The sequence below is a fragment of the Apodemus sylvaticus genome, chromosome 6 (genome assembly GCF_947179515.1).
Source record: "Apodemus sylvaticus chromosome 6, mApoSyl1.1, whole genome shotgun sequence".
Lineage (NCBI taxonomy): Eukaryota > Metazoa > Chordata > Mammalia > Rodentia > Muridae > Apodemus > Apodemus sylvaticus.
The window spans coordinates 8,703,240-8,775,328 of NC_067477.1; the positions used below are offsets into that span (position 1 = coordinate 8,703,240).

General features: G+C 38.9%; 4 gene segments (V, D, J or C); all 4 read left to right on the forward strand.

The window, feature by feature from the left end:
- The first annotated feature begins 15,611 nt into the window (after positions 1–15,611).
- LOC127687795 (Ig heavy chain V region PJ14-like) lies at positions 15,612–16,214 on the forward strand. The segment is given in 2 exon segments: positions 15,612–15,709; positions 15,793–16,214. Coding segments are annotated over 2 exon segments (468 nt in total).
- A 7,022-nt stretch (positions 16,215–23,236) lies between these two features.
- On the forward strand, positions 23,237–23,990 carry LOC127687796 (Ig heavy chain V region 5-84-like). The segment is given in 2 exon segments: positions 23,237–23,382; positions 23,497–23,990. Coding segments are annotated over 2 exon segments (540 nt in total).
- Positions 23,991–27,899: 3,909 nt separating this feature from the next.
- LOC127687797 (Ig heavy chain V region PJ14-like) lies at positions 27,900–42,005 on the forward strand. The segment is given in 3 exon segments: positions 27,900–27,952; positions 28,036–28,283; positions 41,898–42,005. Coding segments are annotated over 3 exon segments (402 nt in total).
- A 17,127-nt stretch (positions 42,006–59,132) lies between these two features.
- LOC127686870 (Ig heavy chain V region PJ14-like) lies at positions 59,133–59,807 on the forward strand. The segment is given in 2 exon segments: positions 59,133–59,250; positions 59,334–59,807. Coding segments are annotated over 2 exon segments (486 nt in total).
- Positions 59,808–72,089: the final 12,282 nt, after the last annotated feature.

Here is a 72,089-nt window from a genome sequence, read left to right on the forward strand (position 1 = left end):
CAGCAGTGGAGGAGTGTTCCTCTTTCTCCACATCCTCGCCAACACCTGCTGTCTCCTGAGTTTTTGACTTTAGCCATTCTGACTGGTGTGAGGTGAAATCTCAGGGTTGTTTTATTTGCATTTCCCTAATGATTAATGATGTTGAACATTTCTTAAGGTGTTCCTCAGCTCTCCGAAGATCTTCATGTGAAAATTCTTTGTTTAGCTCCATACCCCACTTTTTAAAGGGGTTATTTGTTTCTCTGGGTTCTACTTTCTTGAGTTCTTTGTATATATTAGATATTAGCCCTCTGTTGGATTTAGGGTTGGTGAAGATCCTTTCCCAGTCTGTTGGTTGACCTTTTGTCCTTTTGACGATGTCCTTTGCCTTACAGAAACTTTGTAGTTTTATGTGGTCCCATTTGTCGATTCTTGATCTTAGAGCATAAGCTATTGGTGTTCTATTCAGGAACTTTTCCCCTGTGCCCATGTCCTCCAGGGTCTTCCCCAGTTTCTTTTCAATTAGTTGCAGTATGTCAGGTTTTATGTGGAGTTCCTTGATCCATTTGGAGTTGAGCTTGGTACAAGGAGATAAGAATGGATCAATGTGCATTCTTCTGCACGCTGAACTCCAATTGAACCAGCACCATTTGTTGAAAAGACTATCTTTTTTCCACCGGATGCTTTCAGCTCCTTTGTCGAAGAGCAAGTGACCATATGTGTGTTGGTTCATTTCTGGGTCTGCAATCCTATTCCATTGATCGCTTGCCTGATATTGTACCAATACCATGCAGTTTTTATCATTATTGCTCTGTAGTAGAGTTTAAAGTCTGGGATACTGAATCCACCTGAAGTTCTTTTACTGTTAAGAATAGTTTTAGCTATCCTGGGTTTTTTGTTACTCCAGATGAATTTGAGAATTGCTCTTTCTATCTCTATGAAGAACTGGGGTGGGATTTTTATGGGGATAGCATTGAATCTGTAGATTGCCTTTGGCAAGATGGCCATTTTAACTATATCAATCCTGCCAATCCACGAGCATGGAAGATTTTTCCATTTTCTGAGATCTTCTTCGATTTCCTTCTTCAGAGATCTGAAGTTCTTGTCATATAGGTTTTTCACTTGTTTGGTTAGAGTCACCCCAAGATACTTTATGCTGTTTGTAGCTATTGTGAAGGGGGGTCATTTCCCTAATTTCTTTCTCAGTCTGCTTATTGTTTGAATATATAAAGGCTACTGATTTGCTTGCATTGATTTTGTAGCCAGCCACTTTGCTGAAGTTGTTTATCAGCTATAGGAATTCTCTAGTAGAGTTTTTGGGGTCACTTAAGTATATGATCATATCATCTGCAAATAGTGATAGTTTGACTTCTTCCTTTCCAATTTGTATCCCTTTGACTTCCTTATGTTGTCTAATTACTCTAGCTAGGACTTCAAGAACTATATTGAAAAGATATGGAGAGAGGGGGTAGCCTTGTCTAGTCCCTGATTTTAGTGGGATTGCTTCAAGTTTCTCTCCATTTAGTTTGATGTTGGCTACCGGTTTGCTGTATATTGCTTTTACTATGTTTAGATACGGGCCTTGGATTCCTGTCCTTTCCAAGACTTTTAGCATGAAAGGGTGCTGAGTTTTGTCAAATGCTTTTTCAGCATCTAATGAAATGATCATGTGGTTTTTTTCTTTGAGTTTGTTTATGTAGTGGATAGCATTTATGGATTTCCTTATATTGAACCATCCCTGCATCCCTGGGATGAAGCCTACTTGATCATGGTGGATGATCGTTTTGATGTGCTCTTGGATTCGGTGGGCAAGAATTTTATTTAGTATGTTTGCATCGATATCCATAAGGGAAATTGGCCTGAAATTCTCTTACTTAGTTGGATCTTTGTGTGGTTTTGGTATCAGCGTAATAGTGGCTTTGAAGAAGGAGTTGGGTCGGGTTCCTTCTGTTTCTATTTGGTGGAAAAGTTTGAAGAGTATTGGTGTTAAGTCTTCTTTGAAGGTCTGATAGAATTCTGCACTGAAGCCATCTGTCCTGTGCTTTTTTTGGTTGGAAGGCTATCTATGACCTCTTCTATTTCTTTAGGGGTTATGGGTCTGTTTAGATGGTCTATTTGATCCTGGTTTCATTTTGGTAATTGGTATCTGTCTAAGAAAATGTCCATTTCCTCCAGATTCTCCAGTTGTGTTGAGTACAGGTTTTTGTAGTAGGATCTGATGATTTTTTTAATTTCCTCGGTTTCTGTTGTAATATCTCCGTTTTCATTTCTAATTTTGTTAATTTGGATACTTTCTCTGTGCCCTTTGGTTAGTCTGGCTAAGAGTTTAACTATCTTGTTGATTTTTTCAAAGAACCAGCTTTTGATCTTGTTGATTCTTTGTATGGTTCTCTTGGTTTCTACTTGATTGATTTCAACCCTGAGTTTGATGATTTCCTGTCTTCTTCTCCTCCTGGGTGAATTAGCTTCTTCTTGTTCCAGTGCTTTCAATTGTTCCGTTAATCTTCTAGTGTATGCTCTCTCAAAGTTCTTTTTGGAGGCACTCAAAGCTATGAGTTTTCCTCTTAGCACTGCTTTCATTGTGTCCCCTAGATTTGTGTATGCTGTGCCTTCATTTTCATTAAATTCTAAGAAATCTTTGATTTCTTTATTTCTTCCTTGAACAAGGTATCATTGAGTAGAGTATTGTTCAATTTCCATGTGTATGTGGGCTTTCTGTTGTTTTTACTGTTTCTAAATACCAATTTTACTCCATAGTGATCTGATAGCAGGCATGGGATTATTTCAATCTTCTTATATTTGTTGAGGTCTGTCTTGTGACCAACTATATGATCTATTTTGGAGAAGGTACCATGAGGTGCTGAGAAAAAGGTATATTCTTTTGCTTTGGGATGAAAAGTTCTATATATATCTGTTAACTCCAATTTGTTCAAAGCTTCAATTAGTTTTATTATCTCCATGTTTAGTTTCTGTTTTCCTGATCGGTCCATTGGTGAGAGTGGAGTGTTGAAGTCACTCACAATTATTGTGCTAGGTACAATGTGTACTTTGAGCTTTAGTAAAGTTTCTTTTATGAATGAGGGTGCCCTTGTGTTTGGGGCATATATGTTCAGGATTGAGAGTTCTTCTTGTTGGATTTTTCCTTTGACCAGCAAGTAGTGACCTTCCATGTCTCTTTTAATGACATTAGGTTGGAAGTCAATATTATCAGAAATTAGAATGGGAACTCCGGCTTGTTTCCTGGAACCATTTGCTTGTAGAATTGTCTTCCAGCCTTTTACTCTAAGGTAGTTTTTGTCTTTGACACTGAAGTGTGTTTCCTGTATGCAGCAAAATGTAGGGTCCTGTTTACATAACCAGTCTGTTAGTCTATGTCTTTTTATTGGGGAATTGAGTCCATTGATGTTAAGAGATATCAAGGAGTAGTGGTTATTGCTTCCTATCATTTTTTATTTTAATTTTATACATGTGTGGTTATCTTCTTTGGGTTTGATAAAAGAAGCTTAATATCCTACTTTTTCCAGGGTATAGTTTCCCTCGTTGTAATGGTGTTTTCCCCCTATTATCCTTTTTAGGGCTGGGTTTGTAGAAAGCTATTGTGTAAATTTGGTTTTGTCATGGAATATCTTGGTTTCTCCATCTATAGTTATTGAGAATTTCACTGGGTATAGTAGTCGCGGCTGGCATTTGTGTTCTCTTAGAGTCTGCATGAGCTCTGCCCAGGATCTTCTCACTTTCATGGTCTCTGGTGAGAAATCTGGTGTAATTCTGATAGGCCTTCCTTTATATGTTACTTGGCCTTTTTCTCTTACTGCTCTAAGTATTCTTTCTTTGTTTAGTACATTTGGGGTTTTGATTATTATGTGACGGGAGGTATTTCTGTTCTGGTCCAGTCTGTTTGGAGTTCTGTAGGCTTCTTGTATATTCATGGGCATCTCTCTCTTTAGGTTAGGGAAGTTTTCTTCCATAATTTTGTTGAAGATATTTGCTGGCCCTTGAAGTTGTAAATCTTCACTCTCATCAATGCCTATAATCCTTAGATTTGGCTTTCTCATTGTGTCCTGGATTTCCTGGATATTTTGGGTTACAATCTTTTTGCATTTTGCATTTTCTTTAACTGTTGAGTCCATGGTTTCTATGGTATCTTCAGCATCTGAGATTCTTTCTTCTATCTCCTGTATTCTGTTGTTGATATTTTTACATCTATGTCCCCTGATTTCTTCCCAAGGTTTTCTATCTCCAAAGTTGTCTCCCTTTGAGTTTTCTTAGTTGTTTCTACTTCAGATTTTAGATCCTGGATGGTTTTGCTTAGCTCCTTCACTTGCTTGTTTGTGCTTTCCTGTAATTCTTTAAGAGCTTTTTGTGTTTCCTCTTTCATGGCCTCAGCCTGTTGACCAAAGTTCTCCTGTATTTCTTTAAGTGATTTTTGCATTTCCTCATTATTGGCTTTTGTATTCTCCTGGATTTCTTTCAATGATTTTTGTGTTTCCTTTGTAAGGGCTTCTAACTTTTGATCCATTTTCTCCTGAATTTCTTTAAGTATGTGCTTCATGTGTTCCTGTACCAGCATCATGACCAGTGATTTTAAATCCGAATCTTGTTTTTCTGGTGTGTTGGGGTATCCAGAACTTGCTAATGTTGGAGAATTGGGTTCAGATGCTGCCATAATGCCTTGGTTTCTGTTAGTAATGTCCCTACATTTGCCTTTAGCCCTCTGGTTCTCCCAGGTGTTAGATGGTCTTATTGTCACTGGCTGGTGCTTCAACCTACTGTGGATCTTTAAGGTTATCTCTGCAACACTGGATGACTGGGTTTCTTCTGGCACAGATTACTGATATGCTCCCTTCCTGTTTTGTGCCTTCGGAGCCCTTCTCTGTCTTGCCTCAAGCAATGTTATACTTAGGTGATTCAGTGTCCTTTGCCTTACAGAAACTTTGTAATTTTATGAGGTCCCATTTGTCAATTCTTAATCTTAGAGCATAAGCTATTGGTGATCTGTTCAGGAACTTTACTCCTGTGTCCATGTCCTCAAAGGTCTTCCCCAGTTTCTTTTCTTTTAGTTTCAGTGTGACTGGTTTTACATGGAGGTCTTTGATCCACTTGGAGTGAATTTAAGTACATGGAGATAAGAATGGATCAATTCACATACTTAGGCTTGCTGACCTCCAATTGAACCAGCACCATTTATTGAAAAAGCTATCTTTTTCCACTGGATGTTTTTGGATCCTTTGTCGAAAATCAAGTGACCATAGGTGTGTGGGTTCATTTCTAGATCTTCAATTCTATTCCATTGGTCCACTTGTCTGTCACTGTGCCAATACCATGCAGTTTTTAATACTATTGCTCTGTAGTATTGCTTGAAGTCAGGGATACTGATTCCCCCAGAATTTCTTTTGTTGTTGAGAATAGTTTTAGCTCTCCTGGGTTTTTTGTTATTCCAGATGAATTTGAGAATTGCTTTTTCTAACTCTGTGAAGAACTGAGTTGGGATTTTGATGGGGATTGCATTGAATCTGTAGATCGCTTTTGGCAAGATGGCCATTTTAACTATATTAATCCTGCCGATCCACGAGCATGGCAGATTTTTCCATTTTCTGAGGTCTTCTTTGATTCCTTCTTCAGAGACCTGAAGTTCTTGTCATATACATCTTTCACTTGTTTGGTTAGAGTCACACCAAGATACTTTATATTGTTTGTGGCTATTGTGAAGGGTGTCATTTCCCTAACTTCTTTCTCAGCCTGCTTATCCTTTGCGTATAGGAAGGCAACTGATTTGCTTGAGTTGATTTTATAACCAGCCGCTTTGCTGAAGTTGTTTATCAGCTGTAGGAGTTCAATAGCAACAAAAACAACAGAAAACCCACATACATGTGGAAACTGAACCATATTCTACTCAATGATACCTTGGTCAAGGAAGAAATAAAGAAGGAAATTAAAGACTTTTTAGAACTTAATGAAAATGAAGACACAACATACCCAAATCTATGGGACACAATGAAAGCAGTGCTAAGAGGAAAACTCATACCCCTGAGTGCCTTCCAAAAGGAAATGGAGAGAGCATACACTAACAGCTTAATGACACACCTGAAAGCCCTTGAACAAAAAGAATCTATTTTACCCAGGAGGAGTAGAAGGCAGGAAATCATCAAACTCAGGGCCGAAATCAATCAAGTAGAAACAAAGAGAACCATACAAAGAATCAAAAAAACCAGGAGCTGGTTCTTTGAGAAAATCAACAAGATAGATAGATACACCCTTAGCCAGACTAACCAATGGGCACAGAGACAGTATCCAGATTAAGAAACTTAGAAATGAAAAGGGAGATATAACAACAGAAACTGAGGAAATTCAAAAAATCATTAGATCCTACTACCAAAGCCTATACTCAACACAACTGGAGAATCTGGAGGAAATGGACAGTTTCCTAGACAGATATCTGACACCAAAACTAAATCAGGATCAAATAGATCAACTAAACAGTCCCATAACACCTGAAGAAATAAAAAGGGTCATAGAAAGTCTCCCAACCAAAAAAAGCACGGGACCAGATGGCTTCAGTGCAGAATTCTATCAAACCTTCATAGAAGATCTAACACCAATACTCTTCAAACTATTCCACAAAACATAAACAGAAGGAACTCTACCCAACTCGTTCTATGAAGCCATAATTACGCTGATACCAAAACCACACAAAGATCTAACAAATAAAGAGAACTTCAGGCTGATTTCTCTTATGAATATTGATGCAAAAATATTTAATAAAATTCTTGCCAACCAAATCCAAGAACACATCAAAACAATCATCCACCAGGATCAAGTAGGCTTCATCCCAGGGATGCAGGGATGGTTCAATATGAGGAAATCCATAAATGCTATCCACTACATAAACAAACTCCACCATATGATCATCTCATTAGATGCAGAAAAAGCATTTGACAAAATTTGGCATCCTTTCATGCTAAAAGTCTTGGAAAGAACAGGAATTCAAGGTCCATACCTAAACATAGTAAAAGCAATATACAGCAAATAGGTAGCCAACATCAAACTAAACGGAGAGAAACTTGAAGCAATCCCACTAAAATCAGGGACTAGACAAGGCTGTCCTCTCTCTCCATATCTTTTTCATATAGTACTTGAAATTCTAGCTAGAGATATTAGACAACATAAGGAGGTCAAGGGGATACAAATTGGAAAGGAAGAAGTCAAATTATCACTATTTGCAGAAGACATGATAGTCTACTTAAGTGACCAGAAAACCTCCACCAGAGAACTCCTACAGCTGATAAACAACTTCAGCAAAGCGGCTGGTTTTAAAATCAACTCAAGCAAATCAGTTGCCTTCCTAAACTCAAAGGATAAGCAGGCTGAGAAAAAAAGTTATGGAAATGACACCCTTCACAATAGCCACAAACAATATAAAGTATCTTGGTGTGACTCAAACCAAACAAGTGAAAGATCTATATGACAAGAACTTCAGGTCTCTGAAGAAGGAAATCGAAGAAGACATCAGAAAATGGAAAAATATGCCATGCTCGTGGATCGGCGGGATTAATATAGTTAAAATGGCCATCTTGCCAAAAGCGATCTACAGATTCAATGCAATCCCCATCAAAATCCCAACTCAGTTCTTCACAGAGTTAGAAAAAGCAATTCTCAAATTCATCTGGAATAACAAAAACCCAGGAGAGCTAAAACTATTCTCAACAACAAAAGAAATTCTGGGGGAATCAGTATCCCTGATTTCAAGCAATACTACAGAGCAATAGGGTTAAAAACTGCATGGTATTGGCACAGTGACAGACAAGTGAACCAATGGAATAGAATTGAAGATCCAGAAATGAACCCACACACCTATGGTCACTTAATCTTTGACAAAGGAGCCAAAAACATCCAGTGGAAAAAAGATAGCCTTTTCAACAAATGGTGCTGGTTCAATCGGAGGTCAGCATGCAGATGAATGCGAATTGATCCATTTTTATCTTCACTCCAAGTGGATCAAGGACCTCCATGTAAAACCAGACACACTGAAACTAATAGAAAAGAAACTGGGGAAGACCCTAGAGGACATGGGCACGGGGGAAAAGTTCCTGAACAGATCACCAATAGCTTATGCTCTAAGATCATGAATTGACAAATGGGACTTCATAAAATTACAAAGTTTCTGTAAGGCAAAGGACACTGTTAGAAGGACAAAATGGCAACCATCAAATTGGGAAAGGATATTCACCAACCCCACATCTGATAGAGGGCTAATATCTAATATATACAAAGAACACAAGAAGTTAGACCCGAGGGAACCAAATTACCCTATTAAAAATTGGGGTACAGATCTAAACAAAGAATTTTCACCGGAAGAAATTCAGATGGCTGAGAGGCACCTTAAGAAGTGCTCAGCATCATTAGTCATTAGGGAAATTCAGATCAAAACAACCCTGAGATTTCACCTTACACCAGTCAGAATGGCTAAGGTCAAAAACTCAGGAGACAGCAGGTGTTGCCCAGGATATGGAGAAAGAGGAACACTCCTCCACTGCTGGTGGGGCTGTAAGATGGTACAACCACTTTGGAAATCAGTTTGGTGGTTCCTCAGAAAACTGGACATGACACTTCCGGAGGACCCTGCTATACCTCTCCTGGGCATATACCCAAAGGATTCCCCGGCATGCAATAAAGACACATGCTCCATTATGTTCATAGCAGCCTTATTGATAATAGCCAGAAGCTGGAAAGAACCCAGATGCCCCTCAAAGGAGGAATGGATACAGAAAATGTGGTATATTTCCACAATGGAATACTACTCAGCATTTAGAAACAATGAATTCACAAAATTTTTAGGCAAATGGTTTGATCTGGAAAATATCATCCTAAGTGAGGTAACCCAGTCACAAAAGAATACACATGGAATGCAATCTCTGATAAGTGGATATTAATTAGCCCAGAAGCCCTGAATACCCAAGGCACAAATCGCATAACAAATGACTCCCATGAATAAGTATGGAGAATGTCCTGATCCTGGAAAGGATTTATCTAGCATTGGAGGGGAATATAAGGACAGAGAAAAAAAGGAGGTAGGTGATTGGAGAATGGATGGAAAGAAGAAGGTTTATGGGATATATGGGGAGAGGGGATCTGGGAAAGGGGAAATCATTTGGAATGTAAACAAAGAATATAGAAAATAAAAATATTAAAAAATAAAAAAAGAATGCTAGTGTGAACCTGAACAAAATTTCCTTCCCTACAGGGATGTCACGACCAGCAGGGGCTGTGAGGACCAACAATGACATCCCAGTCTCTCTTTAGAATACAAGAAGATCTGGCCTCTGCTGTATGAGCATGTGTTTTAATGTTAGAGATGTGAATTCTTTTTTGAGACATGGAAATTCTCTAGAGCCTTATTTTCAATGATAAATTGCTTTAAACTACTTGTTTGTTCACAAACTAGAGGAATTTTTAAATAGTTCTATAGCAGTATATAATGACAGCAATTATTGACAAGATATTTATAAAGAAACCCTCAGAGGCATGCTGTGAAAGTGAGGAAAGCCAGAGATTTGGTAATAGGGTGTTTCTCTCCTGAGTGTAGTTTTAGTCACATTACTACTGTTTACTTAATTGATGTTTTAAAATAAGTTGTATTCATCTTCTCTAACATGAAGTTTTCAAACACATGTGCACAATTTAATGATGACACAGTTATTGTTCTGAGGGCTAACTCATAATATCTGCTCTCCATATATGAAGAACATAATATGCTGTTATTAACTGTGGCCAACACACATATCTATTATAATTCAAATAATCCTTCCCATCTATCTCATTAGTCTTATTTTTCAACATTTTTCCACCTATGATCAGCCTGCCCTGATGCACTTCACCTCAAATCAGTTTTTTGAGTTCCTCATGACAAGATGCTCTTTATTTTCTTGGATCCTGGTTGCCTTTGATAAAGTGTCCTCCAGGTACATCCAGATTGATGTGATATTTAGGCTTTTATGAACAGAGCTGCAGCAATAATGAGAGGTAATATGATCACTGTTACTACAGGTGCTGTATAAACAGCTCAATGGTTAAGAAAGCATACTATTCTAGGAGGTGATTCAGATTCAGTTCCTGACCCTCACAATGATGATCTCATATGTACTTCTAAGTGCAGAAGACCCAGTATATTTGTTCTCTATACATACTGCACTACCCACTCAGTAACATATACACATAATTAAAAAATATTTTATAAAAATTTCTCATTAGTTCTATGCAATTGTCAAAGGAAGAGTTCTTCTGTCATGTGTGTGTGTGTGTGTCTGTGTAGAAGATTTGATTGTTAATATTTCCAAAACATAGTCCTCATTTTTATTAATAATTATAGTGCTTGATACAACACTATTTACTATCTACTAATATATGTAAGGATGAATATTGGCTCACAAGATCAGTCTTATTTTCTTCTCAAGAACAACTCATTTCTGTCTCTTGTCTGAGATATAGGTTCACAAGATAACACCATAGATCAAGCAACAGAGTACTGAGAGGGCTCATTGATGGAAATCCTGTCCTCATTGATGGAAATCTTTTTGCCCTCCATCATATGATTGGGATACTTTATCTTGGCCAATGCCTGTGGGCAAAATAAGTTGCATATAGCTAATATCTTAATCTCCAGAAAAAAATAAATTAATCCAAAATTATATAGTGCCTATAACCAATGGTATAACAGCTATTTATGAAATGGAAAATAAAAACAAGTAATATAAATATGAAGATAAAGGTGTTTCTGCTCCATGTTATGTGAACATCGTTCTGCTACAACACTGAGAAACAGTTTGGAGGACACAGAAAACATCACCCATAAAGGGTCTGCCATGTGACCCAGAAATCCCAGGTAAGTAGACAAGTAAAGCCCACTTTAATTTAAATACATTTTTGCACGTCCGTGTTCATTTGCTGACCCAACTGTTCCACTGTCTCACAGAAATGGATTCGGGGTGGATTCTTGCATTGTGAAATCTTACCCTCATTGAATTCTTCTTCTAGCTCTCACATCTCTATTGTATTTCTTGTATATGTTGTCAGCCTGGACTTGGTAAAAGTAGAGATAGAACAGTGTAAATCATTTTTTAAAAAAAAATACATGGATATAAATTGGGTGTCCTGTCAGGTTCTATGTCAACCTGACACAAGGTAAAGTCATCATAGCAAGGAAATCACAATTGAGACAATGTCTTCACAAAATCAGCCTTACAAAACATGTGAATGCATGGCTGTTCTCATGTAGACCCATGTACCTGTTGAGGGAGACACAACCAGGGGCAGTGAGTCCTGTAGGCAAGAGAAGCTAAGAGGCCTGTCCCATTACATCAGCATGGTGGGTAGATGAAAGGAGGCAGCCCATGATTTTAAAGTTTTATTGTAGAATTGAAATTCTACAGTTGAGTAGAGTGAAAGGGGGGAAGTAGAGAGGTAGAAGCCAGCCAGGACCATGTAGAAGAAAGAGGGGATAGAGAATAGAAAAAGAGAAAGCTATTTTTAATTGAATACCGTCTTCATTTACATTGCCAAAGGTAAAACCTTTCCTGATTTCCCCCCTCTCCAAAGACCCCCAACTACTCCTCCCACCCCTGGCTCCACGTATATGCCCCTCCACATGACACACTCCCACCACCCCCCTCGATTTCCCTTTGTTGGGGCCTCTATTGAGCCTTTACCTGACCAAGGACCACTCCTCCCACTGATGCCCAACAAGGCATTCCTTTGCCACATTTTTGGCTGGAACCATGTGTACCCCTTGGTTGATGGTTTAGTTCCTGGAAGTCCTGTGGTGTCTGGGTTACCAAAATCATTGTTCTTTCCATGAGGCTGTAAGCCCCTTCAGCTCCTCTGAACCACTCTCCAGATCCTCCATTGGGGACCCCCCTCACCCAGTCCAATGTTCTGTAATAGAACCAGAAGTGCCCAGTTTCTATGTTTCCATATTCATGGACTGTTTTCCTCCAAGCTCTCTGTTTCACCCTGCCTGAGTCTTTAAGTGTGGGGAATCTATTATACAGCATCATTTTATATCCCACTGTTTTAAGACACAGGAAATACTTTGTGTGCTAATAAATTTAATTTTAGAAGATATGTGAAATGTAAATATCATAAATGGTGCCAACCTCCATCTATCTGGGACTGACAATAGGCCTGGGAGAATCAGGTAATACCTTTACAATTCCTCACTCCACCTCAACAATGGGGAATCCCCAAACACATATTTACCCTTCTCTCTAGTATGTACTTCTTCTACTGGAATTGTTACTTCAGGAATACCTGAATTTCTACCACGGACCACCAGGAGCCTTTCACTTGTGCCACAAATTTAGGAAAAGGAGACCAATATAATGACCTGGCACCATCAACTCCCTAAACACCTCTCCTAAGAGATAACCCAAATCCCCACCTACCATTTCCTCAACATTCCATGACTCTTCTCCCAGCCTCTGTTTGTCCTCACATTCTACAGTAAGGCTCTTTCCATTTGTGGGACACTCCACTTTCCCCATGTGGTCAGAATATACAAATACTGACATTTGACCTCCTTCTATTCTCTATCCCCTTGGGACTTCCCAATTCAGCCATCAGCTATCTCTTATTCTGCACCACTTCTTTTAGAAAATCTCCATCCCAAATGCCATAACTCCCTGCTAACTATCTGAAAGATAAAAGCCAACTGCCCCAGATTATTAGGAGACTCATGCAGTAGGCTCACTAATCCTTATTGTTCACTTACCACCTCTACCCTCAGGTCCCTGTGGCTTCTTTCTCTCCCTCCCTCCCTCCTTCTCCCTCTTCCTCTCCCTCTCCCTCTCCCTATCTGTCTCTCTGTCTCTCTGTGTCTCTCTATCTCTCTCTGTCTCTCTATCTCTCTCTGTCTCTCTATTTCTCTCTCTCTGTCTGTCTGTCTGTCTCCCCTTGACTCTATCCTTTTTATTAATAGTTGCCTTGCCTACTCCTTTTTGTCACATATAAAACAGTCTCCAGTAAGTTCCATCTCTTACTTACCAAACCAAGTAACCTGATATGGCCAATGAAAAATGAATTTTAACCAGGTCAGTTGGAGAGATCTCAAACAGACCTGAGGCAGAGGCATTTTATTCCAATCAATTTTATATACTTTCACCACAAACAGAATATAATGGCAGTAGAGAGGATCAGTGCAATGGTAGATTCTAGGATATAATGATGCAAGTTGTACATGGTACATAAGATTAATGGCTAACACCAATTTTCCTAGAATGTTTAGTATGCTTTCTTAATCTCTAGAGAACACAGAGGAACAGAAAGCAACCTGAATGCTTCACTACCTTGGAGGATTCCTTGTTTCTTGGGAATTAAAAGGCAACAGTGCTCTAGGAAACCTGTACAAGCAGCTACACTGAGTCAATTCCAGAAGGCCCACAATCTCCCTTAAATAGTTTTTGGGAAATTATTGACTTTAAAACATTCCACATTTTCTTTTGTGTGTTTTTTCATTATTTTATGAAAGTTTTATGCATATTTAATTAATTAATGATCACATACTCACCTTTTCCCTGACAGCTTCTACATATTTTCTCAAAATAAGCCTATTGCACAATGTCATGACTTTCTATGTTGCTAGTGCTATGCATATGTGCACATGATGACCCAAGAACTATAGCATAGGAAAACTACCAGTGACTACACCTACAGAAAAGTAAGATATTCACACTCCAGAAAATGTCTATTTACAACAGCTGGAGCCACAGACCAGAAATCATCAGGCCTTTCCATACCAGGCTATGGTTGAGTTTTTTCATAGGTACGTTTATATAAATAACAATGGCCATGATAACTTCATGAATGTAATGGGCATACCATGTTCAGAAGATATCATCTGACACCTGTTCTTCATGCTCCACCCCTTACATTAGTTCTACCTCCTCTTTGTCAATATTCTATAAGCCTTTAGGAAACATGGAAGAAACTTGATATCTCTGGCATACACCATTATGAAGATGGGGAAGGAAAAACACTGTCTGTATGATTAAAAGTTGGAGTCACACTTAGCTCTCTTGCTATCCATGGAGATGTAAGCTAAGATCTCTATCAAATGTTTTTGTTTTTTAAGAGCATTAACCACACAAGTATCTCTATACCTCAATACAATTTTTAAATGTAGCATTTACCCAGAAATTAACATATCACAGAGCATCACACAGGGCAGAAATGATTCCATTTGGGGAATACTATCATAAACAGAAGCAAAGGAACCTATAGCCTAGGGAACACTGGACTCTCTGCAGAGACTCAGTCGGGTTCCATGGTTAGGGCAGTGTATGGGAATCAAGTTATAGCCAGGGACAAATTCAGAAAGAGTTAGTGAACCAGTAACTTAAAGTTCACCATCCTATTCACACAATACATGCGCCTCACACATCAAAACCAGCACTGACACAGCTGTGGTCACAGACAACAGGTCACCCTCATGTCCTAGGAGTTCTGAAGAAATTGTGTAGAGAGGGGTGGTTCTAAAGTGAGTATGAGAATCCAGCATCAAGACCTCTCAAATAAAAAATAACTTTAAATAATATGTGTCTTCACCATGAACTCCTACCCTTTAGAAAAAGAAAGTCTCTTAGTGATTTCCTTCTGTAGAATTTCATGAAAAAGGAACATTCCTCTAGAATAAGATTACAATATAATACACCAATAATCTTTAAGGTAAGAAGAGATAAAACTACTTGAGAAAAAGGTTTCATATCAAGTTCCCCAATATCTGGTGAGAAATGGACATTTATTCCTTTGATCCTTTTCCCCAAACTTAAACCCAAATGGTATAGACAGAGCATAATGCCTGAAGAATATTCTTCTGATCCAAACAGGAGGAGTAGAGCACTCACTGTGGGGAGTACGCATCAGAAATTGTATATGATGGTTCCCTTCCCAATGTCAAGACCTGTCTCCACCACAACCACTCACAGTACAGAGATTATGCATAATGCAATAAGAGACTCAATATATGAGGTCTCCAATACCAAAAAGGCAGACACATATTTTCTGGTTGCTGAATGAGCAAGTTGTTTCCAGTTCATCACTTCTCTTCTCTGGTCATGTATATTACCAATGGAGAAAAGCACTATAATCCTGGTTTTCTATGGTCATCAAATCCTCAATTCACAAGAAAGGAATGAAGGGTAATAGAAAGGGAGGGAGGAAAGTAAGAAGGAAGGAAGGAAGGAAGGGAGGGAGGAAGGAAGGAAGACAAAAGAAACAAATTAACAAACAAAGGAACAAAGAAAGAAACAAAATGAGAAACAAAGAAAGAAACAAAAATTTCTGTAGTTCCTTAGGAAGGAATTCTCATCAAAAAGAGCCGCAATTCCATGAAATCATTTCCTGCAATTTGCTATGTTATACAATTTCATTGAAGATAATGCATTATTAATCCTGTCATTTGGAATTTGAAATCCATACAATAAAAGACAAAACTTCCTGAGAATCCACCTTCATTTATTCTAAAAAGCACAAAGGAAATCAGGCAAATAGAGAAAAAATCAGAAGCATGCTCCTGTGCTTTCTTTTATCCTCTCAGGAACCTCCCCCAATGCAAAGCAGCCCTCAGGCTCAGGCTGAAAGCCCAGGCCTAGCTGAGGAGCCCCATCCTCTTCTCATTAGAGCCTCCATCAGAGCATGGCTGTCCCGGTGCTGCTCCTCTGCCTGCTGACCTTTCCAAGCTGTAAGTGTTCAGGGTTTCAGAAGAGGGACTCAGACATGTCAGCTAGCAGATGTATGACTAATGTTGACATTGCTTTTCCCCAGGTGTCCTGTCCCAGGTCCAGCTGAAGGAGTCAGGACCTGGCCTGGTGCAGCCCTCACAGACCCTGTCCATCACATGCACTGTCTCTGGGTTCTCATTAACTGACTATTATGTACACTGGGTTCGCCAACCTCCAGGGAAGGGTCTGGAGTGGATAGGAGTAATACGGAGTAGTGGGAGCACAGAGTATAGTTCAGCTCTCAAATCTCGACTGAGCATCAGCAGGGACACCTCCAAGAGCCAAGTTTTCTTAAAACTGAACAGTCTGCAAACTGATGACACAGCCACTTACTACTGTGCCAGAGACACAGTGAGGGAAGTCCAGTGTGAACCTGCACAAAAACTGCCCTACAGGGATGGTCACAACCAGCAGAGGGCGCTGAAGACCAAAAGTGACTTCCCAGAATCACTTCTTTTTTTTTAATTCGATATATTTTCTATTTACATTTCAAATGATTTCCCCTTTTCTAGCCCCCCACTCCCCCACAGTCCCATAAGCCCCCTTCTCTTCCCCTGTCCTCCCACCCACCCCTTCCCACTTCCCCATTCTGGTTTTGCCGAATACTGCTTCACTGAGTCTTTCCAGAACAAGGGGCCACTCCTCCTTTCTTTTTGTACCTCATTTGATGTTTGGATTATGTTTTGGGTATTCCAGTTTTCTAGGTTAATATCCACTTATTAGTGAGTGCATACCATTATTGATCTTTTGAGACTGGGTTACCTCACTTAGTATGATGTTCTCTAGCTCCATCCATTTGCCTAAGAATTTCATGAATTCATTGTTTCTAATGGCTGAATAGTACTCCATTTTGTATATATACACATTTTTTGCATCCAAAATCACTTCTATAATCTAGGAAGTTCTGACCCCTGCTGTATCAGCCTGTGTTTCAATGTTACAGATGTGAGTTCTTCTCCCAGCTCCAGAAATTCTTTAGATCCTGCTCTTCAGTGTCATTCTACCAAACTTGTGTGTTCGTACAGTGTAAGAACTTTGTAAATAATTCTATAATCTAATAGGATCAAATAAAACAAATTATTGAGTTTATATATACCAGGAAAAATCAAAATTGGACAACTGTGTAAGGGAGGACAGCCAGTGAGATTTGGTAATATATTGTTTCTCTCCTAACTGCAGTTTTAGTTACATTTCTGCAATTTACTGTATTTAATTGATGTTTAAAAGTAATTGTATTCATCTTCCCTTACATGAAGATTTTTAAACACATGTGCGAAATTACAGGAAAACAGTAATCATTCTGAGGGCAACATCACCAAATTTGCTCTCCATATATGAAGAATATAATAATCTGTTATTAACTGTGGCCAAGATCTATGCATATCATTATTGAAATAATCCTTCCTATATATCTGACTAGCCTTCTCATTCAACACTATCCAGACTATGATCAACCTGCCTTGCTTCTACTTTACTCCTGATCATTTCTTTGTGTTTCACTTGATACAATGGTGCTCGTTGTCATTGAAAAAGTGTCCCCCAGATTCTCACAGATTAATATGATATTTAGTCCATTGTGAACACATAAAGGATATGCAATGTCATCTTTGTTATTCCTGGTGCTGTATAAACACATCTGCAGATAAGAGAGCACATTGTTCTTGGAGTGCTCCAGGTTAAATTCCTGATACCCACAATGTCCACATCATTACCACATGTATGTACAAAATACCCAGTATAGATTTGTATTGCATGAGCACTACACTGCTCCCACAACCATACATACACACAATTGAAAATAAATATTTTATAAAAATTGCTAATCTAGTGATAGAGGTAATCAAAGGAAGATTTTTGTGTCATATACATATAACTAATAGATTCAAATGTAAATATTTCAAAAACATATTCCTCATTGATTAATAACTATTAATCAACACTACTCCCTCTGTCATATTACTTCAAAGATCCAGAAGCAATGTATATCTTCCCACATAAAATTAAGCATAAGTCCCTAACAGGTGTGCTCTACATGTTGCCTATAATCAATGCCATGAAATCCATTTACTAAAAGAAAGAAGAAAAATAAATGTTATAAGGATGGACAGAAAGGGGTTCCTGTTCTTGTAATGAGACCATGGTTCTATCATATTTGAAAATGGTTTGGAGCACAGCAACACATGACACTTCCGAACATGTCACCCTACTATCTCAGTTCTGTAGAGTAGACACAGAAAGTGATGTTTTCATTTGAAATAGACTTTTACAATTCCATTTCCTGATCCTACTACTCTACTCTCTCTCTCAGGGATGGAGTCTCTGTGGAGGCCCGCACTCTGAACTCTTAGAAGGACACCCTCAGCCAATTGTGCTTTTAGCTATCACTTGCCTATGGTCCTTCTCTTATGTGTTATCAGTCTGGATTTGTGCATGAGAATAGTGGGAATATACTATTATAATCCAATAAAAACTATGGGGGCTAATTGGGCACCCTGACAGGTTCAAAATCAACTTGACACAAACTAGAGTCATGAGAGGGAAGAAGCCTCAATTGACAAAATGCCTCCATACAATCAGGCTGTTAGACAACCAGTGAGGTACTTTCTTAAATAGTGATTGAGATGATAGATCTTAATGCATTAAGTGTGAGGCAGCCCCTGGGCTGGTTGTTCTGGATTCAATAAGAAAGGAAGATGAACAAGCAATACAGATAAAACGCTTCCTATTTCCATGTTCTTATATAAGTTTCCAGCAGAAAACATGGTGCAAATGAGATCTTGATTAAAATGTAGATTATATGTGTGTCTTCTTACTTCAAATATACAGGTAAGAAGTATGTATTCCGAATTAAAGTTAAACAGAGGTCCCTAACAGGTGTTCTCTCCATTTTTAGATTGTAATCAAAATGACAACAAAAATAGCTATTGGAGTAGGTATATAATAATTTCCATATATTAATATATATCTTTTTAATGGGTGTCCAGGTCAGTAAATAGTTATGAAACATTAAATATACTGTCAGATAATAAAGCATTCATTGCTCCCCAAGCCAGTATAAATACTCCATCTGTTTGTTTGAGCTATATTATGGCATCCGTACTGGAACTGCCATGGCTTCTAAATGAGGCCGCCCATTGCTCATGGGATACTAACTGTTTCCCCTAAAACAGAGGCTGACTCAATTTTTTTCAGATGGAATCAGACTCTCCAGGTTTCACTGTTTCCATTCACATGGATGGTTTTCCTCCAGGTTCTCTCTTTAGCCTGCCTGTTTCTCAAAGGGGGAAGAATCTGTACTCTATAGCCACAATTTATGTCCTACTGTCTTAAAAAATCAACTCTGTGTTTTAATTTAATTAGGTTTTCACAGATATAAGAAAGGTAATTGTCAGACATCTATCAGGGACCATCCAAGTGTCCCATAGGCTATGGAGGATCAGGGAACACCTTTACAGTTCCTCAGCACACCTCACCATTGGGAAATCTCTAAATGTACTATCTAATATCATTCATTTCTATTCCTGCTGCTAGTATTTGTTCAGAACTACCCAAATTCCAACAAAACTACCAGGGCATTCCAGTTGTCCAACAAACTAAGGAGACCAGTATAATGACTTTGCATATATAACTCCCAGAGAATCTCCCCTAAGATATAATCCAAAACACTAATTGCCACTGACCCAGGATTGCATGACTCTTCTCCAAGCCCTCTTTGTCATCACTCTTTACAGTTATATGTTCTGCATGGCAGGGATAGGTTCAATTCCTGTAAACATTCCCATGTTTTTCTTCCTAGGACTGCACAGTATGAATCCTACAAATTCCTGTTTATCTATAATTTGAACTCCAGACAGTACCAGAAAAAAATGCTCCTTATTTCCCTCTCCAGGTGCTCTAGAAAGCACAAGGCAAATTTCTGTCACCTGGAGGAAAAACTGGAAACCTTTTTATCCTCTCAGGAACCTCCCCCAATGCAAAGCAGTCCTCAGGCTCAGGCTGAAAGCCCAGGCCTAGCTGAGGAGCCCCATCCACTTCTCATAGAGCCTCCATCAGAGCATGGCTGTCCTGGTGCTGCTCCTCTGCCTGCTGACCTTTCAAAGCTGTAAGTGTTCAGGGTCTCAGAAGAGGGACTCAGACATGTCTGATAACAGATGTATGACTAATGTTGACATTGCTTGTCCCCAGGTGTCCTGTCCCAGGTGCAGCTGAAGGAGTCAGGACCTGGCCTGGTGCAGCCCTCACAGACCCTGTCCATCACATGTAGAGGCCTTGAAAAGGGAAACAAATAAACTGCTTACAGAAATTTAGGAACTGCTCAGGACCTGAAAATGAAAATATAAGCAATAAGGAAAACATAACCTGACGGAATCCTGAAGGTTGAAAACCTAGAGAACAGGATCAACACTCTGAAGCATCAGCAACAGAATACAATAGCTGGAAGACAGATTCTCAGACATAGAAGATACAACAGGAAAACTTGATATAAAAGAAAAGAGTAAATATGAAAAAGTCCATATAAAAATATCCAAGAAATCTAAGATTTCATGAAAAGACCTAACATAACAATAGAAGGAATGGGAGAAGAAGAGTCCAAACTCTAGAGACAAGATAATTTTTTCAACAAATTTTGGAAGAAAACTTTCCCAAACTGAAGACAGAGATGACTATAAACATGCAAGAAGCCTACAAAACACCAACTAGACTGTAACAAGGAAGAAAATACTTCAACACAATAATCAAAAGAAAAAAATCTACAAAACAAGGAGAATTTTAAAAACTGCAAGGGGGAAAGGCCAGGTAACATATAGAGGCAGACCTATCAGAATTGTACCACTTTTCACAACTGTGACATTAAAAGTTAGAAGGGCCTGGACAGATAGCTTGCAGCCTCCAAAAAGCTACAGAGTCCACCCTATACTACTATACACAACAAAATTTTCTATCTCCATAGATGGAGAAAACAAGGTATTTCTAGACAATCCAAATTTGAATGAGATCTATCAATCAAACACTACAAAAAAATACATGAATACCAACCCAAGACACATAACTAAATGCAAGAAAACACAGAGACTAAGTAATTTCATGCAAGTAAAATAAAGTAGTAGATACAACACACACACACACACACACACACACACACACACACACACACACACACACACACACCAAAGTAACTGGAATTAGCATTCAATGGTTATTAGCATCTCTCAATATCAATAGACTCAATTCCCCCAAAAAAGATACATAATAACAGAATGGATGGGAACACAAGATCTGTCTTTCTGTTATACATAAGAAATACACTCCAGCAATAAAGATACATGTTACATCAGAGTAATAGAGTGGAAAACAAGTTTTCAAGCAAACGGACCCAGGAAGGGAACTGTAGTAGCCCGTCTGTAATGAAAGGAAATTGACTTTTAAACAAAATTCATCAGAAGACATGGGTAATGATATTTCATAACCATTCTATTTTCATTAAAGAAAATAAAATCTACAAAGATATCATCTCAATTTTGAACATTTATGGTAAAAATACAAAGGCACCTACATTAGTAAAAGAAATACTGCTAAAACTTAAATTGCACATTAAATCATACACGTTAATAGTGATAGACCTTAACACACAAATCTCATAAACAACAGGTCATCCAGGCAAAAACAAAACAAGAAGGAAACTAACCAATATTATGAATCAAATCAAATCAAAAGATATCTATGAAACATTTCACACAAACAAAAGGAATATACCCTCTACTTAGCACCTTATGGAAACTTCTCCAAAATTAAGCAATACTCAGTCACGAAGCAAGCCTCAACAGATACAAGAAAATGAAAATTATGTTTTGTATCTTATCAGACCACCATGTATTAAAGTTGGATTTCAGCAACAGACAGCCTAAACACACACACACACACACACACACACACACACACACACACACACACACAGGTCAACAGAACAACTTTACAGTCATTGATGTCTGGGTCAGAGAAGAACTAAAGAAATTAAAGAATTTCAAGAAGACAGTGAAAAAGAAGGAAAAACATACACAAACTCATGGGATGCAACAAAAACAGTCCTAAAAAGAAAACTCATAGCACTAAGGTATTCCAGACATAAATTAGAAAGTTCCAGAAATTAAAAAGTCCATCTAAAATCTCTTGACAAAAAGTAGCCAATAGGGGCTGGAGAAATGGCTCAGTGATTAAGAGCACCGACTGCTCTTCTGAAGGTCCTGAGTTCAAATCCCAGCAACCAATGGTGGCTTACAAACATCCATAACAAGATATGATGCCCTCTTCTGGAGTGTTTCAATACAGCTACACTGTACTCACATATAATAATAATAATAATAATAATAATAATAATAATAATAAATTATACTATTAGTAATGTAGCAAATAATCCCAAGAGGAGTAGACACCTTGAAATAATCACAATTAGGGGTAAAATTAATCACTAAGCAACAAATAAAACAATATAAAAGAGCAGCAAAATCATTGTAAAAATTGTATATGCTATACATATATAATTAAATATGTACGATTATACTTCAAAAGTATTATTCTCTTCAGATCACCCCATATCTTCAACAGAACTACCTCTTAACTTCATGACATCTTTAAGTCAAGTCAGTGCAGCCCATATGAGCATGTGTGTAGAGTTAAGGACTACAGCATAGAAAACCTACTAGTGACCACAGCTGGTGGGAAAAAGCTGTCCTAAAACTTAACTAAAAGCACTGGATATACAGATTATATTAATTAGGGAAAATGAAAACTGGCACATCATAAACACTGTCACATGTTACCTGGTATAAAGATGCATAAATGAAATGCAAGACGGAGAATTTAATGAGAGGATCCACCCAAGAGCAGTGACCAAATTCTGACACTATTACAGATGCTGTGTTGTGCTTGCAGAAAGAACATAACAAGGAAGAAAAAGTAGAACTTTCGGATGCAAAACAAGTAAGTTTGCTGAAAATGGAAATGTGTCTCCATTGCAAACTCTGAGCCTTAGACAGATGAGGACCTGGAATCCCTCAGGTGCAAAGAATCTCTAAATCCTGGGGACAGAAAGAGATCTGCTCCAGTCAGCTCATAGGTGTGACTCTCTACAAAACCATATTAAGGAAAAGTCGTATCATGTCCAGAGAGTAGTAAGGACTGAGCTCATATCTAGAAACACAGTTATGTGAAGTGCTATTTAATTAGCATTTATGCTAAGGAAATATGACAGTATGGAAACAAATCATGTTCTGTGCACACACAGAGAGGAAAACTAAATGAAACATGGTGAATATTTAACAAAAAATTGTGATTATGAAACTATCACATTTGTCAAACTCTGTAACTGAAATATGTGTCTTTGGGGTCTTATATTTGCTATGTTCACTGGCTTCAGCACAGGTCTAACTCCACAGCATTATACGGCAGGAAGAAATGCAAATAAGGCTTCTCTGTGCCCATGAAAACCAGCCCTGCCCTGCCCTGACCGTGCAGCTCTGAGAGGGAAGCTCAACCCGGATTCCCAGGTCCTCCCATTCAGTGACCAGCACTGAACACAGACCACTAAACATGAACTTTGGGATCAGCTTGGTTTTCTTTGTCCTTATTTTTAAAGGTAATTTATTGACATGAAATTCCATCTTTTGTGTGCACATGAGAAAGAGAAAATTTGTTGTGTTTGGTTTGTTTGCTTAGTGACAGTTTTCCAACCAGTATTCTCTGTTTGCAGGTGTCCAGTGCGAGGAGCAGCTGGTGGAGTCTGGTGGAGGCTTAGTGCAGCCTGGACGGTCCCTGAAACTCTCATGTGTAGCCTCTGGATTCACTTTCAGTAACTACTGGATGGACTGGATCTGCCAGACTCCAGAGAAGGGGCTGGAGTGGGTCGCACGCATTAGTAATACTGGCAGTAGCACCTACTATGCAGACGCTGTGAAGGGCCGATTCACCATCTCCAGAGACAATGCCAAGAACACCCTGTACCTGCAAATGAACAGTCTGAGGTCTGAGGACACGGCCATATATTACTGTGCAAGAGACACAGTGAATGGATGTTACTGTGAGATCAAACACAAACCCCCTGCAGTGCAACCAAGACAAGCAGGGGGCGATGAGAGCACACAGAACTCAGAGTTAGAGAGAGTTCAATTGTCCTGGAGGATATATGGTGTCTCCTCCCTCAAACCACATTCAAAATTTTCCAACCGAAATTGTTCCCATCTTTAAAAAAATAAGTAGGGACAAACATGGAGCAGAGACTGAAGGAATAACTTGCCAGTGACTGACTCAACTTGTGATCCACCCAAGAGCAGGCACCAAACCCTGATGCTATTGCAGAAGCTGTGTTGTGCTTGCAGACAGGAGCATAACATGGTTGATCTCTGAGAGCCTCTACCAGCAGCTGAAAAAGACAGATGCAGATACGTACAGCCAAGCATTGAGTTGAGATCTGGGAGCCCTATGGAAAAGTTAGAGGAAGAAATCAAGGATCTGAAGGAGAATGCAACCCCACAGGAAGACCAACAGTGTCAAGAAACCTGGACTTATGGAATCTGCCAGGGACTAATCACCAACCAAAGAGAATACATAGGCTGGTCTGAGGCCCCCAGAACATATGTAACAGGGGACCGAATGCCTTCCCTTGCCCAAGTGGGAGAGGATGATCCTAAGCCTATAACCAGGGAAGGGAGGGTCAGGGTGTCACCCTCTCAGAGTCAAAGTAGGTGGAGAATAGGGATAGGAACTCTGGGAGGACAGTATCTGTCTGAAAAGAATAAAATTCAGGAATGTACTGAGTTCCCTATCACCGGGAAGGGGTGCTGCTAACCTTTCCAGGGAGCTCCGACCTTTTCCAAGATCAATATCAAAGAGAAGCCATGTCCAGATCAAAGAATGGGAAAGACTGGGCTCCCATATGGAAACCCAATTATGTACCATGCTTTTATTTACACGTTAATATTAAGGGGACAAGACATTATAGAAACACAGCATGTTCCATGCATATGCTGATAGAGGAACTAAATGAAGTGTGATAATTCTTAACACAAAAAGTTATACATAGAGGGGACCTTACTGTTTCAATTGTTGTACCTGTCATCATTGCCTTTGATATTTTATATGTTCTTTGAGTACTGCCTTCTCCTTCAGGTCTAACTCCAGAGCGAACTATAGTAGAAAGAGAAGCAAATAAGGCTTCTTCTCTGGGCCCATGAATACAATCCATGCCCTGACCACCTCTGGCAGAGAAACCAAGCCCTGGATTCCCAGGTCCTCACATTCACTGATCAGCACAGAACACAGACCATGGACACTTGGACATGGGGCACATCTGGGTTTTCCTTGTTGTTGTATGAAAGGAAATTTATGGGGTAGAGTTGTTCTATATTTCTATGACCATGATAGGTGACAGATTTCTGCCTAGCACGCTCTGTGTTTACAGAAGTCCAAGGTGATGTAGAGCTGCTGGAGTATAGGGAAAGCTTGGTGGTGCCTGAAATTCCCTGAAACTCTCCTCTGAACCCTCTGGATTCACATTCAGTGATTACTCTGCAAGCTGGGTCCTCCAGCCTCTAGAGAAGGGCATGGAGAACATACATTAATAGAGAAGATAGGAGTTACATCAACTATGCTGAAGCCATGAAAATCCAGTTCACCTTCACCAGAGACAATGCCAAGAACAACCTTTACCTGGAAATTAGCAGACTGAGGACACAGCCCATGTATTACTGTGCAGGATACACAGTGATTGGATGTTAGTGTGAGTTCAGACACAACCATCTCTTCAGACTGATCAGGACAAGAAGGGGTGTTGAAAATTCAGGGAGTTATGAATCACACGAGAGACTGTTTAAAGAGGAATTCAGGACTGTTCTCCACTGTGTTTGGACTGCCTATCCATACTACAGTTAAAGACTCTCTATACATGTGTAGAGTGTAGTATTCATTGAAGTATCCAAATTTTTTATTTAAAAACACCTACTTTCCATTGTGATATGTTTTTGTACTTACATATCATACTCTGTCTTTCTGACTCACTATCTTGTTTGTCTACTTTTCTTCACCTACCCCCTTCTCTGTCTCTGTCTGTCTCTGTCTCTCTCCCTCTCAGTACCATTAGGGTTGTCAGGGTTTGGTTCAGATATCAGCTGACAGCACCTTCACTAACAGCGGCAGGCACTTTACCAAGTCTGCGCTAGTAATGCTGATGGGTGCAATTCTTAATTATCTGGAGCTGGTACTCTCAATGACCTGTGATAAATTCTGAACTCTTTAAACTCTTTGGAGGCACACTAGTAAGAAATGGAAACAGAAAAAAATTATAAACTAATTCACAAAAAAAGGTGGTCGCAGCAAATCGGGTCCAACAACTTCACATATAAACAGTCAAACAGACAAGCAGACATAATGAATAGATGGACTAGAGCATCAACAAGTGGGCTTCAAATATTTAACATTCATACATACATGCAAATATACATACATACAGACAGACACAAACTCACAGACAAACATTGATATATAAGTGTACAAATTGAAGGGATGGAACAAAGCATCAACAAACAAGCTCCAATGATGTTAAAAAGACATGTGCATACATATATGGACTTGATGGACACAGGAAATGCTAATAAATTGGTTGAAAAATCCCCACAGATATTTACAAACATATATGTGATAGATGGAGCTAAACTCCAAAAATGTTATTTTTCTCCCACAGCTTATATATACCACCAAAATATTCCAATATTACAATGTAAATTACAATGTATCTTTCATTGATTGAATGGCTATAAAAAGATACTATATGCTATAATACATTTACATGAAAGTTTTTTGTGTTGGACAAGGAAAGAAAACAAATTAACCCAAGAACACAAGTATATTCATTAATAGGCAAAGTTTTAGATTCACAAAGTGTGAACAAGCAAGGTAAATTCTTCAAATATATTTTCTTCCTGGCAGGCAGCAATTCACAGTCATAAAGACATGATAAAATACTTTAATGTGAAGACCTGTCCCCATCACTATCATTCAGAAGATTTTGCACAACAAAACAGGAAACCCACAAGCCTAGGACTCCAATTGCAAGTAACAGACCCTCAGTCTCTGAGGTTTAACTGTAAAGTTTAGATTCATCCCTTTACTTCTCTGTTCTGGAGTTTATATTACCAAGGCACAGGGGAAAGCTCGACAATATCTCTTCTCTATGGTGCTCAGCACCTCAAGGAATAAGTTCCCCATATTCATGCCTGTCTTCAACTATACTTCTTACCATACCATAGAATATTTCACCTTATTTTGCATTTCAGTTAACAAAACTCAAGACTACCAGCATGTTACTGCATATTCTCAAGGGCTATGAACAGATGACATCCCATCCCTCATCAATGCAAGAATCATATTTAGGAATTTGGGTTTTTATGTGCTATAAGCTAGGAAAGAGAAAAAGAAAGTTACTTAGAAAAATAAAGACTGACAGAAACTGAGTCTTACATAAGCTAGCCCCAAGTACCATGTCCCTAAGTGGCCAGGAGAATAGTCTGAGCCTAGGGAGATGAGATCTGACTCAGATTCTTGGGTCTTCTTTTAGAAAAATGTGTGAGATCAATTGCATTAAATGTCTGGGATGGGGGCTTCCTTACAATTAATTTTACAAATGAGATGTCAACAGAACTAGTACTGCAGATACCATGAGAATAATTTTAATTAGTTCATTAAGCAGCATGTCTGAACTCCACGAGGCCAATTCCATCCTAAAGACTCTTCTGGCATATACAGAGTTATACAAAAAAAGCACAAAAAAGGACATGGGAAACCATTCTGCCTGAACTTCATGAATGTGAGTTCATTTACTGTAAACATTCGCACATTTTTCTCCCTAACCCTGCACAATGGGAATCCTACAATGTCCTGTTTTTCTACAATTTGAACTCCAGACAGTGACAGAAAAACGCTCCTTATGTTCTTCTCCATGTGATCTAAAAAGCATAAAGCAAATGTCTTTCACCAGAAATCTTGCCCAGTGCTGCATTTTATCCTCTCAGGAACCTCCTCGAATGCAAAGCAGCCCTGAGGCTCAAGAAAAAAACACAGGCCAAGCTGAGAACCTCCATCCTCCACTCATTAGAGCCTCCATCAGAGCATGGCTGTCCTGGAGCTGCTCCTCTGCCTGGTGAACTTTCCAAGCTGTAAGTGTTCAGGATTTCAGAAGAGGGACTCAGACATGTCAGCTAGAAGATGTATGACTGATAGTGTTGTTGCTTGTCCCCAGGTGTCCTGTCCCAGGTCCAGCTGAAGGAGTCAGGACCTGGGCTGGTGCAGCCCTCACAGATCCTATCCAACACGTGCACTGTCTCTGTGTTCTCATTAACTAGCACTGGTGTATACTGGGTTGGCCAGCCTCCAGGAAAGGGTCTGGAGTGGATGGGAATAATGGAATATAATGGAAACACAGGCTATAATTCAGCTCTCAAATCCAGACTGAGGATCAGCAGAGACACCTCCAAGAGCCAAGTTTTCATAACAATGAACAGCCTGCAAATTGATGACAAGTAATGTACTAATGTGCCAGAGACACAATGAGGGAGTTCCAATGTGAACCTGATCAAAAACTTCCCTAGAAAGATGCTCAGGACCAGTATGGGGCAGTGACCACCAAGAAGGACATTCCAGGATCATTTCAGTATCTAGGAAGTTCTGGCTTAGGCTGTATGAGCAACTGTTATAATGTTAGAGATGTGAACTATTCTTCTAGCCATGGTAATTCTCTAGAGTCCACTGTTTAGTGTAATAGTCTATTAAACTTATAGTTTATACTCACACTAGAAGAAATTTTAAATAATTCTAAAATTAAACAGCATTTAATGAGAACAAGTTATTGAACTGATAGTTATCAACAAAACTCACTGGAACATTGAGTGTGTGAGGACATCCATGCAGACTTGGTAATACATTGTTTTTCACAAGACTGCAGTTTTAGCAACATGGTCACTGTTTACTTAAATGATGTTTGAAATCTTTGTATTCATCTTCTCTAACATGAAGTTTTCAAAAACATGTCACTTTGCAAGACAGGGCCACTCCTCCCAATGATGGCTGACAAGGCCATGCTCTGCTCCATATGCAGCAGGAGCCATGAAACCCTGCATGTGTACTCTTTGGTTGGTGGTTTAGTTCCTGGGAGATCAGTAGCATCTGCTTGGTGGATATTGTTGTTCTTCCTATGGGGCTGCAAACCCCTTTAGTCCATTCAGTCCTTTTTCTAACTCATCCATTGGAGACCAGATGTTCAATCCACTGGTTGCCTGCGAGCATCCTTCTCTGTATTTTCCAGGCTCTGAAAGAGCTTCTCATGAGACAGCTATATCAGGCTCCTGTCAGCAAACACTTCTTGGCATCTACAATAGTGCCTAGGTTTGGTATCTGTTTATGGGATGGAGACTCATGTTGGGCAGTTCCTCTATGGCCTTTCCTTCAGTCTCTGGTCCACACTTTGTTTCTGTTTTTCCTCTCACGAGCATTGTGTTCCCTCTTCTAAGAAGGACTAAAGCATGCACACTTAGGCCTTCCTTCTTTTTGAGCTTAATGTTCTCTGTGAATTGTATCATGGATATTCCAAGTTTTTAGGATAATATGCACTTATCAATGAGTGCATACCATTTGTGTTCTTTTGTGACTGGGTTACCTCATTCTGGATGATATTTTCTAGTTCCATCCATTTGCCTAAGATTTTCATGAATTCATTGTTTTTAATTGCTGAGTAGTACTCCATTGTGTAGTTGTACAACATTTTCTCTATCCATTCCTGTGTTTGGGGGCACCTGGGTTCTTTTCAGCTTGTGGATATTATAAATAAGAATTCTATGAATATAGTCAAGCATGTATTCTTGTTATATGTTGGAGAATATTTTTAGAATATGCCCAGGAGTGGTATAGCTGGGTCCTCAGGCAGTACTATGTCCAATTTTCTAAGGAACTGCCAGAATAATTTTCAGAGTTGTTAAACCAGATTACAATCCCATCAACAATGGATGAATGTTTCTCTTTCTCCTTATCCTTGCCAGCATCTGCTGTGAACTGAGTTTGTTATCTTAGTTATTCTAAGTGGTGTGAGGTGGAATCTCAGGGATATTTTGATTTGTGTTTTTCTGATGATTAAGAATGTTGTACATTTCTTTAGGTACTTCTCGGCCATTTGGTGTTCCTCAGTTTATAATTCTTTGGTTAGCTCTAGGCCCCATTTTAATAGGGTATATTGCTTCCTTTACCTGTCAATTTATATCACATATAGCAGGGACTCCTTTAAATGCCAGCTCATACTTACCAGGCCACATTGTCTGATATAGCCAATGAGAAGTGACTATTTGAGCTATTTTTATATCCAGCCACTTTTCTGGTGCAGTTTATTAGCAGTAGGAGTTTTCTGGTATAATTTGGGGGGTCACTTATGTGTACTATCACATCATCTATGAATAGTAATAACTTGACTTCTTCCTTTCCAATTTGTATCCCCACTATCTCCTTTTGTCCTCTCAGACTGATACTGATAGAGTCAAGCATTTGACAGAGGTCTCAAACTCCTATGGAATAGTTACAGGGAGGACTGAAGGAACTAAGGGGATGGTAAAGGGAACTAAAAGTAAGAGCAACACTATCAACTAACCTGGACCCCTGGGAGTCCCAGAGGATTAGTAACAAAATCATGAGCATACACTCCCTGATTTGAGACCACAGGACCTTATATAAGAGTGGGCAGCCCTGTCTGGTCTCATCTGGAGAGCATGTGCCTAACCTTGTACAGATGCAATGCCCTGGGGTCCACAGTATATACAAAGCAGATACCCACTCAGACTAAAGGGGAAATTAGGTGAAGAAATCTTTGAGGGGCAGTGAGTGAGGGGGGCAGTATTTGGGATATAAATAAATAAAATAATTAAAATAAATGAATAAATATTTTTATTAACTTATTTATGTATCTACTTTATCTATTATAGCCATTTATTTATTTTATCCATTTATTTATTTTATCCCAAATCAGCCATGCCCTATCCCCACCCACCCCACCCACACAAAAACATCTCCATTCTCTCACCCTTTATTCCAAAAAGCAGAAACATGCGCTCTGTGTAGAAACTCACCCTGGCATATGCTGTCACTGCAAGACCAGGCATATCTTCTCCCACTGAGTCCAGACCAGGTAGCCCAGGTTGGGAAACAGTATCCACAGTCAGAGATAGCCCCTACTCCAGTTGATGAGGTACCTGCATGAGCAGCTGCACATCAGCTACATATGTACAGGAGGCTTAGCTCCAGCCCATATGTGCTCTTTAATTGTTGCTTGAGTCTCTGGTAGGCCCAAGTATGCAGGTTGGTAGACTCCATTGACTTTTTGTTTGTTTATGATTTGTTTTGTTTGTTTGTTTTTCTACTTGTGAAGTCCCTATTCCCACAGGGTCTGTTAATCCTTTCCTGAGCTCTCCCTAAAGACTCATTGAATTAATTCTAATGCTTGGATCTGACTATCTGCATCTCCTTTGGCCATCTGCTGTGTGGGCCTCTTTGAGTACACTCATGGTAGGCCACTGTCTGCAAGCACAACCAATTATCATGATTAGTGTCATGAATTGAATACTACCCATGGAATTGGTCTTAGTTGAGGCCCATCATGGGTTGACTATTCCTTCAATCTCTGCTCCATACTTGTGCTGTCTGGGTTGCCTCTAAATATCACAATCAGGGATTACCAATACACATTCAGACATACAATGCATAGCTATCGCAACCACCCTCACCAGCAAGGAATGACACAATGCAGGAAGATCTTCTTCAAGCAGTTTATTCCCAGGGGGATTAAAAAAAAACAGACATGAGTCATTCTGCAAGGAGAATGCCCCCACCCCCGCTTTCCTTACTGAGAAACCAGCAATATATATATACTAGAGGCCAGGGAAGGGAACAGGAAAAATCAATTATAGTCATTGGTCAGTTACCTGGGAAGTCTGTAGAACACTGGGCAGGAAGGCAGGAATCAAGCTAAGCCACGGAATGTTTTGTTCTCAAGAAACCTGTGCAAACAGCTCAGCTGGGGGGCGTTGAGCCAAGCTCTCTGGTTCCCAACAGCTCCCCCTTTTTTATTTTTTTAAGAATGAATAGCGTCTGTCTTAGGACACCTTCTGTCCAACTTCCATTACCCATCTCTGAGAATCTCTGCCAGTCCCAGAACCCCCGTCTTAGGTTGGTGTGGACTGCAAAGGAGTTGCCCGTCATAGACTAACTATTCTCGATACAGGCTGAGCCAAATTTGAGCAGATGTATTGTCCTGTGCCTAAGCACTTGTTCAATTACTGCTCTGGACTGGTTTTGTTGTTTGCACATATGGTTTAGAAGGAACAATCCCAATGTGGCAACTCCACAAGCCAAAAACCCCAGTGCCATGGACACAGACCTTTCTTAATCAGGGGTGGCAATAATGCCAAAGTCTCTCTGATGGTAATACAAGGTGACAGGGAATCTCCCTTCATTATTTAGAGGCATAGACACAATTCCAGGAACACTTCAACCACAGCAGCATCTTCATACTCTCAGTAGTTTTTCAGTACACACTATCTGATAGAACAATTCAATTTCTTCTTGTCTTCTTTCTGCTCATTAGATACTTTTCAAACTACAGAAGAATGGGACTAAATCAGATGGTTTAGTTTTCATGGAAACATTGCAAAGCACTCTGGTCTACTTTTAATTTAACTGCAGTCTTTCCCATAGTTCTTTTAATCTCAAACATCTGATCCTTAACCTTTGTACCCAATAGAAGAAATAACCATCAGCCTACTTGCTCTAGAACTTGAGAAGCTGCTGGCCCTTTTTAAAAGCAGCTTTTCTCTAGCTGTGCTTGACACCTAGATAAATGCAGGGCAGTTTAAATCAGCATCTGCTGTGTAAAGTGAGACAGGATCAAGAAATGGACCCCCAGCAGATAAAGTTTTTAACAATTAGAGCAAACTAGCCGCACTCTCAGCGGTCTTTATTGTCCCCCCTTACCTTGGGAACTTTAGTGCTCCACACTGGAGTCTGTATAGCCTCTTGTACCAAGGAATTTTCCCTTTGTCCCTCCCTACCTGGGAACTTTATCGTCTCTCACTGTTTACTTTGTCCCACTTACCCGGGAACTTACCAGCGCGCAACCCTGACTGCAAAAAGTTCTGAGCCATTCCTTTAAGAGGAGAGGTCGGTGTCCTCGTACAGGCCATCCCCGTACGAGCCACCACTTGTCAGCACCTATCTCGACCAGCAAGGAAAGACGCAACACACGAAGTCTTCTTTAAGAAGTTTATTAAGGAACCTTTGAACAATCTTCTGACTTCTGACCTCTCCCTTTTTCTTCTGACTTTTTCTGACTTCTGACTTCTCCCCCCTCTGACTTCTGACTGCAAGAAGTTCTGATTCTAAAACCCCCGAACAAGGAGAGTTCCAGGGTTTCGGCACCAGTTGTTGTGACCACCCTCACCAGCAAGGAATGATGCAACACAGGAAGATCTTCTTCAAGCAGTTTATTCCCAGGGGGATTAAAAAAAAGCAGACACGAGTCATTCTGCAAAGAGAGTGCCCCAGCCCTTTCCTTACTGAGAAACCAGCAATATATATACTAGAGGCCAGGAAAGGGAACAGGAAAAAATCAATTATAGTCATAGGTCAGGCACCTGGGAAGTATGTACCACACCGGGCAGGAAGGCAGGAATCAAGCTAAGCCACGGGATGTTTTCCTCTCAAGAAACCTGTGCAAACAGCTCAGCTGGCGGGGGGGTGGGGGGGCGGGCATTGAGCCAAGCTCTCTGGTTCCCAACACATAGCAATCTCAGCTAAGACATCATATTTATTCAAATTTCTGCTTTGAATTTTAAATTCATTTTTGTGTTTATTACAGGTTTCTCTATCCACAGATGTATAACTTTGTGTTTGTGTACATGCGTGTATGTGGGTGTGGGTGTGTTTATGTGCACTTGTTGACCAGATGCCTTGCTCTTTCAATCAACATGGAATTTTTCAGATATGTTCTCTCATTGAGAAATACCTTACTAATTACTTTGACAGTTTGTCCAGTGAACCCCAGTGCTCACATTCCCAGTGGTCTTTCCCAAAAATGTGATCTCTATTCTGTTGTCATACACAACTCTTTTCTGTCCATGCATATTAAAGCAAACAAGTTGAATTATCAATTGTATCTGCATAGCAAGAATTTAAACTGAACAGCTATGCAGTTTATCTATAATATGTCTATGGAGATGATAGTCTCCATAGTCATAGTATAGATAAATATCTAAAAGTAGCATATACCTAGAAGTTAGAAAAATGCAGATCATCACCTATGGCAAAACTTATTGAGTTTGGGGAACAGTTATCATATCCAGAAGCAAAGAACCCTGAAGACTTGGGGACATTTGGCTCATGGAAGAAACTCAGTTAGGTTTCCAGTTTAGGACACTGTGTGGGCCATCTGATATATCAGACCTTGCACTGACCCAGATGTGGTCACATGTAACATGTCACCCTGATGGTTCTGTGAGTTCTAAAGAAACTGTACAGATAGGGCTGGGACTAAAATGTGTGAGGCTGTAGAACCAAGACAGTGAGAACAATGGAGCCAGTGACACCCAATAAGCTTCAGTTAGCTGCAGGCAACTCCTCATGAACTCACTGGAGATCATGTCTTTACTTTTCTTGATTTATATTTATTCCTTAGGTTTTTCCTCATGGATTTCATCTGGACAAAGGGATCTACAGAATTTACCAACTCAATATACTTTTTCTTTTCTCCAAGATCCTTTCTATGGGGTCTTATTTGCACTGATCTTCCAGCAATTGTAATGTGTAATTCCTATCACAAAATCTGTACAGGGGTTCTTAATTTGAAGCTCGGATGTACTCAAATTATATCTTGGGATTCTTCAGGACTCAAGAACAATCTGTGAGACCTTGTCAGTGGTAGTTTGGGATCCTGTGCATTGAATATATTGAAGGAGGATATGTAAAGCAGTAGATTATGTGTGTTCAATTAAAACATGATGATATCTAGAACCTAACTACTATGGGCCTTTTCATATGACCTTCAAATTGTGTTACCTCTGATGATGAAATAACAGAGTTCAGGACACCATAAGATCCTGTGAATTCTGGAGAAACTGTACAAACTGAACAAAATTATGCTATCAGCATAAAAGCAAGAGAAAGCAAATCATACATTAAATAATCTGAATTGCAATAATACAAAAATGTATATTTTTGTCATTACTACTAATATAAATTTTGGATGCACATACATATGGGATCTATATCTACATGACAAGATTTCTTTGAGTTAAGTGTTCAAACATTTCAGCTTTTGAGGATCATTCTCATTCAGAAGACCCGATGAAGTAGGGACAGTGCTGGAGTGTATGCAGTACATAAGTAAGTTTAAGAAAGAAACCTCAGGAAGGTTTTCCAAAACACTGGCTCTTATTGAAATTCCTACAGAAATGTCTTAGAGGCATTCCTCCTCCATGGGCTTATTAGCAATTGCTTTTCTCCATGCATGAAAACTTCATTCTTCATGAACAGAGATTAGAGCTAAGAATGACTTCATTTGTATTTGTCTGATAAATAATTTTAAAATGTTTCAAAATTCCTGTTGGCTTTTCTCGACTGATTCTTGAAGAAATAGTTATTACAATAACTTGGATTATTTTAATTAGACTGAAAGATTGTGTGGCTTTTTAGCTGTTTAATTCCTTGCAGAATCTTGTGTCAATTCTGCTTCATTAGACCATGTTTCTAATGATATCATCATCTCCTTTAGGATTATCTTCACTTTGTAGTTTCTATGATTGTGTAGATAAACATGCTACAATTCACAGACCCAAAGAAGCTAAACAACAAAGAGGTCCAAGAGGAGGATATTGAATCTCATTGAAAGGTGGAAATAAAAGAAAATATCTATAGTTGGTATAGAAAGTGAATTGGATCTTAGAGCGTGTAGACAGGGGGAACAGGAGGCATTAAGTGATCAACGAGGAGAGAGAAATGGGAGAGAAAACTGGAATGGAGGTGTGCATATCTGAGATAAGCTGGAAACCAGGAACAATGGAATTTCTCTGAAATATAAAGGGTAACCCTAGCTAAGATACCCAACAACAGAGATTATAGAATCTGAAGCAGCTACCTCCTGTAACAAGACATAACTTCCAGTTGAAGGAAGGAGACACCAACACAACCACAAACCATTAAGCCCACAATTTGTCTGACATTCAGGATGTTCAGAAATAAAGTTGTAGTAGGATCTGAGGGAATGTCCAACCAATGAATGACCCAAATTGAGAGCCCTGCTCTGAGGTCTCTCACACTATGACAAATTAATGATGTTCTATAATTGCAGAGAGGAGTCTGGCATAACTGTCATGTCAGATGATTCACACAGCAGTGGATGGAAACCAATACAGATACTGACATCCAAACATTAGACAGAGATTGTGTAATTCTTTGCAAGTGGGTAAGGAAGAATCTAAGGATCCAGAAAATCAAAGACATCACAAGAAAATTTACAGAATCAACTAACCTGAGTCCATAGGGACTTACAGAGACTTAACCACCAACCAGAGTGCATGCATGGGATAGATCTAGCACATCTACACATATGAAACAATATGCAGCTTGGCTTTCATGTGAGACCCCTAACCACAGGTGCTGGGTCTGTCTATGTTCCTATTGCCTGCCTTGGGTCCTTGTACTCTAACTCGAGTGTCTTTTCTAACCTCAATAGGAGATGAGCCTAGTAGTACTACATGTAGATAAGCCTAGGCAAGTTGATATCCATAGGAAGACTCCTAATCTCCAAGGAGAAAGGAAGGAGACTGGAAGAGTTGGAATAAGAGGATGGACTGGGAGGAGAGGAAGATTGGGAAGTTTTCATTAGGATTAAAGAAAAGGAATGTGATATTTAATGAAAAATATAAGCAATAAAATATTATCATTAACAGTAACTATTAAATGACTATCTACAAAATTTAATGCATGAACATTTTAAAAATAAATATCTACCTCTCGAATAGAAGATAACTGAAAATAATATGTGCCTTCAAAATGAACTCCTTCCCTTTGTAAAAGGGAAAACTCTTGGTGACTTAAATCTACAGAGTTTCATGAGAAAGGAAAGTATAATTAGCATAACATTAAAATAAACTACACAATCTTAAATTAAAAGGAAATAAAATTACTTGAGTAAGGGATCTCATATCAAGTTCCCAAACTGCCCAGTCTGGCTTCAGTGAGAGAGGATATGCCCAATTCAGCAGAGACTTGATATGCCAGGATTGGGGATAACCAAGGTGCTCCCACCCTCTCAGAGCAGCAGGAGGATGGGGTATAGAATTTGTGATGGTGGATTCAGTGTGGTCAGAAAATGTAAAATGAATGAATGAAAGAATGAATGAATGAATGAATGAATAAATAAATAAATAAATAAATAAATAAATAAATAAATGAAGTATACTTGTGATCCTCCTGCTTCTGCCACCTTCACCAAATCCTACAAGTGTGTGCCACTGCAATCACGTCAGGCAGAGGGAAAGAGGGACCTGTGAGGAAAGAAGACAGTGAGGAGAAAAGAGGAACATGATCAGGTATTGGGGGAAGAACAGGACTGAAGATCCAAGAACCAGAAGAAAGAATGGAAATAGGCATCCTTGATAGGTAGGAGGTGTGGGGAGCCTCTATAATGTACAAGAGACCTGGGAGTTGAGAGACTCTCATGACTCAAAACAGTACAAGTACCATGGATATTTTCAGAAAACGACACACACACGATCATATGCAATCTCCTTTCTAGGTGATTAGACAAGAGAAACAGAGAGGGAATGTGCAAACATGAAAAACAGAAAGGAAGGAAGGAAGGAAGGAAGGAAGGAAGGAAGGAAGGAAGGAAGGAAGGAAGGAAGGAAGGAAGGAAGGGAAGAAAGAAAGAAAGAAAGAAAGAAAGAAAGAAAGAAAGAAAGAAAGAAAGAAAGAAAGAAAGAAGAAAGAGAGAGAGAGAGAGAGAGAGAGAGAGAGAGAGAAGAAAGAAAGAAAGAAAGAAAGAAAGAAAGAAAGAAAGAAAGAAAGAAAGAAAGAAAGAAAGAAAGAAAGAAAGGGAGAAAGACATGAGACTAAGAGAGACCAGAAGGGTCATCTTGAGTGAAAGGAATAAAGAGTGAAGTTAATGGGGATGCACTAATACAAACATATTACATTACAAATAATCATAATATTGTTCATTTTAAGTAGAATATATAACAGAGACTTTAAAACTTTTTGAATAATCCAGGATATTATTGTGCATATGGGTGTCTATTCTTGTCTGTGTGTCTTCATGTAATTTGTTTACAATGAATACCTATCTGTGTGTCTACATCTGGGTGATTCTGTTTGTTTGGGAGATGCATATTTTCTTATAAAAGGTAAACGGTTTACATGACAGAGGTGACCACAGCATCCTATGACCACATATCCCAGTTCAGGGGTCAAGTGCCCAAGGATGCTGGGAGTGTGAGATTACCTTCAGGGTTAGGCATCCCTTTGACTAGGAAGCCTTTGCAGACAGCCCAGTTTCCCTTCCTACACAATCTTCAAAGTGACTCTCAGAACACCAGAATTTGATAAGACACTTCAGCTCCTGCCTTCCTCATTTCAGAGTGTGACAAAGACCGTGTTGCTCATCTGCACAGCCCACTCTTATTTTTTCCATAGTTACTCATGAGTGTGGTGCTGAAGAAAAAATAATGAGACCTCAGAAAATTGAAAAATCTTCCATGCACGTTGATTGGCAGGATTAATATAGTTAAAATGGCCATCTTGCCAAAAGCAATATACAGATTCAATGCAATCCCCATCAAAATCCCAAATCAGTTCTTCACAGAGTTAGAAAAACAATTCTCAAATTTATCTGGAATAGCAAAAATCCAGGATAGCTAAAACTATTCTCAACAGTAAAAGAACTTCTGGCGGAATTAGTATCACAGACCTCAAGCAATACTACAGAGAAATAGTGTTAAAAACTGCATGGTATTGGCACAGGGAATGGCAAGTGTACCAATGGAATAGAATTGAAGACCCAGAAATGAATCCACACACCTATGGTCACTTGATCTTCGACGAAAGAGCAGAAAACATCCAGTGGAATAAGGATACCTTTTCAACAAATGGTGCTGGTTCAACTGGAGGTTAGCATGCAGGAGAATGTGAATTGATCCATTCTTATCTCCTTGAACTAAGCTCAACTCCAAATGGATCAAGGACCTCCACATAAAACCAGACACACTGAAACTAATAGAAGAGAAACACGGGAAAACCCTTGAGGACATGGGCACAGGGGAAAGTTCCTGAACAGAACACCAATAGCTTATGCTCAAAGATCAAGAATTGACAAATGAGATCTCAAAAAATACAAAGTTTCTGTAAGGCAAAGGACACTGTCAAAAGGACAAAACAGCACCAACAAATTGGGAAAATATCTTCAACAACCCTATATCCGATAGAGGGCTAATATCCAATATATACAAAGAACTCAAGAAGTTAGGCCCCAGGGAACCAAATAACCCTATTAAAAATGGGTTACAGTTCTAAACAAAGAATTTTCACCTGAAGAAATTCGGATGGCCGAGAAGCACCTTAAGAAATGCTCAGCATCATTAGTTATTAGGGAAATGCAAATCAAAACAGCCTGAGACTTCACCTCACACCAGTCAAAATGGCTAAAGTTAAAAACTCAGGAGACAGCAGGTGTTGGCGAGTATGTGGAGAAAGAGGAACACTCCTTCACTGCTGGTGGGATTGTAAGATGGTACAACCACTCTGGAAATCAGTCTGGTGGTTCCTAAGAAAACTAGATATGACACTTCCGGAGGACCCTGCTATACATTACCTGGGCATATACCCAGAGGATTTCCCGGCATGCAATAAGGACACATGCTCCACTATGTTCACAGCAGCCTTATTTATAATAGCCAGAAGCTGGAAAGAACCCAGATATCCTTTAGTGGAGGAATGGATACAGAAAACGTGATGTGGTATATATACACAATGGAGTACTATTCAGCAATTAAAAACAATGAATTGATGAATATTTTAGGCAAACGGTTGGAACTGGAAAATATCATCCTAAGTGAGGTAATTCAATGGCAAAAGAATAAACATGGAATGCAATCATTGATAATTGGATATTAATTAGCCCTGAAACTCTGAATACTGAAGATATAATTAGCATATCAAATGATTCCCGAAGAAGGAAGAAGAGGGTCCTAATCCTGGAAATGCTTGATCCAGCATTGTAGGGGAGTACCAGGACAGAGAAAAGGGAGGTGGAAAGATAGAAGAATGGATGGATAGAAGAGGACTTATTGGACATATGGGGAGGGGGGAACTGGGAAAGGGGAAAGCTTTTGGATTGTAAACAAAGAATATAGAATATATATAAAAAGAAATTTAGTGCAGAGGAAACTTCCTGGAACCTATGAGGATGATCTTAGCAAGAATTCCTAGTAATGGAGGATACATAATCTGAACTGGCCATGTTCTGTAGCCAGGCAAGACTTCCTGTAGTGGGAATGGACACCAATACAGCTGCAAAACCTTCAACCTACAACCCATTCTCTCTGCAAGATGCAGTGTGACAATGGTGGATCAGACCTTGGAGTGGTCAACCAATGACTGGTGTAAGTTGAGGCCCATGCCACAAGAAATAATCCATTCCAGACACTGCCTTGATGACCAGGAATAAAAAGATGGTCCTTGGAGACCTAGATTAGACCCAAACACTACTAGAAAAAAATCAGCAAAATGTTCATACATAGGTGCCTAGACCAATCAACGTCAGAGAGGCTTCTTCTAGTAGCTGATGGTTGCCAATGCAGAGACACATACTCAAACACTAGCCAGGACCCCACAGAAGAGGGGCAGGACAGATTTTTGGAGCCAGAGGAGTCTAGGACATCAGGAGAACATGGCTCACAGTTTCAACGAAGCAGAACTTATAGAGAATCACAGAGAGTGAAGTGAAAATCATGGAGACTGTATGAGTCTGAGTTAGGTTCTCTGCATATATGATGTGGTTGTTTAGCTTGGAGTTTTTGAGGTGCTCCTAACAGTGGGAGTAGGCTCTGACTCTTTTGCTTGCTCTTGGGACTCTTTTTCCTCTTACAGTGTTGCCTCCACCAGCATTGATATGAGGGTTTGTGCTTAGTCTTATTACATATTTTTCTGCCATGCTTGGTTGATAGAACTGGGAGACCTGCTCTTTTCTGAAGGGAAACAGAGGTGCAGTGCATATGGGATGGGTGGATGGCACTGGGAGAAGTACTGGGAGAAGTGGAGGGAAGGATTTTGTTGGGATGTATTGTATGAGAGAAGAATAAATAAAAAGAAAAAAAGAGCAGACAACAAATAAAGTTTTGGGGCCCATATTGCCTCTACTGCAGACAAAAAAATAATGAGATTCCTGCATATGCTGTGGGTCATCTTAACAGTACAATTGAGTATGAAATGCAGAACATGTTCAGAAGAGGATTCACCAATTGGTATGAGATTTTCTTCTCCTTTCATATTCTAATTCTCTTCTCTCTCTCTCCTCTCTCTCTCTCTCTCTCTCTCTCTCTCTCTCTCTCTCTCTCTCTCTCCCTCCCTCCCTCCTTCCCTCCCTCCCTCCCGCCCTCCCTCCCTCTCTCCCTCCAACCTATATTCTACACTGATGCAAATAAATTGGGAATGGCAAGCTACAAGTCAGAATAAATGAGCAAACTAACTACAAGTTAAAACACTTCAGTTCAAAAATCGGATCTGTATACAATTCTTATATTATTAAAATTTCTTAATGTTGTAATATAATAACTAATTCTCAGAGTAAAGAATTGGACTGCATGTAGAAACTGCTAAATTCATTTTTGATGATTCAGAATTTAAAATGTTAGACTTAACCTGCAACAGGCAATCAGAAATAGGAGCCATCCATAATATAGAGTGCATACTCAGTCTCAGACAGGATTCCAAGGACCATTAGGAATGAAGATATGGACCAACTATCAAAGCAAATATGTCATAAGCCTCAAATTTGCTTGAAAACACCTCCAAGTTTACTTAAAAATGAACAGTTTGCAAACTGATGACACAGCCACTTACTACTGTGCTAGAAACACAATGAGGGAAGTCCAGAGTGAACCTGCACAAAAAAATTCTCGGCAGTGATGCTCAGGACCAGCAGGGGGCAGTGACAACCAACAAGGAATTTCCAGGCTCACCTCAGAATCTAGAAAATTCTGAACTATGCTGTATGAACACGTTTTAATGATAAAGATGTGGATACTTCTTCCAGCCATGGAAATTCTCTAGAGCCTACACCCAGAGTCATATTCTATTAAACTTGTTTCTTCCCACACTAGTAAAATATTTAATCTTTCTATAATCTAACAGTGTAAAATAAGAACAAATGAGTTGATATTCATCAAGAAAAGTCAGTAGAGCACTGAATAGGTTATGATAGCCAGGGAGACTTGCTAATGGATTTTTTATTTCCTCTCATGGCTGCAGTTTTACTAATATTTCTACTGTTTAATTACTTGATCTTTGAGATTAATTGTACTCATTTTCTCTAACATGAAATTTTCAAACATGTCCACAATTTAATGAGAACACAGTTATCATTCCAAGAACCAACTCACAAGCTCTGCCCTCCATATATGAAGGACATAATATGCTATTATTAACTGTGGCTAACATTCATACATATTATTATTGAAATAATCCTATTTAACTGACTAGTCTCATTCTACACTGTCCAAGCTATGATCAGTCCACCCTTATTTCACTTCACCTTAGATCATTTTTTGTGTTCTACTTGATAAGATGGTGCCTCGTTGTCATTGTCCAGATTCACACAGATTAATGTGGTATTTGGTCCATTGTAACAGAGCTGCAGCAAAAATTAGAAGAAATGTTATCATTGTTACTCCAGGTGCTATAGAAACAGATCTGTGATACAGAGAACAAACTGTTCCTTGAGAGGATCCAATTTAAATACCTGACTCCCACAATGAGCACCTAATAATCAAGTAAATCCAGAAAACCAGGAATAAATTTGGATTCCATGAGCACTCACTGCTCCCACTAAAACATATAGATATAATTAAAACTAAAATATTTTGTAAAAATTACTAATCTAGTGGTAGGACGTAGCCAAAGGAAGAGTTCTTCTGTAACATGGGTATACTTAATAGATTCAAATTTTAATATTTCAAAAATACATTCCTGATTTTAACTAATAATTATTTTTACTTGAATAAGCACTATTCACTATTATATGTAAGGACATTGCCTTTCAAGGAGATCAGTCTTACCTTTCTTGCTGAGAACAGCACATTTCCATCACTTGTCTGAGATGTGGGTTCACAAGTTAACACAGGGATCAGAAAACTCAGAACTGAGAGGTGATGTCCTCATTGGTGGACATCTTTCTACCCCCCAGTCTCTGATTAGTCTCATTAATCATGGCTGATATATGTGGGAAGAATAGGTTACATAAAGCCAACCTCTCTATTCTCCAGAAAATTGAAATTAAATTAAAAAAAACTATGTTGCCTATAACCAATGCCATGAAAGCCATTTACTAAAAGAAAGAAGAAAAATAAATGTTATAAGGATGGACAGAAAGGGGTACCTGTTCTTGCAATGAGACCATGGTTCTCCCATATTTGAAAATGGTTTGGAGCACAGCAACACATTACACTTCCAGAACATGCCATCCTACTATCTCAGTTCTGTAGAGTAGACACGGAAAGTGATGTTTTCATTTGAAATAGACTTTTGCAATTACATTTCCTAATCCTACTACTCTACTATCTCTCAGTGATGGAGTCTCTGTGGAGGCCTGCACTCTGAACTCTTAGAAGGACACCCTCAGTCAATTGTGCTTTTAGCTATCACTTGCCTATGGTCCTTCTCTTATGTGTTGTCAGGCTGGACTTGTGCATGAGAATAGTGGGAATATACTAGTATAATCCAATAAAAAACTATGGGGGCTAATTGGGCCCCTGACAGATTCAAAATCAACTTGACACAAACTAGAGTCATCAGAGGGAGGAAGTATCAATTGACAAAATGCCTCTGTAAGATTAGGCTGTTAGACAAGCCTGTGAGATACTTTCTTAAATAGTGATTGAGATGATAGATCTTAGTGCATTGTGTGTGAGTCAGCCCCTGGGCTGGTTATTCTGGATTCAATAAAAAAGGAAGATGAACAAGTAATACAAATAAACCCTTCCTATTTCCATGTTCTTATACAAGTTTCCAGCAGAAAACATGGTGCAAATAAGATCTCGATTAAAATGTAGATTAAATTGTGTGCCTTCTTACTTCAAATATACAGGTAAGAAGTATATATTCCCAGTTAAAGTTAAGCAGAAGTCCCTAACAGGTGTGTTCTCAATGTTGTAATCAAAATGACAACAAAGAATAGCCATCAGAGTGGGTATATAATAATTTACACATATTAATATATACATTTTGATGATTTTCCAGGTCAGTAAATAGCCATTAAACACTACATATACTGTCAGATAATAAAATATTCATTGCTTCCCAAATCCAGTGTAAACACTTCCTTATCTGATTGTTTAAGCTATTTTAGGGCATGTGTACTGGCACTGTGCATGCCTTCTAAATGATGTCGGCCATAACTCGTTTCCCCTAAAACAGAGGCTGCCTCATTTTTTTCTGATGGAAGCAGACTCTCCAGGTCTCACTGTTTCCATACACATGGATTGTTTTCCTCATGGTTCTCTCTTCAACCTGCCTGTTTCTTCAAGGGCGAGCAATCTCTACTCTACAGCAACATTTTATGTTCTACTGTCTTAAAAATCAACTCTGTTTTAATTTAATTAAGCTTCCACAGATATAAGAAAAGTAATTATCATACATCTATCAGGGACCATCCAAGTGTCCCATAGGATAGGGAGAACCAGGGAACCTTTACAGTTCCTCGGTATACCTCACCATTGTGGAATCTCCAAATCTACTATCGGCTATCATTCATTTTTTTCTCCTGCTGCTAGTATTTGTTTAGAACTACACAAATTCCAACAAAAGTATCAGGGGCATTCCAGTTGTCCAACAAACTAAAGAGACTAGTATATTGACTTTACATATTTGACTCCCAGAAAATCTTCCCTAAGATATAATCCAAACCACCAATTGCCACTGACCCAGTATTGCATGATTCCTCAAGCCCTCTAATTCATCTCTCTTCTGTTATGTGTTCTGCATGGCAAGGATCTTCCAGTTACCCTATCTGGACACAAGGTCCAAATAATGACTTTGAACCTCTTCCTCCTAGGAATTTCCAAATTCAGCCATCAGGAGATTGATTAGCTTGTACTACTTCTGCTCCTTCATATCCATTTCAAATGCTACCCAACCTTGCTAGCTACCGGAAAAATAAGTCCCACCTACTATCAGGTGGCAAGGGTTCTCATGTAGTAACCTCTCTAATCCTTATTGTTTCCTTGGCACCTAACCTTGAGCACCATGGACCTCCTCAGATCCATGCCTCTTCTTCCAGACTCTCTCTCTCTCTCTCTCTCTCTCTCTCTCTCTCTCTCTCTCTCTCTCTCTCTCTCTCTGTTCCTCTCTCTGTTCAAGTGTGTGGTGCTGGTGCCATGCATGTTATGTTATTATGGCACTGCAGTGTGACTTGAAAACAAGTGTGGCAAGACCACAGCAGAATTCTTTTTAAAGATGGTTACCTTACCTGCCCATCTATATCACACACAGCAGTGTCTCCTGTAAGTATGAGCACATACTTAACAGTCCAAGTTACATGATATAGCCAATGAGGAACAAATCTGTGAGTTAAATTCATAAGCAGCCACTTTGCTGAAGTTGTCTATCAGAAATAGGAGTTCTCTAGTAGAATTTGGAAGTTGCTTATGTCTATTATCATATTATTCGCAAATAGTGATATTTATTTTCTTCCATCTTATATCACCATGACCTACTTCTCTTGTCTCCTCCAGTTGATAGGGGACTTTCATGAACAACAAGCTACACTTCTTCTTCATGTGTGCAGAGGGCTTAGGTCCAGCCTGTGTATGCTCTCCAATTGTCGGTTCTTTCTACCAGCCAGAAAGCATCCGGTTAGTGGGCTACATAGATCTTTATGGGTTTGTTTTTATTTTGTTTATTTGTCTGTATATGGAGTTCAGGTCCCCTATGGGTTCCTCAATCCTTCCCCAAATCCTTCCCTAAGTCTCTGTTAGTCTCTACATCTGTTTTCATCAGCTGCACTGTGAAGTCTATTGTAGGAGAGTTACACTATTCTCCTGTCTGAAAGCAAAACAGAGTATTAGTGTCAGAGATTGTTATATGCTTTATGGGATGTGTCTAACTTTAGGCCATTCCCTTATTTTCTGCTACATCTTTGTCAATTGAGTCCAGGCTGCATCTGAATATCACATGCAGTGATTCTTTACAAAGATATAGTATATAGCAATGATGAGTACACGTATTTATTCAAATTTCTTTTTTCTGTATGACATTCATCTGTATGTGTTTATTACAATGTTTCACTATCCACAGTTGTATGTGGTTGTATATACGTGTGAGTATATGTGTACATGTTGATATAAGTTGTCTTCCTCTGTTAATCACCACAATATTTTAGACATGATCTTCCACTATTAACATATCAGTTAGTTCAACAACTGTTCGGCCAGTGAACACCAGTGATCATGCTTTCAGTGATCATGAAATCCACATGCCCCAGAGATCGAATTTCTAGTTGGATGTTACACCCAATTAGTTTTCCATTCATAGAGACCAAAGCTCAGATGTTGGATCTCACTTAAAATTATCTGGGCAGCAAGAACATTAACCACACAGCATCATCTCCACAGTCATAGTATAGATAAAATTTGAAAAGAAGCATGTGCCCAGAAATCAACAAAATACAAATCATTGCACATGGTTAAACTGATTATCTTTGGGAAGTCTATCAGATCCCTAAGCAAAGGATCCTGAAGACTGGAGAACCCTGGATTCAGGGAAGAAACTCATTTAGGTTCTCTGGTTAGGGTACACTGTAGGTATCAACGTACAGTCAGAAAGTGAATCAGTCATCTTCAGTGACCCAATAATAGATACAACCTTCACTCTTGCCAACCTCACAGAATACATGCACCTCATACATCAGATCTAGCACTGACCCTGATGTGATCACAAAGCACAGGTCACCCTAGTGTTATGTGAGTTCTGAAGAATGTATAGATATGGCTGATACTAAAATATGTGTGAGGCTGCAGCACCAAAACTGTGAGGACAATGTAGCTAGTAACAATGAGCTTCAGTTAGCTGATGGCAACTCCTAACAAACTTATTGGAGAGCATGTCTTTTCTTTTCTTTTTTTCTATTTATTCCTTAGGTTTCTGCTCATGTTCTTCCCTTGTACAAAGGGGTCTAAAACATTTTTCAACACTGTTATTCCATTTCTTTTCTCTGAGACATTATCTATGGTTCTTATTTACACTCCTTTCCAAGCAACTGTGATGTGTAATTCCTGTGACAAAATCTACATTGGGGTTCTTTATCTGAAGCTGAACTGTACTCAAATTGTATCTTAGGATTCTATAGGATTTAAGAGGAATCTTTGAGTCCTTGTTAGTGCCAGTTTTACATCATGCACAGTGTGACAATGAAGGAGTACATGGTAACTGTAAGCCAGTAGATGATGTGTGTTCAATTAAATCATGATAGCATCTGGAATCTAACTGAAACATATCTGCTTAGATTGTATTCAAAATATGTCACCTGTAATGTTGGAATAACAGAGTCTGGAACACTCTGGGATTCTGTGAGATCTGGAGAAACTGTACAAACTGAACAGAAAACATGTTACCAGCATAAAAGCAAGAGAAAGTAAATCATATATTAAATAATCCAAACTGTGTGTATGTATGTATGTATGTATGTATATATATATATATATATATATATATATATATATATATATATATATATATATATATATATATGTTATTACTAAAAATATGAATTTTAGATCCATATGCATATAATATCAAGTTCTAGATGGGAAGGTGACTCTGAGTCACTAGGTCTCAGAAATAAACTTTATTTTATTCAAATGTTCCTGATTTGTTTGTTTCCGGAATAAATTCTCATTTTCTTGTGTGACAAAAAACATTCTACAGATCCTTACTAAGTAGAATAAAGGAACTAGTGTAATTCAACTATAGCTAAGCTGTGTCTTCATCTATCATTATTTCCTGAGGGACACATTGCCTGATAGAATAATAATGTTTATTAGTTTACTAAACTAATAGTGTTTTACTTCTATGATAACCATATTCCATGTAACTGGATAAAGACTTCTTTTATTTACTTTTTTCTTTTTATGTAAGAAATCAAGAGCAACATAATTTTTAAAAGAAAGGAATTAATTCATCTAATTGTTCCAGAGGGATAGAGTCCATGACAGTAAAATAATGACTCTGTAGAAGGAAAGCTGAGAGCTCATATCTTCAATGAATTCATAAGCAGAAGCCAGAGGGGACACTGGAAATGGCACGGGTCATTTTAAGCCTAAGATGTCACCCCCATTATCATACCTGATCCAACAAAACCACACCTCCTAATACTTCAGGATAGTTCCATCAACTGGGGAGCAAGGGTTCAAGCATCTGACCTTATTAGGATCATTCTCATTCAAACCATCAAAAGTCTAGTGAGAGTGCTGTAGTGTGTGCAATACATGAGTAACCTTAAGAAAGAAAGCTCAGTAATGTTTTCCAACTCATTGGCACTAATTTAAATTCCAGGTAAGAGTCTAAGAGACACCTGTTCTCCATATGCTTGTTAGCAATCATTACTTTTCATGAATGAAAGGGACATTCTTCCGGGAGGGTGATGAGAACTGACAATAGTTCCATTTGGATTTCCCTGATAATTATGATGAAAATCTTTCAAAATTCTTACTGACCCTTGATTTCAGTGAGATTGCTTCAAGTTTCTCTTCATTTAGTTTGATGCTGGCTACCGGTTTGCTGTATATTGCTTTTACTATGTTTAGGTATGGGCCTTGAATTCCTGTTCTCTCCAAGACTTTAAGCATGAAAGGATGCTGAATTTTGTCAAATGCTTTTTCAGCATCCAATGAAATGACCATGTGGTTTTGTTCTTTGAGTTTGTTTATGTAGTGGATTGCATTGATGGATTCCCGTATATTGAACCAACCCTGCATTCCCGGGATAAAGCCTACTTGATCATGGTGGATGATCGTTTTGATGTGTTCTTGGATTCGGTTGGCAAGAATTTTATTGAGTATTTTTGCATCGATGTTCATAAGGGAAATTGGTCTGAAGTTCTCTTTCTTTGTTGGGTCTTTGTGTGGCTTTGGTATCAGCGTAATTGTGGCTTCGTAGAAGGAATTCGGTAGTGTTCCTTCTGTTTCTATTTTATGGAATAGTTTGAAGAGTATTGGTGTTAACTTTTCTTTGAAGGTCTGATAAAATTCTGCACTGAAACCATCTGGTCCTGTGCTTTTTTTGGTTGGAAGACTTTCTATGACTCCTTCTATTTCTTTAGGCATTATGGGACTGTTTAGATGGTCTAGTTGGTCCTGATTTAATTTTGGTATTTAGTATCTGTCAAGGAAATTGTCCATTTCCTCCAGATTCTCCAGTTGTGTTGAGTACAGGCTCTTGTAGTAGGATCTGATGATTTTTTGGATTTCCTCAGTTTCCGTTGTTATATCTCCCTTTTTATTTCTAAGTTTGTTAATTTGGATACTTTCTCTGTGCCCTTTGGTCAGTCTGGCTAAGGGTTTATCTATCTTGTTGATTTTCTCAAAGAACCAGCTCCTGGTTTTGTTGATTTTTTGTATGGTTCTCTTTGTTTCTACTTGATTGATTTCGGCCCTGAGTTTGATGATTTCATGCCTTCTACTCCTCCTGGGTGAAATAGCTTCTTTTTGTTCCAGGGCTTTCAGGTGTGTCATTAAGCTGGTAATGTATGCTCTCTCCATTTTCTTTTTGGAGGCACTCGGGGCTATGAGTTTTCCTCTTAGCACTGCTTTCATTGTGTCCCATAGATTTGGGTATGTTGTGTTTTCATTTTCATTGTGTTCTAAAAAGTCTTTAATTTCTTTCTTTATTTCTTCCTTGACGAAGGTATCATGGAGTAGAATATTGGTCAGTTTCCACGTGTATGTAGGTTTTCTGTTGTTTTTGTTGCTATTGAAGACCACTTTTACTCCATAGTGATGTGATAGGAGGCATGGGATTAGTTCGATCTTCTTATATTTGTTGAGGTCTGTCTTGTGACCAATTATATGGTCGATTTTGGAGAAGGTACCATGAGGTGCTGAGAAAAAGGTATATTCTTTTGTTTTAGGATAGAATGTTATATATATATATATATGTGTGTTAAATATATATATAAATATATATATATATATATATATGTTAAATCTAATTGGTCCAAAGCTTCAATTAGTTTCATTGTGTCCCTGTTTAGTTTCTGCTTTCCTGATCGGTCCATTGAAGAAAGTGCAGTGTTGAAGTCACCCACAATTATTGTGTTAGGTGCAATGTGTGCTTTGAGTTTTAATAAAGTTTCTTTTACGAAAGAGGGTGCCCTTGCATTTGGAGCATAGATGTTCAGGATTGAGAGTTCTTCTTGTTGTATTTTTCCTTTGACCAGCAAGAAGTGTCCCTCAGAGTCTCTTTTGATGACTTTGGGTTGAAAGTCAATTTTATCTGATATTAAAATGGCTACTCCAGCTTGTTTCCTGAGACCATTTGCTTGTAAAATTGTCTTCCAGCCTTTTACTCTAAGGTAGTGTTTGTCTTTGACCCTGAGATATGTTTCCTGTAAGCAGCAAAATGTAGGGTCCTGTTTACGTATCCAGTCAGTTAGTCTGTGTCTTTTTATTGGGGCATTGAGTCCATTGATGTTAAGAGATATTAAGGAATAGTGATTGCTACTTCCTGTCATTTTTGATAGGAACACTCCTCCACTGCTGGTGGGGTTGCAAATTGGTACAACCACTCTGGAAATCAGTCTGGCGGTTCCTCCGAAAACTGGGCACCTCACTTCCAGAAGACCCTGCTATACCACTCCTGGGCATATACCCAGAGGATTCCCCACCATGTAATAAGGATACATGCTCTACTGTGTTCATAGCAGCCCTATTTATAATTGCCAGATGCTGGAAAGAACCCAGGTACCCCTCAACAGAAGAGTGGATGCAAAAAAAATGTGGTATATCTACACAATGGAGTACTATTCAGCCATTAGAAACAATGAATTCATGAAATTCTTAGGCAAATGGATGGAGCTAGAGAACATCATACTAAGTGAGGTAACCCAGACTCAAAAGGTGAATCATGGTATGCACTCACTAATAAGTGGATATTAACCTAGAAAATTGGAATACCCAAAACATAATCCACACATCATATGAGGTACAAGAAGAAAGGAGGTGTGGCCCCTGGTTCTGGAAAGACTCAGTGAAGCAGTATTCGGCAAAACCAGAACGGGGAAGTGGGAAGGGGTGGGTGGGAGGACAGGGGAAGAAAGGGGGGCTTGCGGGACTTTCGGGGAGTGGGGGGCTAGAAAAGGGGAAATCATTTGAAATGTAAATAAATTATATCAAATAAAAAAATTAAAAAAAGAAAAAAATTCTTACTGACTATCCTTGAGTGTTTATTGAAGAAAATGGTATTCAAATAATTTGGATGATTTAAATTAGAATGAAAGATTGTGTGATTTTGAGCTGTTTAATTCCTTGTAAAATTTTGTGTTAATTCCTCCCTATTAGATTTCTTGTCAATCACCTTCCGTATCTCTCTTATGCTGATTTTTACTTTGTTCTTTCCATGAATGTGTGGATAACTGTGTTACACTCCATAAACCAAAAGAAGCTAAGTAATAAGTAAGTCCCATGAGGATGCTTGAATCTCACTGAAAGGGGGAAATTAAATAATCATCTAGAGGGTAGGTAGAGAATGGGAACTGTGGTGATTATGGGGAGGGGAACGAAGATATCACATAATCAACAGGGAGAGAGAACTCCGAAAGAAAACTGGAATGGAGGTAGGTATTTCTGACATGAGCTAGTATTTTAAGAAAATGGAAAATTGAAGAAATCTATGAGGCTAGTCCTTCCTAAGACGCCTCTTAAGGCAACATGGACTCTGAAGTAACTACCCCTTGTAACAAAACCTAACATCCAATTGAAGAATGGGCACCAACCCAGCCACAAAACCTTAGACCAACAATTTGTCCTACGTACAAGATGTTCAGAGATAAATTTAAAGAAGAAACTGATGAAATGGCAACACAATGACTTACCCAACTTGCTACCCATTCGATGAGAGAGAGAGCCCACCCCTGACACTACTAATGATATTCTCTAAAACTACAGACAAGACCTAACAATAACTGTCATCTGAGAAGATTAGCCTAGTATGATAGAAATGCATGCTTAGACCGACAACCAAACATTGGAGGGAGTATGTGCAATCCTTTTAAGAGAGGAGAAGAAATTGAAGAAGCCAAATGTGTCAAAGATATCACAGGAAAACTTATATTATCACCTAACCTACCTTCCTTCCTTCCTTCCTTCCTTCCTTCCTTCCTTCCTTCCTTCCTTCCTTCCTATCTTTTTGTTTTTCCTGATTTCCCTCCCCCCTCTCTGCTTCTCTTGTCTACTAACCAAGAAAAGAATATACTACACATTGATTCATTTTCAGGGATTCAATGGGCAATTTCTTTGAGTTCTGAAACTCTGATTTGATCATTGACATTTGCTGCAAGTAATGGCTGTGTGGTAATGCAACTATACTTGTAGCTCTGAGTATTGGGATACATGACTATATCAGTGGAGACTGTGTATGTCACTGTGTTGATAGTTGGGTAGACTGTCAACATCCCCACATCCATTCTCTCAGCAGAACCATTGTATCTTGTCCTGGTATGTTATCTACTGATGGGATCAATACCATGCCTAAAACAATGTGGGAAGACAAGGGTTTATTTCATCCTAAATCACATAGCACACCATAATGTGGAATTAAGGCAGGAACCTGCACCTGAGAACTGAATAAGAAACCATAAAAGAACTCTTATTATCTTCTTGCTCTTTGTGTTGGGTCAGCATACATTTGTATGCAAACAAGGAACACATGGTCATCCATGCCAGGCCTGGGCCATCATTCATCAATCACTAATCAGGAAAACATTCCACAGACTTGCAAGCAGAACAATCTGATGTAGGCAGTTTGACCAAGTGAGGTCTTACATTTATGTCAGTAAAATACAAACTAAAGACCTAGTTTGTATTTTACTTACATAAATGTAATGTCCACCCAAATGGACAAGATACTACTGTTATTACAGCAAGACATATTAAGTGAGTGTCCATGTGCCCACTACACTTATGTAAACAATGTCTGGTAAAACACTGAAGAATAAGGATCTCCCTCCAAAAAGAATATATGTACAAATAGTGTTGGGCTTGGCCATGGTCTCATGCCCTTTGCAAATGACTTTTTCCCGTGTCTTTCTTGCAGAGAGTTTCATGGAAAAGAGAAAACCAGGAGCAAAAGAACAGAGAATAGAAACACAATTCATCTCTGAAGTAACCAAAAAGAAAAACCCAATGATGATGCACACTTTAACTACAGCAATTGGCAGGCACAAAGCAGGTTTATCTCTATTAGTTGGAAGCCTGGCCAACTTCGACAAAACAGTGTGAAGGAAGGAAGACGGTGAGTGTGGAATCAGCCATTGGGGCCCTTGCTAATATCAGCTGAGAGGGATCTGCAAGAGAGATGACACAGGTCAGTTCAGATAGCAACTGGCAGGGCCCTCTTTAATAATGGCAGGCAGTAAACAGGGTCAGCACTAGCAGTGTTGACAGGAGCAAATCTTAATTATTACCTGGGCCTGTTACCCACTGTAACCTGTGAGAAATTCTGAACTCTTTAAACTCTTTTCTTCTACAAAGAAAAGGAAAGAGAGGATCAATTCGCATTCTCCTACATGCTGACCTCCAATTGAACCAGCACCATTTGTTGAAAAGGCTATTTTTCCCCACTGGATGTTCTCCTCTCCTTTGTTGAAGATCAAGTGACCATAGGTGAATGGATTCAATTCTGGGTCTTCAATTCTATTCCATTGGTCCACTTTTTGTACCTGTACCAATACCATGCAGTTTTTAACACTATTGCTCTGTAGTATTGTTTGAGGTCTGGGATACTAATTCCCCCAGAAGTTCTTTTACTGTTGAAAATAGTTTTAGCTATCCTGGGTTTTTTGTTATTCCAGATAAATTTGAGAATTGCTTTTTCTAACTCTGTGAAGAACTGAGTTGGTATTTTGATGGAGATTGCATTGAATCCTTATATTGCTTTTGGCAAAATGGCCATTTTAACTATATTAATCCTGCCAATCCACGAGCATGGCAGATTTTTCCATTTTCTGAGGTCTTCTTTGATTTCCTTTTTCAGTGACCTGAAGTTCTTGTCTTAAAAATCTTTCACTTGTTTGGTTAGAGTCACACCAAGATACTTTATACTGTTTGTGGCTATTGTGAAGGGGGTCATTTCCCTAACTTCTTTCTCAGCCTGCTTATCCTTTTAGTATAGAAAGGCTACTGATTTGCTTGAGTTGATTTTGTAACCTGCCACTTTGCAGAAGTTGTTTATCAGCTGTAAGAGTTCTCTGGTGGAGTTTTTTGGGTCACTTAAGTATACTATCATGTCATCTGCAAATAGTGATAATTTTACTTTTCTTTTCCAATTTGTGTCCCTTTGACATCTTTATGTTGTCTAGAACTTCAAGTACTATATTGAAAAGATATGGAGAGAGAGGGAAGCCTTGTCGAGTCCCTGATTTTAGTGGGATTGCTTCAAGTTTCTCCCCATTTAGTTTGATATTTGTTACCGACTTGCTGTATATTGCTTTAACTATGTTTAGGTATGGGCCCTGAATTCCTGTTCTTTCCAAGACTTTAAGCATGAAAGAATGCTGAATTTTGTCAAATGCTTTTTCAGCATCTATACACTGAAACTAGTAGAAAAGAAAATGGGGGAAACCCTTGAGGAAATGGGTACAAGGGGAAAGTTCCTGAACAGAACACCAATAGCTTATGTCATAAGATCAAGAATTGACAAATGGGATCTCATAAAATTACAAAGTTTCTTTAAGGCAAAGGACACTGTCAAAAGGACAAAACGGCAACCAACAAAGTGGGAAAATATCTTCACCAACCCTACATCTGATAGAGGGCTAATATCCAATATATACAAAGAACTCAAGAAGTTAGACCCCAGGGAACAAAATAACCCTATTTAAAAATGAGGTACAGTTCTAAACAAAGAATTTTCACCTGAAGAAATTTGGATGGCCGAGAAGCACCTTAAGAAATGCTCAACATCATTAGTTATTAGGGAAATGCAAATCAAAACAACCCCGAGATTTCACCTCACACCAGTCAGAATGGCTAAGGTTAAAAACTTAGGAGACAGCAGGTATTGGCAAGGATGTGGAGAAAGAGGAACACTCCTCCACTGCTGGTGGGATTGTAAGATGGTACAACCACTATGGAAATCAGTCTGGCGGTTCCTAATAAAACTGGAGAGAAGAGGACTTATGACACTTCTGGAGGACCCTGCTATACCTCTCCTGTGCATATACCCAGAGAATTCCCCAGCATGCAATAAGGAGACATGCTCCCCTATGTTCATAACAGCCTTATAATAGCCAGAAGCTGGAAAGAACCCAGATATTCCTCAATGGAGGAATAGATACAGAAAATGTGGTATATTTTCACAATGGAGTACTATTCAGCAATTAAAAACCATGAATTCATGAATTTTTTAGGTAAATGTTGGAACTGGAAAATATCATCCGAAGCGAGGTAATGCAATCACTAAAGAATACACATGGAATGTAATCACTGATAAGTGGATATTAATTAACCCTGAAATTCTGAATACTGATGATACAATTAGCATATCAAATGATTTTCATGAAGAAGGAGGAAGAGGACCCTAATCCTGGAAAGGCTTGATCCAGCATTGTAGGGGAGTACCAGGACAGAGAAAAGGGAGGGGGAAAGATAGGAGAAAAGATGGAGAGAAGAGGACTTATGGGACATATGGGGGGGTGGGAACTGGGAAAAGGGAAAGCTTGTGGATTGTAAACAAAGAATATAGAAAATAAAAATATATATAAAAAAGAAAAAGAAAGAGAAAATTTATACACTCCTTCACAAAAACAACACATGAAGCGAATCAGGTGCTACAAATCCACATATGCACAGGCAGACAGACAAACAGGCATAATGGATAGATGGACCAGACCACCAATAAGCAGGCTTCAACCATTTGGCATACATGGCAACCATTTGGCAGACACACAGACAGTCCCACAAACTCAGAGACATATATACATTTACACATTGAAGGAATGGAGCAAAGCTTCAAAAGGCAGGCCCCCACATTTTAAATAGACATACATATTCAGATATGGATTTGATGGATGCAGCAAATGCTTCTTAATTTGTTCCAACAACCCTACACATATATGCATACATACAGATTTAATAGATGGCGCTAATTCCAACATCACTGTTTTTCTCCCATGACTTACATAAACCAGCAAAATACGTCAAAATTAAAACAAAAATTACATTGTATTTTTCTTTTACTGAATAAATATAAAATGACACTAGGTTCTCCAATATATTTACATGAAAAATTATTATGTAGTACAGGTAAAGAAAACAAATTAACCCAAGAACCCATGTGTATTCATTACTAAGCAATGTTTTAGATTCACATCCAGTGAGCAAGCAAGGTGATTTTTTTCAATCACTTTTTCTTACTGATAGTCGGCAAGTCACAGTTATAAATTAAGGATCAATTACTTTATTGTTTATATTAAAATCAATCTTACAAAAATCTTTAAAGAATCACAAACTTAAACGTTTATATAAAAACACACAGTAATTTCTACTTTAAAGAATTCACATCTATTCATCAATAATTTTTATTAAATCATATTAGGATTGCTGAGAACTAAAATTGGTATAAGAAAATCATTACCTTAATTACCAGCCCAGCTTCAAAAGAAAGTCATATCAGCTAGTGCTGCCAGTGCTCTTCTTCCTTGACCTTAAAAACCCCTGGCTTATCTATTAAGAGTCTTTTTTTCAGAATGTCAAGCATTCATGTTTGTGCTAAACATTGGATCCTATTCCATGAGTTCTAAAGCAGTTCGTTGTTCCTCATCTGTGTCCCTTGACAGTCTACAGAGCGAGTTCAAGGACAGGTAGAGATCCAGGATAGTTAGGACTACAATGAGAAACCCTGCATTGAAAACAAAAATTTGATAATTAAGTAATTAAATAATTAAAAATCCTTTTAATTATTCTAGTAATGCTTTTTATGTCTGCCATTTTATCTGCATTGTTTTTCATGATAATCTTCAATTTTAGTGTCTTTCTATGAATTTCCTCTATTTTATCAGAAATGTTTTCAATGTAAATCTTTAATTTTTATCACAAATGTTTCTAATCCCACCTTCAATTAATTTAGAAAGAGTTTTTACATCTACCATTTTATATGTAAAATTTTCCATGAGATAGTCAATTTTAGCATGTTTGTATGTATACTCTTGAATTTTACAGAAATATTCTCCATTTAAATCTTCAATTTTATCTGAAAATGTTTATAATTCCACCTTCAATCAACTTAGAATTATCTTTATGCCTATAATTTCATCTGTGTAATATCCATGATAATCTTTAATTTTAACATGTTTTCTATATATTTCTCCAATTTTATCAAAAAAAATTCCATGTAAATCTTCAAGTTTGTCAAAAAATGTTTATAATTCCACTTTCAATCAACTTAGGAATACTTTTATGCCTACCATTATTATATCTATATAAAAATTTCCATGATAATCTTTAATTCTAAAATGCTTTTCTACATTTCTCTACAATTTCATCTAAAATATTTTCCATCTACATCTTCAATTCTATTATAAAATGTTTCTATTCCATATATCAATTAATTTAGCAATGTTCTGTATGTCTACCAGTTTATTCTTTAATTTTCCATGAAAATTGTCAATTTTAACGTGTTTATCCGAAATATTTTCTATGTGTTTTACTTCCCTTTTCAATAAATATAAACAAATAAAAATAAACAAATAAAATAAAATAAGTAAAAATGTTCATACAAAAATAAATAAATACCCAAGTTTGTATAAGTGGACTTAAACCGATTCCATCACAACCTGCACGGGATGGCGGTCTCCCTAATGTTAAACCGTATATCAATCACTTTCATTCAAAACACAAAGATTATGCACAACAAAATAAGAAACCCAAAAGCTGAGGACTCCAATTGTAAGCAATGGACCCACAGTCTCTCAGTCCTAACTTTACAGATTGAAATCAGCCCTTCATTTCTCTTCCCTATGATTTTCATTTCCAAGGCATGAAGAAAAGCTCTGTGATAACTGTTTTTTTTTCTCTATGGTTGTCAACACCTCAAGGCACAGGTTCCCCACATTCATGGCTTCCCTACTTCTTGCCACAATGTGGACTACTCCAGCTTATTTTGCACTTCAGTTTACAACACTCAAGACTAGCAGCATGTTACTGCTTGTTCTGAAGGGATTTGAACAGGTGACCTCCCATCCCTCACAAATGCAATAATCAGGTCAGGGTAATCCTGAGTAGCCTGGAGAATCATCTGAGCCTAGTGATATAAGATCCAATTCATACTCTTGGGACGTCTTTTAGATAAATATGTGAGATCAGTTAGACTAAATGTCTAGGTTGGGCTTCCTTGCAATCTATTTTCCAAATGAGATAATAACAAAACTAGCTCCACTGACACCATGAGAATAATTTTCATACTTCCTTAAGAATTATGTCTGATCACTAAGAGCACAGTTCATCATAAATATTCTTCTGGAATATACAAAGTTATAAATATGCACATAGGTCTTGGACCATTCTGCCTACACTTCATGACTGTGGGTACATTTCTTGTAAACATTCCCAAGTTTTTCTTCCTAGGCCTGTACAGTGTGAATCCTACAACTGCTTGTTCATGTATAATTTTAACACCAGACAGTACCAGAAAAAAAAATGCTCCTTATTTTCCTCTCCAGGTTGTCTGAAAATCACAAGACAAACTTGTGTCACTAGGAGGCCAAACTGGAAACCTTGTCCAGTGCTTCTTTTTATCCTCTCAGGAACCTCCCCCAATGCAAATCAGCCCTCAGGCTCAGGCTGAAAGCCCAGGCCTAGCTGAGGAGCCCCATTCTCTTCTCATTAGAGCCTCCATCAGAGCATGGCTGTCCTGGTGCTGCTCCTCTGCCTGCTGACCTTTCCAAGCTGTAAGTGTTCAGGGTTTCAGAAGAGGGACTCAGACATGTCAGCTAGCAGATGCATGACTAATGTTGACATTGCTTGTCCCCAGGTGTCTTGTCCCAGGTGCAGCTGAAGGAGTCAGGACCTGGCCTAGTGCAGCCATCACAGACCCTGTCCCTGACCTGCACTGTCTCTGGGTTCTCATTAACTGGTTATGGTGTACACTGGGTGCGCCAGCCTCCAGGAAAGGGTCTGGAGTGGATGGGAGCAATGTGGAGAGGTGGAGGCACAGATTATAATTCAGCTCTCAAATCCAGACTGAGTATCAGCAGGGACACCTCCAAGAGCCAAGTTTTCTTAAAACTGAACAGTCTGCAAACTGATGACACAGCCATGTACTTCTGTGCCAGAGACACAGTGAGGGTAGTCCAGTGTGAACCTGCACAAAAACCTCTCTGCAGTGATGCTCAGGACCAGCAGGGGGCAGTAATTACCAACAAGGACATTCCAGGATCATTTCAGAATCTAGGAAATTCTGGCCTAGGCTGAATGAACAACTGTTTTAATGTTAAAGATGTGGACCATTCTTTTAGCCATGGTAATTCTCTATAACTTACTGTTTAGTGTCATGTACTATTAAACTTCTGGTTTGTGCAAACACTGGAAGAATTTTTAAATGATTCTGTAATATAACAATATTTAATGAGAACAAGTTTTGAGCTGGTATTTATCAATAAAACTCAGTGAAACATTATATGGATAAGGACAGCCAGGGAAATTTGGTCATAAATTCTTTCTCTAATGGCTGCAGTTTTAGTAACATGTCCACTGATTACTTAAATGATATTTATTGTATTCATCTTCTCTAACATGGAGTTTTCAAACAAATGTGCACCATTTAATGATGACACAGTTATCATTGTCAGTGCTAACTCCTAAGATCTGTTCTCCATATATGAAGAATATAATATTCTGTTATTAACTGTGGCCAACACATATACATATTATTATTGAAATAATCCTTACCATCTATCTGACTACTCTTCTTACTCTACACTGTCCAGACTACGATCAGCCTGCCCTGATTTCACTTCACCTCAGAGCAGTTTTTTTGTTCTACTAGATATGATGGTGCCTGGTTGTCTTTGTAAAAGGGTCCTACAGATTCAAACAGATTAATGTGATATTCAGTATATTGTGAACAAAACTGCAGCATAAAATTGAGAAGGAACATTTTATTTGTTACATAAGGTGCTGTGGAACCAGCACAGTTGTTAAGAAAACAAACTGTTCTTGGAGGAGAACCATGTTTAAGTTCCTGATGCCCACAATGTGCACCTCATAACTATGTGTAATCCCAGGAAACCCAGGATAACCAATGTGAAAGATAAATTCCACCTACTTTCAGCTGACTCTGGGCTTCATGTAGTGACCTCTGTAATCCTTAAGGTTTCCTTGGCACCTCCACCTGACTCTGAGCTTCAGGGACATACTCAAGTCTTCTGCACCTCTTTTACCAGTTTCTTCTCTCTCTCTCTCTCTCTCTCTCTCTCTCTCTCTCTCTCTCTCTCTCTCTCTCTCTCTCTCTCTCTCTCTCTCTGAATAGCATTATTCCTATAAGTGCCAGAACGTACTTACCAGGCCACATTACCTGACATAGACAATAGGATGTAAATATTTGAGTTAATGTTATCTCCAGCCACTTATCAGCTGTAGGATTTCCCTGGTAGAATATTTGGGGTGCTTATGTATGCTATCATATCATCTATAAGTAGTAATACCTCGACTTTTTCTTTTCAAATTTCTATCCACATTATGTACTTTTTTTCATCAGAGACAAATGCAGATACAGCCAAATGTTGGACAGACGTCAGAGTCACCTATGACAGACATAGGGGAAGTAGTGAAGGAACAGAAGGGACGGCAACCCTTTAGGAAGAACAACAGTATCAACTAACCTGAACCCTGGGGGTCCCAGAGGCTGAGCCACCAAACAAAGAGCATGCACTGCCTGATCTGAGGCCCCAGGCACTTATGTAGGAAGGAGTGAAGGAGTGGCTACCTCATCTGGCTTCACTGGGAGATGATGTGTCTAATCCTAAACAGATGTTATGTCCCAGGGTCCTGGGACACAATGAAGACACCCTGTCTGAGGCAGAGTAGGAATTTGGGGAAGAACTCTTCGAGGGAGAGTAACATTTGGGATATAAAGAAATAAAATAATAATTAGAAAGAAATAACCTTTTCATTAATTAATTTATTTATGCATTTTACATCTCAATTTCAGCCCTGGCCTTTCCCTCAAATTCCTCCTGCACAAACCCCCTCCTAAACTTCCCCATCCTTCTTTCCTCTGAGAATCAGTAGCCTTTTCTCTAGATGTCAACCTACCCTGGCATATCATGTCATGGGAAGACTAGGCACATCATCTTCCAGTGAGGCCAGACAAGGTAGCCCAGGTTAGGAAATAGGTTCCACAGGCAGGCAACAGAGGCAGGGAAGACGGGCCCCACTACAGCTGATGGAGTAGCTGCATGAGGAGCTATACATCTACATATGTGCAGGGGGCTTAGGTCCAGCCCATGTGTGCTCTTTAATTATTGGTTCAGTCTCTTGTAGCTCCAAAGCATCCAGCTGAGTAGACATCACTGGGTTCTTTATTCATGTTTTTGTTTTTTGTTTATTTGTTTGTGGAGTCCCTGTCCCCTCCAGGCCTCTCAATCCCTCCTCCAACTCTTCCCCACAACTCACAAAATTCAGTCTAGTGCTTGGTTTTTGAGTCTCTGCATCTGTTTAGATTAGCTGTGGTATAGAGCCTCTCAGAGGATACTTATGCTAGTCCTCTGTCTGTAATCATAACAGACTATCATTTCTACTGTCAGGGGTTGGCTCTTGTTCATGGAATAGGTCTCAGCTGAGGCCAACCATGAGTTGGCCATTCTCTCAGTCTCTGCTCCTGTTTTTTCCTTTGAGTCTGGGCTGCTGTAAATATCACACACAGAGATTATCTATACACATATAGTGTATGGTAATCTATGATAAGTCCACATATTTAATTAAATATTCTCTCTCTCTCTGTCTCTCTCTCCCCCGCCCTGTCTTTCTCCTGCCCCTCTGTGTGTGTGTGTGTGTGTATGCACATATTGACACAAGATGCCTTCCTCTTTCAGTCAGCATGATATTTTTCAGATATGTTCACTCACTGGGCTTTACCTTTTCATATACATGGAGATTAAAGCGGAGAGGTTAGAGCTCTATCAAAGGCATCTGCATAGCAAGAACTTTAGACACACAGGTATCATTACTAGATTCATAGTAGAGATAAAATTTAAAGGTACCCAATTTTTATTAGAGTAGTTTGACACTCTGGAGTCTAACTTCTTGAGTTCTTTCTATACATTGAATATTATGCCTCTATTAGATGTAGGATTGGTAAAGTTCTCTTCCCAATTTGTCAGTTGCTGCTTTGGCCACTGGCAATCCCCTTGCTTTACAGAAGATTTGTAGTTTTATGAGGTCCCATAGGTTGATTATTGTTCTTAGAACATAAGCCATTGATGTTCTATTCAGGAAAATTTCCCCTGTACCTATGTGTTCAAGTTTCATCCCCTCTTTCTGCTCTATAAGCTTCAGTGTGTCTGGTTTTATGTGCAGATCCTTTATCCACTTGGACTTGAGCTTTGTACAAGGAGATAAGAATGGATTGATTTGCATTTCTCTACATGCTGACCTCCAGTTGATCCAGCAACATGTGTTAAAAATATTGTCTTTTTTCCACTGTATGTTTTTAGCTCCTTTGTCAAATAGAAAGTGACTGTAGGTGTGCAGGTTATTTTCTGAGTCTTCAATTCTATTCCATTGATCATCCTGCCTGTCTTCATACCAATAACAGACAGTTTTTATCACTATTGCTCTATAGTAGAGCTTGAGTTCAGGGATGGTGATTGTTCCAGGAGATGTTTTGTTGTGGACAATGTTTTTTACTATCCTGGGTTTTGTGTTGTTCCAGATGAATTGGAGAACTGCTCATTCTAGATCTATGAAGAATTAATTTGGAATTTTGATGGGGATTACAATTAATCTGTAGATTGCTTTTGGCAAGATGGCTATTTTGACTATATTAATCCTACCAATGCATGAGTAAGGGAGATCTGTACATCTTCTGAGATGTCTTCGGTTTCTTTATTCAGAGGCTTGAAGTCTTGTCATACATATCTTTCACTTGCTTCATTAGAGTCACACCAGCAGATGGTGGAGAGGATTTGAGAAAAGAGGAACACTTCTCGATTGTTGGTGGGATTCCATGCTGGTAAAACTTGTCTAGAAATCACTTTGGTGGTTCCTCAGAAAAGTAGACATAGTTCTACCTGAGGACCCAGCTCTCTCACTCCTGGGCACATGGTCCACTATGATCATAGTTGCCTTATTTATAATAGCCAGAAGCTGAAAAGAACCAAAATATCCTTCAACAGAGGAATGGATTCAGAAATTGTGGAATATATACACAATGGAGTACTATTCAGCTATTAAAAACAATGAATTCATGAAATTCTTAGGCAAATGGATGGAACTAGAAAGTGTTATCCTGAGTGAGGTAACCCAATAACAAAAGAACACACATGGTATGCACTCACTGATAAGTGGATGTTAGGCCAATCATCCTATTATGATTTTTGTAAGATTATGATTTTTGTAATATTATTATGATTTTTAATAAACAAGTTACAATTTGTTTGTAACTCAAAACAAGTTACAATTCACAGAGCACAGGAAGCTCAAGAAAGGGGAGTGACGTAGGGGTGCTTTGATTCCTCTGAGAAAGACAACAAAATACTCACAGGAACAATAAAGGAGACAAAGTGTGGAGCAGAGACTGAAGGAAAGGCCACACAGAGACTGCCCTACCTGGGGATTCATCCTATAAACAGTCACCAAATCCCAACACTATTATGGACAACATGTAGTGCATACTGAAAGGAGTCTGTTATGGTTGCTTCCAGAGGGGCCCTGTCAGAGCCCTACACATACAGAGGCAGAAGCTAGCAGCCAACCATTGAACTGGGTGTGGGGGTCCCCTATGGAGGAGCTGGAGGGTAGACTGGAGGAGCTGAAAGGGTTTATAGCCCCATGGGAAGAACAAGGAGGTCAGCCACCCAGCAGCCCCGGGACTCTCAGGGTCTAAACCAACAGCCAAGAGGTACACATGGTTCCAGTCAAAAAATGTGGCACAAGAATGTCTTGTCAGGCATCAGTGGGATGAGAGGTCCTTGGTCACGTGAAGGCTCAATAGATGCCCCCAAAAAAAAGGAAATTGGAGGGGTGGGTGGGAGTTGATGGGGTAGAGGAGCATATATTTGGAGGCATGGGGTGGAAGGAGGTGTTGGGGGTTTTCAGGGAGGTGGGAAACCTGAAAAGGTTTTAGCATTTGAAATGTAAATGACGATTATAAAAAAATACTAACATCAAAAAAAAAAAAGAAAAAGAAAAGAAAAGAAAAGAATTTAAAAGTATCATGTGCCCAATAAAAATCAATAAAATGAAGAGCCTCATACATGGGAAAACTGATTCAGTTTGGGAAAACTATCATATTCAGAAGCAAAGGACCCTGAAGTCATGGGATTTCTGGACTCAGGGAAGTAATTCACTTAGGTTCCCCGATTAGGGTATTTTTTGGGAACCTAACATATTAGATCCAGCACAGGCCCAGATATCATCACAGGTTACCATGGTGTTCTGTGAATTGTGAAGAAATTTTATAGATAGTGCTGGGACTAAAATGTGTGAGGCTGCAGCACCAAGACTGTGAGTATAATGGAGACAGTGACACCTGCTGAACTTCAGTTAGCTACAGACAACTCCTCATGAACTCCGTTTCTCCTTCCCCCTCTTTCTCCCTCTCTCTTCTCCCTCCATCACTTACTTTCTCCCTCCCTCCTTTATTCTCACCAACCCTCCTTTATACTCTATGTCTGTCTGTCTTCTCTGTCTCTCTGTCTCTGTGTCTGTCTCTCTCCCCTCTCCCTTTCTGCACTTTTTTCTTCTCTCATTCAGAAATCTCTGTTTATCTCTGTCTCACACTTTCTCTTCCTTTCTTCCTTTCACCCCTCCCTCCTTTATTCCCACCTGCAAAATAAAGACATTATATTTTCCAATACGTTTATATAAAAGATTATTATCTAGGATAGGTAAAGAACACAAATTAACCTAAGAACCCATGTATACTCATTACAAAGCCACATTTTAGATTCACATAGTGTGTGCAAGCAAGGTAATTTTTTTCAGTCAGTTTTTCTTACTAACAGGCAGCACTTCACAGTTACAAAGAAAGGATCTATGTATTTATTTTCTTTAAGTAAATCTTACAAGAATCATAATAATATTACAAATTTAAATTTTATATAAAAAGAAATATTTCTAATTAAATTCAAAGAATTGACATATACTCCTCAATAATGAGCAGATCATATTAGAATGCTGAGGGCTAAAATGGGAATAAAAATCTCATTACCTTAATCACCAGTCCAGCTTCAACAAAGGACTCATATCAGCTAGTGTTGCCAATGTTCTTGTTCCTTAACATTAATAAAACCATAGCTTAACTATTGAGAGTGTTTTTCTAAGAGCTTCAGATTGTTTCCTAGGATTCTTGTTTGTACTAACCATTGGGACAGATCCCATGGCTGTTCAAACTGTTTGATCCTCATACATGACCCTTGATGCTCTACAGTGCAAGTTCCAGGACAGGTAGAGAGCCAAGAGAGCTAGGGCTACACAGAGAAACTCTATCTTGAAAACAAAAATTTCAAAACAAAAATAAATAAATAAATAAATAAATAAATAAATAAATAAATAAATAAATAAATAAATCAAAAGCCCAAGCTTGAGTAAATGGACTAACACTAATTCCTTCACTACTTACACAGGATGGCTGTCTCACTAAAGTTGAGACCTGTCTCTATCACTGTCATTCAAAAGAAAAAGATTATGCATAAGGATTCAGCACAAAGGAGGTCCTAAGACCTGATACTATTACTGAGGCTATGGAGCACTCACAAAAAGGGACCTAGCATGAAAGCACTCCAGAAGACCCAACAAGAATGTGAAAGAGTCAGAAGCAGATATGTGCACCCAACAAATAGACAGAAGCAGCTGATACATGCTGTTGAATTAGGGAAGGCAGAATGAAGCTGAGGGAAACCCTGTAGGAGGACCAGAGGTCTCAATTAATCTGCACCCCTGGGATCTCTCAAACATTGGACCACCAAACAGGCAGCATATACAAGCTGATATGAGGCCCCTAGCATACATACAATAGAGGACTGCCCAGTCTGTGATCATTCAGAAATGATGCACCTAACCCTCAAGGGACTGGAGGCCTCAAGGAGATTAAAGGTCATATGGAGTAAGGTGTAGGAACATCCTTGTGGAGACCGGGGAAGGGGAGAAGGTATAGAATGGGAACATTAAGAGGGTGGACAGGGGTTGGCAGGGGGGAATAAAATGTGGAGTGTATAAAGTAATTAATAAAAATATTTATAATAAAAATAAAAAACCAAGAAACCAAAAACCCGAGGACTCCACCTGTGAGTAAAATTCCCAGACTGACAGTATCTGAGACCTGATAGGGCAGTTTGGATCCAGCCCTTTACTTGTATTCCTTGGGGTTTACATTGCTAAGTCATGGAGCAAAACTCTACAATATCTCTCCTATATAGTGGTCAACACCTCAAGGCACAGGTCCCCTATATTCATGCCTGCCTTTACCTACACTTTATTCCATAAAGTGAACTACTCTGGCTTATTTTGTATTTCAGTTAACAAAACTCAAGACTAGCAGCATGTTACTGCTTATTTTCAAGTGTTATGAACAGTTTGCCTCCCACGCCTCTCCAATGCAATAATCATATTTATGAATTTGGGTTTTCATGTGCTATAAGCTCAGAGGAGAAATAGAGAAAAATGCATAGAGAAATGAAGACTGACAGAAATCAAGACATACATAACCTAGTCCCCAAGTACCATGTCCCTAAGTGGCCAGGAGTATAGTCTGAGCCTAGTGAGGTTAGATCGGAATCATAGTCTTCAGTCTTCTTTTAGATAAATATGTGAGATCAATTGAACTAAATGTCTGGGATGGGCTTCCTTGCAATCTGTACTCCAAATGAGGTAAGAATAGAAGTGGTTCCACAGACAACATGAGAATAATGCTAAATAGCTCCTCAAGAAGGATATCTGATCACCAAGAGCCCAATTCCATCCTAAATACTTTTCTGGAATATACAGTGTTCTAAAATGCACACAGGACATAGGACAATGTTCTGCCTGAAGTTCATGAATGTGGGTTCATTTACTGTAACCATCCCCATGTTTTTCTTCCTAGTCTTGCACAGTGTGAATCCTATAACATCTTGTTTATCTCTATGTTGTGCTCCAGATAGTACTAGAACAATGTTCCTTATTTTCTTCTCTATGTGCTCTAAAGAGCACAAGACATATTTCTCTCATTTGGAGGAAAAATTGAAAATCTGCTGAGTGCTTCTTTTATCCTCTCAGGAACCTCCCCCAATGCAAAGCAGGCCCCAGGCTCAGGCTGAAAGTCCAGGCCTAGCTGAGGAGCCCCATCCTCTTCTCATTAGAGCCTCCATCAGAGCATGGCTGTCCTGGTGCTGCTCCTCTGCCTGCTGACCTTTCCAAGCTATAAGCGTTCAGGGTTTCAGAAGAGGGACTCAGACATGTCAGCTAGGAGATATATGAGTAATGTTGACATTGCTTGTCCCCAGGTGTCCTGTTCCAGGTGCAGCTGAAGGAGTCAGGACCTGGCCTGATGTAGCCCTCACAGACCCTGTCCATCACATGCACTGTCTCTGGGTTCTCATTAACCAGCTATCGTGTACACTAGGTTCATCAGCCTTCAGGAAATAGATTTGAGTGGATGGGAGTAATATGGGCTGATGGCGGCACAGATTATAATTCAGCACTCAGATGTCGACTGACCATCAGTAGGGACACCTCCAAGAGCCAAGTTTTCTTAAAAGTGAACAGTCTTCAAACTGAAGACACAGCCATCCATGTACAACTGTGCCAAAGACACAGTGAGGTACATCCAGTGTGAACCTGCACAAAACCTCCCTACAGGGATGTTCAGGACCAGCAGGGGACAGTGAAAACCAACCAGGAATTCCTAGGCTCACTTCAGGATCTAGAAAATTCTGGACTATGCTGTATGAACACATGTTTTAGTGTTAAAGACAGGGACACTTCTTCCAGCCATGGAAATTATCTAGAGCTTTATCCAGGGTCATAATCTATTAAACTTCTTGTTTTTTCACACACTAGTAAAATGTTTAAGTGGTTCTATAATCTAACAGTGTAAAATAAGAACAAACTAGAGTTGATATTTATCAAGAAAAGTCAGGGGATCACTGCATAAGTAAGGTCAGCCAGGGAGACTTGCTAATGGATTTTTTTCTCTCACAGCTGCAGTTTTAGTAATATTTCTACTGTTTACTTAATTGATCTTTAAGATTAAATGTACTCATTTTCTCTAATGTGAAACTTACAAACATGTCCACAATTTAATGAGGACACAGTTATCATTCTGAGAACCAACTCACAAGCTCTGCCCTCCATATATGAAGAACATAATATGCTATTATTAACTGTGGCTGACATTCATACATGTAATTATTGAAATAATCCTTCCTATTTAGCTGACTAGTCTTCTCATTCTACACTGTCCAAGCCACTGATCAGGCCACTCTGATTTCACTTCACCTCAGATCAATTTTTGTATTCCACTTGATAAGATGGTACCTGGTTGTCATTGTTCAGATTCAGACAGATTAATGTGATATTTAGCCCATTGTAACAGAGCTGCAGCAAAAATTAGAAGAAATGTTATCATTGTTACTCCAGGTGTTATAGAAACAGATCCGTGATACAGAGAACAAACTGTTCTTTGAGGGGATCCAACTTAAGTACCTGACTCCCACAATGAGCACCTCATAATCACAAGTAAATACAGAAAACCCAGCATAAATTTGGATTCCATGAGCACTCACTGTTCCCACTAACACCTATACATGTAATTAAAACTAAAATATTTTATAAACATTGCTAATACAGTGCTAGGAGGTAGTCAAAAGAAGAGTTCTTCTGTAATATAGGTATACTTAGTAGATTTAAATGTTAATATTTTCAAAAACACATCCCTAATTTTAAATAATTATTATTTTACTTAAGTAAGCTATATTCACTATTATAGGTAAGAACATTGTCTCTCAAGGAGATCAGTCTTATCTCTCTTCTCAAGAAAAACTCATTTCCATCACTTGCCTGAGATGTAGGTTCACAGGATAACACAGGGATCAGGAAACACAGAACTGAGAGGTGATCTCTTCATTGGTGGACATCCTTCTACCCCCCAGTCTCTGATAAGTCTCATTAATCATGGCCAATGTATGTGGGCAAAGTAGGTTACATAAAGCCATCATCTCTATTCTCCAGTAAATTGATATTAAAGGCAAAATTCTATGCTGTCTATAACCAATCACATGAAATCCATTTACTAAAAGAAAGAAGAAAAATAAATGTTATAAGGATGGACAGAAAGGGGTTCCTGTTCTTGTAATGAGACCATGGTTCTCTCATATTTGAAAATGGTTTGGAGCACAGCAACACATTACACTTCCAGAACATGTCACCCTACTATCTCAGTTCTGTAGAGTAGGCAAGGAAAGTGATGTTTTCATTTGAAATAGACTTTTGCAATTCTATTTCCTGATCCTACTACTCTACTATCTCTCAGTGATGGAGTCTCTGTGGAGGCCTGCACTCTGAACTCTTAGAAGGACACCCTCAGTCAATTGTGCTTTTAGCTATCACTTGCCTATGGTCCTTCTCTTATGTGTTGTCAGGCTGGACTTGTGCATGAGAATAGTGGGAATATATTAGTATAATCCAACAAAAAAACTATGGGGGCTAATTGGATACCCTTACAGGTTCAAAATCAACTTGACACAAACTACAGTCATCAGAGGGAGGAAGCCTCAATTGACAAAATGCCTCCATACGATCAGGCTGTTAGACAACCAGTGAGGTACTTTCTTAAATAGTGATTGAGATGATTGATCTTAGTGCATTATGTGTGAGTCAACCCCTGGGCTAGTTGTTCTGGATTCAATAAGAAAGGAAGATGAACAAGCAACACAGATAAAATGCTTCCTATTTCGATGTTCTTATATAAGTTTCCAGCAGAAAACATGGTACAAATGAGATCTCGATTAAAATGTAGATTATATGTGTGTCTTATTACTTCAAATATACAGGTAAGTAGTATATATTCCCAGTTAAAGTTATGCAGAGCTCCCTAACAGGTGTTATCTCTAATTTTAGGTTGTAATCAAAATGACAACAAAAATAGCCATTAGAGAAGGTATACAATAATTTCCATATATTAATATATATCTTTTTAATGGGTTTCCAGGTCAGTAAATAGTTATTAAGCATTAAATATACTGTCAGATAATAAAACATTCATTGCTCCCAAAGCCAGTATAAATACTCCCTCATCTGATTGTTTGAGATTTATTATGGCAGGCATACTGGAACTGCCCATTGCTCCTGGGATACTGAATCTTCCCCTAAAACAGAGGCTGACTCAATATTTTTCAGATGGAATCAGCCTCTCCAGGTTTCACTGTTTCCATTCACATGGATGGTTTGCCTCCAGGTTCTCTCTTCCAGCCTGCCTGTTTCTTAAAGAGGGAAGAATCTGTACTCTATAGCCACATTTTATGTCCTACTATCTTAAAAAATCAACTCTGTGTCTTAATTTAATTAGGTTTTCACAGATATGAGAAAGGTAATTGTCAGACATCTATCAGGGACCATCCAAGTGTCCCATAGGCTATGGAGGATCAGGGAACACCTTTACAGTTCCTCAGTACACCTCACCATTGGGAAATCTCCAAATGTACTATCTAATATCATTCATTTCTTCTCCTGCTGCTAGTATTTGTTCAGAACTACACAAATTCCAACAAAACTACCAGTGCATTCCAGTTGTCCAACAAACTAAGGAGACCAGTATAATGACTTTGCATATATAACTCCCAGAGAATCTCCCCTAAGATATAATCCAAAACACTAATTGCCACTGACCCAGGATTGCATGACTCTTCTCCAAGCCCTCTTTGTCATCTCTTTCTACAGTTATGTGTTCTGCATAGCAGGGATGGGTTCAATTCCTGTAAACATTCCCATATTTTTCTTGCTAGGCCTGCACAGTATGAATCCTAAAACTTCCTGTTTATCTATAATTTGAACTCCAGACAGTGCCAGAAAAAATATGCTCCTTATTTTCCTCTCCAGGTGGTCTAAAAATGACAAGACAAACTCTGTCACTTGGAGAGCAAACTGGAAGCCTTGCCCAGTGTTTCCTTTTATCCTCTCAGGAACCTCCCCCAATGCAAAGCAGCCCTCAGGCTCAGGCTGAAAGTCCAGGCCTAGCTGAGGAGCCCCATCCTCTTCTCATTAGAGCCTCCATCAGAGCATGGCTGTCCTGGTGCTGCTCCTCTGCCTGCTGACCTTTCCAAGCTGTAAGTGTTCAGGGTTTCAGAAGAGGGACTCAGACATGTCAGCTAGCAGATGTATGACTAATGTTGACATTGCTTGTCCCCAGGTGTCCTGTCCCAGGTGCAGCTGAAGGAGTCAGGACCTGGCCTGGTGCAGCCCTCACAGACCCTGTCCCTGACCTGCTCTGTCTCTGGGTTCTCATTAACTGATTATAATGTACACTGGGTTCGCCAGCCTCCAGGTAAAGGTCTGGAGTGGTTGGATGGGAGCAATGAGGTGGAATGGAAAC